At 41.7% G+C, this 69,680-nt stretch overlaps 3 protein-coding genes across 3 annotated transcripts in view; 1 reads left to right on the top strand and 2 right to left on the bottom strand.

Moving 5' to 3' along the window:
• Positions 1 to 9,069: 9,069 nt before the first annotated feature.
• Positions 9,070 to 19,314, top strand: bfsp2 (beaded filament structural protein 2, phakinin; the record flags this gene model as incomplete). Its single annotated transcript, XM_080440557.1, has 8 exons — positions 9,070 to 9,324; positions 9,907 to 10,149; positions 12,428 to 12,510; positions 14,505 to 14,661; positions 15,315 to 15,476; positions 16,223 to 16,354; positions 17,364 to 17,608; positions 18,923 to 19,314. 8 exons carry the CDS (start codon positions 9,070 to 9,072, stop codon positions 19,011 to 19,013), a joined length of 1,368 nt encoding a protein of 455 aa, XP_080296683.1. The 3' UTR covers positions 19,014 to 19,314.
• Positions 19,315 to 23,707: 4,393 nt separating this feature from the next.
• klhl18 (kelch-like family member 18) lies at positions 23,708 to 53,438 on the bottom strand. Its single transcript, XM_080440312.1, has 10 exons — positions 53,179 to 53,438; positions 49,311 to 49,441; positions 47,802 to 47,942; positions 43,576 to 43,774; positions 40,444 to 40,604; positions 32,100 to 32,236; positions 31,025 to 31,247; positions 29,830 to 29,934; positions 29,384 to 29,495; positions 23,708 to 26,799 (listed from the first exon to the last, which is right to left on the bottom strand). The coding sequence occupies exons 1-10, from the start codon at positions 53,311 to 53,313 to the stop codon at positions 26,404 to 26,406; spliced, it is 1,740 nt and encodes a 579-aa protein (XP_080296438.1). The 5' UTR covers positions 53,314 to 53,438; the 3' UTR covers positions 23,708 to 26,403.
• A 6,679-nt stretch (positions 53,439 to 60,117) lies between these two features.
• The window catches only part of amph (amphiphysin), a 47,942-nt gene continuing 38,379 nt past the window's right edge, over positions 60,118 to 69,680 (bottom strand). Inside the window, exons 20-26 of the mRNA XM_080439663.1 lie at positions 69,344 to 69,403; positions 69,042 to 69,095; positions 68,224 to 68,277; positions 67,215 to 67,256; positions 65,507 to 65,662; positions 61,691 to 61,792; positions 60,118 to 60,342 (exon numbers count right to left, since the gene is read on the bottom strand). Coding sequence (XP_080295789.1) covers positions 60,238 to 60,342; positions 61,691 to 61,792; positions 65,507 to 65,662; positions 67,215 to 67,256; positions 68,224 to 68,277; positions 69,042 to 69,095; positions 69,344 to 69,403 — 573 coding nt within the window. The 3' untranslated portion in view covers positions 60,118 to 60,237. The remainder of the gene's footprint in view (positions 60,343 to 61,690; positions 61,793 to 65,506; positions 65,663 to 67,214; positions 67,257 to 68,223; positions 68,278 to 69,041; positions 69,096 to 69,343; positions 69,404 to 69,680) is intronic.

Genomic DNA, 69,680 nt, shown 5'->3' with positions numbered 1-69,680 from the left:
GGGGAAAGCTTTCGCTGAAAAGGCGTTGCGGCTGTTTTCTGGGAAAGCTTTCACCACAATAACAGAACTAGTAGAGAGCCCTGAGGGACTCCAGTCAACCATAATGGGGTTTAAAAGGCAAGACCACTTTGGTAGAGGTTTGGGTTGTGTATGGTGGTGGAAAGTAACAAAGTACATGTACTTACTGTACTCAAGTATAATTTTGAGTTACTTTTTACTGTACTAGAGTATTTCCAATTTGCAGTACTTTTGCTTCTACTCCACTACATCTCAGAGGCAAATATTGTACTTTTACTCCACTACAATTATTTGAAAACTTTAGTTACTAGTTAACTTTGTAGATTTAAATTACTATATTATAAAACATACATTAACCACTTTAACCCTATTTTATTCATAGTCTATTTGAAAATAGCAGATCTACAAGCTCACAACACATTGCATCGCGACACGTTGTGAGCTTGTAGTCTGCTATTGCCAAACATTTTAGTACTTTTACTTTTGGTACTTTAAGTATATTTTGATGCCAATACTTGTGCACTTTTACTCAAGTAACATTTTGAACACAGGCCTTTCACTTGTAACAGTTTTGTATATTGTGGCATTGCTACTTTTACTTAAGTAAAATATCTGAGTACTTTTTCCGCCATTGGTTGTGTAGTTACCTTGCCATGATGTAACAACAAAGGTGGACAAGAAATAAAAAATAATTGCTCCATTGATTAGAAATTGATCATTCAAAATATGCTCCTCATTGACTTACATTGTAGGGAGAAACAGCTCTCAAAGTCACTCTTTTAGTGACTTTGGGGGTCCCCAGCAAAAGTCGTTAATATAGCATCACAATCATTTTAACCACTTTCTCCATTTATACTTTGGTTATTCAAAAATAGCAGATCTACAAGCTCACAGCGCGTCACTTCGTGCTGTGCTCCAAGCTTGTAGATCTGCTATTTTCGAAAATGTTTGGAAACCTTTGAATAATTATGCTTTATTTATTTTTTTACATAAATGTTCTATTCTTGGGGTCTCTGGCACAAAACATTTTCAGATGGGGGCCCACGGGCCAAATACAGGTAACACTTGCTAAGGTACCCGTAATAAACGCTTAATTTATGATTACATTATTTAAGCATTAATTAAGCATGAATTAAGCATGAGTTCATCATGAATTCCTTGTAATTCATGAATTAAGTAACTTTGCTTAAAGGGTCTACACCATGAAAATCACTTTTTTCTTGGTTTTTTGTATTTTTTGGGGTCCCCAGTGTCTCTTGTACCCAATTTTTTTTTTTTTTTTTAATTCAGTCATTCCTTCTCATTTCATGGATTTCCAGAATGGGCGTGTCTGAACAGGCGATCTCAGAATGGAAATGTTTATGTCACAAACATTAATGATGGCAAACCCAATGTTAAATGAAAAGTGCCCGAATCGCTCCGAAACCTTTTCTACCCCCCCTAAGTGGGGGTCTACGAACAAATACTTCGGGCTCGGATTTTGGCTCCGCCCCCCGGAAGTGGGTGAAACAGGCACCTCAAACACTTGGTGGAATTGTTCAAAAATGTTCAAAGTGTTTTTTTTTCGATTTTGTATTTTTCTTAGATGCTTCTTTTTATGCAGAATTTTTCCTTTTTTTTTTTTTTTTTAATACTTTTTTTAAATCTTTTTTTTTTATTAACAGACAGAATTGCTCAGTAGCCCCCCCCTGCCCAAGAGGAAGTTTTGGTATTGCAGCTGAAAGTGCTGTATAAGCCAGAGACAATTGACTTGGGATATATCTGAGTGATGATTTAGGCTCAAACCTTTTGAAAAAGGTTTGAGGGACATACACCATATGATATTAAATATCAAATATATTTTTTAAATTCATGGTGTAGCTCCTTTAACTAATGATTAACTAATGATGTTAATTAATGATGAATTACAAGGAATTCATGATGCTTAATTAACGCTTATAGTTACACACACACACACACACACACACACACACACACACACACACACACACACACACACACACACACACACACACACACACACACACACACACACACACACACACACACACACACACACACACACACAGAGAGAGAAGAAGAGAAGTGAAATGTGAGAAAGAGAAGCAGCAGGTTTTATGACCATGCTGTGTTCATGGAAACAAACACCATAGAGGTGAAATGACACACGTCACACATCTCTACACTGTAGAGACAGACAGTAGGAAAAGCTGAAAGAGAGACAGCCAGTGGTGTAAAGTAACTACTTTTACTCAAGTACTGTACTTAAAGGAGAATTTTGGACTAAAGTTTTCTTACCTTTTCTATGACGTTATGATATCTTAGGATGAATGGTACAGTAGAAAAATTCATAACTCCACCCCTGAGCCGCCACAGCTTAAAAGGTGCGCGGATAGGCCTTAGGTTAGATCACATATTTTAATAGCTTTTTTAAAATATTTTTTTGGTGAGATCTGACGTTCATAGTGACAGAACACTGTCCCAAAAAAAAAAAAAAAAAAAAAAAAAAGAAGTCTCGCTAGACGAGATTTCAATCTCGAGATTTCAATCTCGTCTAGCGAGACTTCTGTTTTTTTTTTTTTTTTTTTTTTTTGGTTGCATAGTGTTCTGTCACTATGAACGTCAGATCTCACAAAAAAAAAAAAAAAAAAAAGCTATTAAAATATGTGATCTAACCTAAGGCCTATCCGCTTTAAGTACACTTTTGAGGAATTTTTACAAGTCTATGAAGCTATCTATGAAAAATATTAATCTGCAACACAATTTTATACTTTATGCTATATATTTATGTAGTGGGGGGGGGGGTCCCTGCTTCATCTCTCTCGCAGCTAGGGGGTCCTCCTTGACCTGAAAAACGTTGAAGACCCGTGTTATATTATCATTAAGATCTGTGTTTTACCAATTATTCGGAGGCCCACTTGCAATAGACCAATTATTTGTTTACCAACATTGAGACTGGATGCACAGGTGATTGTTTCACGCAATCAATTCTCAACCCGTTGTTTTGGGGTACGCTGGTTTCAGCACACCCCAACCCCCTCTTGTGTGTTGGCTGGTGAGGCGCGTCCTAGCGAGACCTGACAGAATGGGTTTCATTGCGCGCATACTGGTTGCACGCATACTGGTTCTTATCAGTGTGACATCTCTGTTAAGGGGTCTATACCCATGCACAGCCACTGTGGCTGTAGACAACCAGCGCCCTCCTCAGGATCTTCCACGGCACTGCACATCACCTCATCCCTGTTTTATGAGGTGGTTTACACTGGTTGTCAACCTGCGGACCGTGGCCCTCTGGTGGGCCGTGAGGATATTGCAAGTGGGTCCCCAAATAATTGACAAGACACTACGATATTAATTATAATGTAATAATAATATAACATGCCCTTTACCTTTAGGTACTCCTGCGAGGGGAAACTGGTTTGACGTTTAGTTTGACCGTGCAAATTCATTCAATGTCCAGAGCAAGTTGTGTCTCTTTGGATATGTCAAGCCTTTTATTAACATAGGCTAAAGCCATTCAAATAAACAAACTCACTTGTGATATAAAACAACATTGAACGCTGCCTGCAACACATGGCTTGACATAGCACGGTCGAGAACTGTGTGGCTTCTCCCATTGCACACCTGTCCACAATCCCCCACTCACAGGTATATCATGGTTCCCATAGCAACCACCCGTGTCAATCACTGACCGATTCCGATTGCCATGACGTCATAGTCATTACCAAGGCCACACCATTCAATTAAAGAAAACAAAACATAATAAACAGAAAGGCCTTTTGGCTCCAACAATTAATATATATTTAAATAATAATAATCATAATAATGCAAAACAGATGTTGTGTTATTTTTTAAACCTTGAAAAGTGAGTTTTCATTGTGATACATAAAGTAAAGTATGCTATATTAGTTCCACTTCACTTCACTTCAGCAACCAGTTACTACAGACTCACTGGAATCATTGTCTCCGCCAGGCCGAAAGGCATGGCGAGAGAGTATGTTTTACCCTCCGGCCGTCCGTGTGTGTGTCCGTGTGTGTGTCCGTCCGTTAGCACCAAATCTCTGGCACCGTTGGCCCGGTCGCTGCAAAACTGTGCACTCACACTCCCTGGATGCCAATTCAGAACCTCTGCCCCTAATTTTTCACATGGGCCTGTTATAGCGCCACCAGGAGGCCGATTTGTGCAAACCCCATTTATTTACATTACTCCTACAGATTTTATCCAAACATCATGCAAATTGGTACACAGTATCTCTATAGTCATGTGATCAACCCGGATCTGTCCATCCTCATTGGCTAAGGTTGGCTTCCAAAGTTTGCAGGATTGGTCAGTTTTGAACAAAAGGCCTAAAATTATGCACGCAGCTTGCAATTTCCGTGAAATTCACACGCACATTCCCACTAGGCAGAGGAAGAAATGGCAACCTTTTCATATTGGCCTGTTATAGTGCCACCAGCAGGTATAATTTAGCAAAAGACATTTTTGGAACAAAATGCCTTAAATCATGAATGCAGTGTCCGATTGCCGTGAAAGGCCTAAGAATAAATGGCAGCCTTTTCACATTGGCCTATTATAGCGCGACCAGGAGGCCACAATAACGTACCTGACCTGGCGGAGACCTGTGCTCCGAGGAGCTCTTTTTCTAGTTTACTTTGCTTCATGCTGCAACTCAACATTATGAGCTCGTAGATCTGCTATTTTTGAATAGCCAAAGTAATCTTAAAATGCCACACAGATGCGTTCCCGGTCTTAGGGTTAAAGGGTTAAACGTCTGAAAATACACATCAACCTGAATCCAACACTGATGATAGTGTCTGTCAAACTAGTCTATGAAGCTATCTATGAAATCCAAGAAAAGTAATGGGGGGTCCCTGCTTCATCTCTCTCTCAGATAAGGGGTCCTTGGCCTGCAAAACGTTGAAGACCCCTGATTTACATGATTGATGTAAACGGCAGCTGTTTGGAGACATACAGCCATCATGTTTATGGTTATTCCACGTGTACACACACACACACACACACACACACACACACACACACACACACACACACACACACACACACACACACACACACACACACACACACACACACACACACACACACACACACACACACACACACACACACACACGCGCGCGCGCGCACACACACAAAAAAAAAAAAAACAGACACCTGCTATTTTCACTATTGGTTTCTAAACCACATCACTTATGTCAGATACGGTTGGATGAGAGGAAGTGTCCTCCCCCCACCACACACACACACACACACACACACACACACACACACACACACACACACACACACACACACACACACACACACTCACACGCAAACACACATAACTGCTGCAGTCTCTGCTATAAACCCCTCCTCCACCTATCAGGAGAGACAGACAGACAGACAGATAGATTGACAGCTGAGAGAGAGACAGTGTAGGAGAGACAGACAGTAGGACAGCTGAGAGAGAGAGACAGACAGACAGACAGTGTAGGAGAGACAGACACAGCTGAGAGACAGACAGTGTAGGAGAGACAGACAGACAGACAGACAGACAGTGTAGGAGAGACAGACAGTAGGACAGCTGAGAGAGAGAGAGAGAGAGAGAGAGAGAGAGAGAGAGAGAGAGAGAGAGAGAGAGAGAGAGAGTGTAGGAGAGACAGACAGGACAGCTGAGAGGGAGACAGTGTAGGAGAGACAGACAGTAGGACAGTTGAGAGAGAGAGAGAGAGAGAGAGAGAGAGAGAGAGAGAGAGAGAGAGAGAGAGAGAGAGAGAGAGACAGACAGCGTCCCGTATACATCTCTGGGTAAATGATAATGTAAACTTTAAAAAAAAACTGTATTCTATTCTCAGTCAATGTAAACAGACTAATTGGTCCATGTTGCACCAGTTAATCATGGAATCAATATTTTAAAAGCGGTTTGCCTTTATTACCTTTATTTAATCAAATGGTTCCACTGAATATGAAATCTGCTTGCTGTTACGGTACATTTCAGTTTCTATTGTACACAATGTACAGTACATGATTTGTTTTTGTGGTGGTAAATTGTGGCGGTAAATGTCAATGTAGAAAAAACAGGAAGTGGTTGAATGTCGTTGCTGTCGAGCAGAAACTCGTATCTCCCTATTTATAACTTTTAATGCCCCCCCCCCCCCCGCGCCCCGTTAATGAATGCCTACTTCATCATAGTGAAAATAGAAGATCTACAAGTTCACAATGCATCGCGATGATATGTTGTGAGCTTGATCTGCTATTTTCACTATTTTAATTACTTTTTTAAATAAGGGAACAGTTTTGGAGATACAAGGTTTCTGCCTGACAGCGACGATGTGTCTCTGCCGAGCAACCAGTTACTATAGACTCAGCACTGGCCCTCATTTATCAACGGAGCGTATAAACCGGAGTATATTTTTCCATTATATTCGGCCGTACACCAACGTCGAAGTCACATTTATCAACGGATCCTATACAGCCGATCCTAGCGTACATTGGGTCGGAGCCTTGATAAATGTCACGGCTGAAACCGAGCGTCATTTAAATATTCTGGAAACACCCCGATTTTACGACATGAAGAACCGAAAAGAAAGAGTTTTGCCGCGATGCGACTCGTTGTGAGCTTGCAGATCTGCTATTTTAAAATAGCCAATGCAGCCAGATCTGCAAGCTTAACCGAATGACTGTTAAAGCAGTTTTTTTTTATTACTTTATAAAATGTTATATTTTCACAGGGATTATTTATTAGTGTAGATATACATTTAGGAGTGGATTATGTGTCCAGATGCCTGTCAGACAGTCAGACAATGCTGCTCCGCAGGTCTAGAATGGAATAAACGGGCGCAGCCAAAGTCAACAACTGCTCTGGACCAGATGTGAGATCTCATCTCAGCATTCGGTAAGATGAAGCCAACGTCAGGATATATTGATGAATGCCGAAAGTTGCGGTGATCTCGCCGTACGCCCATTATTTGGTAAATGAGGGCCACTGAATGCTCCATAACTCACCTCAGCAACCAGTTACTATAGACTCACTGAATGCTCCATAACTCACCTCAGCAACCAGTTACTATAGACTCACTGAATGCTCCATAACTCACCTCAGCAACCAGTTACTATAGACTCACTGAATGCTCCATAACTCACCTCAGCAACCAGTTACTAAAGACTCACTGAATGCTCCACAACTCACCTCAGCAACCAGTTACTATAGACTCACTGAATGCTCCATAACTCACCTTAGCAACCAGTTATAGACTCACTGAATGCTCCATAACTCACCTCAGCAACCAGTTACTATAGACTCACTGGAATCATTTCATTTACTTTAATTTACTTTGCTTCATGCTGGCAATACAACTCAACATTCAACTAGTAATTACTATTATGCTATAATTCAGTGGTTCTCAAACATGTTCATGACATCACCACCAAAACACAACTAGAAAGAATGTGCTCCTCGATAGCACAAGTCTCCACCAGGCCAGGTAGTAGAAGTCAATCTTAGCCAATCAGGATGAAATATGAAAAATCGGCCTCCTGGTGGCGTTATAACAGGCCTATGTGAAGTTTCACGGCAATCGGGCGCTGCATTCATGATTCGAGGCATTTTGTTCAAAACGGACCACTCCTGCAAACTTTAGATGCCAATCTTAGCCAATCAGGATGGAATATGAATAATTGGACGGATCCGTCTTGATCACATGACTATAGAGATAATGCGTACCAATTTGCGTGATGTTTGGACAAAATCTAATATCCAAAGATGTGTATACAAAAATCGGCCTCCTGGTGGCGCTATCAAAGGCCAATGTGAAAAATGCAGGGCAAAGGTTTTTCCTTGGGCTTTAGGGAGTGCACATGCAAAGTTTCACACCGATCGGTCCAGTTCTAGGTAAAAACGCGTATCTGTTTGTTATAGCGCCATCATGAGGCCAATTTGAAAAGTGTAGGGTGAAATTTCATCCTTGGCCTAGAATGTGTGGTCAAAGTTTCATAACAATCGGACGCTGTGTTCATTATTTGAGGCATTTTGTTTAAAACAGGCTACTAACTTTGGAAGCCAAACTCAGCCGAAAAGGAAGGAATATGAACAATCAGACAGATCCGTCTTGATCACATGACTACAGAGATACTGTGTACCGATTTGCGTGATGTTTGGAAAAAATCTGTAGGAGTAATATAAAAAAAATGTTTTGTAAAACTCTGCCTCCTGGTGGCGCTATAACAGGCCAATCTGCCCCAAGATTTGGTTCTGACGGACAGACGGACGGACGGACGGACGGACGGACGGACGGACGGACGGACGGACAGACGGACGGACACAGACGGACGGACAGGGGGCAAAACATATCTCGGCACCCTGCCTTCGGCCTGGCGGAGACAATGAATAGCTTTATCACCACCAAAACAACAACATCATTCAATACTTTTATCACCACCCACCAAAACAACAGTCATGTTCATCGTCATGTCACTGCCTGAAATGTTGCCACAGCTGTTGTAGGCCTATTGTAAGTACATGTCACAAAACAACAGCAACCTTGAAATCTGAAGTTTAGCCTGGAATAAAAAAACAGTACATGTCCCTAGTCCTAGTAGATGTTTAAATGAACATCAGCTAAATAAAGTGCTTTGGTGTGGTGGGATAGTCTTGTTTAACCAGTTAAATAAAGTGCTTTGGTGTGGTGGTGGTGGTGTCATAGGGTTACAGGGTTAGGTTCGGTGTTGTGGTATAACTTTGTCTTGGCTGAAGCTTGTTTCACTGGAGTGTTCGTGACACAGCTTCCCTGCTGAGGCAAACGAAAACAAACGAACAACTAAAAACACACACAAAGAGCTCAAAGCCACTAGAACCCCGGCTCCTACTCTCGCTGGTGGAGCAACACAAACGGCTTCCGAACAAAAGACGGACCGTTTTCCAGAAGAGCGCTCGACTACAATAAATGTCCCGGCCGCTCAGCTGAGCGGGCTGTTTGGTTCCATAGGCTACAGCAGCTCTCTCTCTCACACACACACAATCAACATCCAAGCTGACCGGAGCAGCAGCCATGCCTCTGCCCAGACGTAGATCCTCCTTCCTGGGTCAGCCCTCCTCCGCGGAGGGGCGTTCGTCCTCCTCCTCCTCAGCCTCCTGCACCAGGATGGGCGTCCCGGGCTCCGGGACCACCATCACCGGCGGTGGCCACAGGGGCGTGTTCGTGGGGACGGCGCCCATGATGATCGGCGGGATGGGGATGATGACCTCCAACCTGGGCACGCGGGTGTCCCGACGCGCCCTGGGCATCAGTAGCGTGTTCCTGCAGGTATGGGGCTGTCACGACGATAATGACATTTTCACTTGACGATTAATTGTCGCTCAAGCTGTCCTCAAATAATTGATTTAATTGTGTTGTTGAACACTGGAACATATGAATAAAAATGGTGTTTCTGTTTGGCTTTCAGGCTTTGAAGTTGCACAGGGTAGATATGACAAATAACCTAAAGAAATGACTGACATTATTTAATAACTATACAAATATGAATAGTGGAAATAGCGGATCTACAAGCTCACAACACGTTACGATGCGACGCGTTGTGAGCTTGTAGATCTGCTATATCCACTATCTTTGAAAATGTATGTGAAAAATTGTCAACATCGACACGATTATGGCGATTATGGAAAATAATCGCGATTATGTCAAATCATTTGCGATTAGGCGATTATGTAGGTAGCATCTAGCATGTAGGAGTCTCTGCCTGATGACCTAAAAGCCTAATATCTCCCTCGGCCTACAGGGAATTCCCTTTAGTCTAGCGGTTAAGATGTTGCCTTTCCACGCGGGAGACCCGGATTCGTATCCCGGGCGTTACATAGTAGTAATTGCGACGGGCCCCTTTCCCTGCAGGGCCTGAGGAGCACCTCGGTGCCGGTGGTGTCCCGCGGTGGCGCCGGAGAGCGCGCCCACCAGAGTGGCGGCGGCTCCCTGGGCCTGAACAGCTGTCTGATGGAGTACCGGGACAAGGTTCGAGCCCTGGAGCAGCTCAACCAGCAGCTGGAGGAGCAGATCAGACACTGTCTGGACCGCCGCAGCTCCAGCGCCGGAGCCTGGGGCCCGCTCAGGCAGGACTGGGAGGACATCTACAGGCAGGTACTGGTACTGCACATTAACAATCTACTACGGACAGATACCGACAGACGTAAAACATTTAAAATGTTTCCTGTTTGACGTAGATGTCAAGAATACAATAAATCACAATAAACCTTTATGTAGGCCTTACATGGGCAACTGGCGGCCCGGGGGCCACATGCGGCCCCCACCTTCACTTAATGCGGCCCGCAGGTTAATATCGGAATACTGATATATTATTGATTTCAGCTGTTACAATTCTAAACATGCAAACATGACCCGCTTTAATTGCTTCAGTCTATATTGGTAGCTTAATGACTAGTATTCCATTTCTATTGTCTTTTTTATGTCCAATGTATTTGTATTTAAGTTCATAAAGTTAACAGGAATATAACTAAATGCATTTGAAATGAAATAAAAATGTTACTTTTCAGGATTCTAATTCAAAAAGAGCAAAAAAATAATAATCTGGATTCCAACAGCAAAAATAGCCGATCTACAAGCTCAAAACGCGTCACACTGCGACCGTTTTGAGCTTGTAGATCTGCTATTTTTGCTACTTTAGTGGGACAGAATGGCGAAGTACAGCATTAATTTACGAAAAAAAGGTAAAATACGGAGATAAGAGGTGTCTGCCCGAATGCAATGTGGCCCTCTGGAGTGAGTGTGGAAATATAGTGGCCCTCTCCATCATCAAAGTTGCCCACCCTTGTTTTAAACAGTAGTGTCAGTCTGTCCCAGTCCCAATTTAATTTAATCCAGAATGCCGCAGCACACCTGGTCGTCAACCACCCAAAATGTTTACATGTCCCCCCCCCCCTATCCAATCCATTAATTTGCTTCCGGTTGCTGCCCGCGACCAGTGCAAAACACTGGTGATGATAAGGTAAGGCAACCAAAGGCATGGCACCCCCTTAGCTTCAAGACATGATAAACCCAACTAAAGTAAAAAATAGCAGATTCCCCCCACTCAGTTAGATTAGCACAAGAATGCTGTCCGAGCCTAAACACCCTGGACAAACGCTCCACACGTCCAAGACTCTTCTCCCTCCTGGCTCCCAAACAGTGGAATAAACTCTGCATCTCAGTCAGAACTGCAGACTCACTCCCAATGTTCCGCCGTTGTCTAAAGACCCACATGTCTTCAGACCCCACCTAACCCCCTAGCACTCACCTCTTCAGACCCCACCTAACCCCCTAGCACTCCTCTTCAGACCCCACCTAACCACCTAAAACTTTACTTCCTTGTATTTCTTCTGGATGCTAGTTTTACGATGCAGATACAGTAGATCCCTGTTTCCTCATATTTGTGTTACTTTGATTGTTTTACCGTGGCCACAACATTGTTAAGAATGTTAGGTTCATTGTTAGCCTAAAAGGTACTGTTATTAGACAGATACTAGGTTCATTGTTTACCTGGTATCCTAGTTTCTTTGAGGCCCTACATTGTTCTCTATGTACTCTACTTTTACCTTGTTGTTTATTGACTAGAGTTTATTATTGTCTTGAGAGAGTATGTTTTACCCTCCGTCCGTCCGTGTGTGTGTCCGTGTGTGTGTCCGTGTGTCCGTGTGTCCTGTCTGTGTGTTAGCAGCTAATCTCTGGCACCGTTGGCCCGGTCGCTGCGAAACTGTGCACACACACTCCCTGGATACCAATTTAGAATCTCTGCCTCAAATTTTTCACATGGCCTGTTATAGCGCCACCTGGAGACGATTTGTGAAAAACCCATTTCTTTACATTACTCCTACAGATTTTATCCAAACGTCACGCAAATCGGTACACAGTATCTCTATAGTCATGTGATCAACACGGATCTGTCCGATTTCCCATATTCCATCCTCATTGGCTAAGGTTCGCTTCCAAAATTTGCAGGATTGGTCCGTTTTGAACAAAATGCCTCAAATCATGAACGCAGCTTGCGATTTCCGTGAAATTTCACAAACACATTCCCACTAGGCCAAGGAAGAAATGCCACCCTTTTTCACATTGGCCAGTTATAGCGCCACCAGCAGGTCTAATTTAGGAAAACACATTTTTAGAACAAAATGCCTCAAATCATGAATGCAGTGTCCGATTGCCGTGAACGACCTAAGAATAAATGGCACCCTTTTCACATTGGCCTATTATAGCGCCACCAGGAGGCCACAATAACGTACCTGACCTGGCGGAGACCTGTGCTCCGAGGAGCACTTTCTCTAGTTATTATTGATTCTGCTTATTCTGATTCACTCTGGATAAGAGCGTCTGCTAAATGCCTACATTGTAATCGATTGTAAATTGTAGTTTACCCCGACAGGTGAGCGAGGCCATACTGGACAACGCCAGACTGATGCTGCAGACTGAGAACATCCACGCCAACGCTGAAGACTTTAAAGACAGGTCAGTGGGAATAAAACCACATGATTACATGCCATTATATCAGTGGTTCTCAACCTTTTCAGGCCGCAACCCCCCACAATCATCATATTTGAACTGTGGACCCCCCAAAATAATCATATTTGAACTGGGGACCACCCAAAATAATCATATTTGAACTGGGGACCACCCAAAATAATCGTATTTGCACTGGGGACCACCCAAAATAATCATATTTGAACTGGGGACCCCCCAAAATAATCATATTTGAACTGGGGACCCCCCAAAATAATCATATTTGAGCTGGGGACCCCCCAAAATAATCATATTTGAACTGGGGACCACCCCAAAATAATCATATTTGAACTGGGGACCCCCCAAAATAATCATATTTGAACTGGGGACCCCCCAAAATAATCATATTTGTACTGGGGACCCCCCCAAAATAATCATATTTGAACTGGGGACCACCCAAAATAATCATATTTGAACTGGGGACCCCCAAATTAAACATTTGAACTTGGGACCCCCCACCCTGACAACACTTGGAATGTAGGAGTTGAGGCATTACATTTAGTTCGACTAGGTTCCACAGATAAATATTATGAAAATAGCTGAAAATAGCAAGATCTACAACACCTCGCAAGCTCACAATGTTTGCCTCTTTCTTATATTATTTGGCTAATGTTTGACCAGTTTTTATTGTATAGTTTGTTACTAATGATGCAGTATGGTCTTTTTTCATTTCATTTAATTTCTTTTATTTTTTATTAAAAAGGTCTTAAAAGTCCTTTAAGGACTGTCACTTTTACTGTCATCTGGGGACCCCCCCAAAAAATCATGTGGGGATCCCCCTGGGGGTCCCGACCCACATGTTGAGAACCGCTGCATTATATAACATGACATAAACTTAACGTTATGATTACATGAGCCAATAGGACATGACCTTATATGACATGACATAAACGTTAACGTTCATTCACACATTATTCTGTGAAATGTGATGACGCCTTTCTACCTGCAGTGATTGTATCATAATTAATATACTGCATGAAAACATGAGCTTTAGTAAACATGCTTGCGTGAGACGAAAGATCTCCAAATCAAATGGGGAAGACGATGGACGATGTAAAGCTTATTTGATGTTAATTTATGTTTTGCTCTGCATAGTGCAGGCTATCTGTATGTATGTATAATATACTGTTGTTCATTATTGATGGTGCTTTAATGTTATTGCTTCCCTTTGTATTGCTGTATCCTACGGTACTTTTCTTACTCCGTATCGGTAACTCTGTAACTCTAACTGCTGTCTTTTGGCGACTGAATATCCCCTGTGGGGTCGATGAAGGTCTATCTACAGTATTGATCTTATTCGTTTACTTCAACACAAGCCTTTGTCGCGGCCAAATACATATAATTTTGGGGGTTGACAAGAAAAAGTTTGAGAATCACTGATATAGAAACATATGTTTTTTTTAAACTGTAGGATTTTGAAGACATTAGTAGAATCCCCCAGAAGCAAGGATTTGAGTAAAAAAATAATCGCTTGAAAAAAATATATTCAAACGACTTGCCCAAACTTTCATGACTTTTTTCAAAAATAGCAGATCTACATGCTCGTAGCGCGGCACTCTGACAGCCAGACAGACAGACAGACAGACAGGCAGACAGACAGACAGACCACAGGGTTGAAAACATTAGCTAAATTCCAATCCCCAAATCTCTGCTCTCTTTCTAACTCCGCACTCAGTGTGGAAGTTAGGAATGTGGTCATTGTCTCATTGTCTTCACCTCCCGGCCGACCCAGCCTGGTGAAGACAATGAGGCTTAGCAGTGTTAGCAGGTATGAGAATAAGTGACACATCAGACTACATAGTATAACACCGTTTTGGTTCAGGAAGGAGGAGATCAACTGTCTGTTTAAAACACTACTATCACTCACTTATCAATCACTGCTTTATTGATGACTACCATATCAATCACTATTCTATTGATCACTATCTTGTTGATGTGTGCAGGTATGAGAATGAGCAGCCATTCAGGAAGGCAGTAGAAGAGGAGATTAACTCTTTGTATAAAGTGATCGATGAAGCCAGCCTCACCAAGACTGAACTGGATGCTCAGATAGACAGCATGAGAGAGCAGCTCCACGACCTGGAGCACAACCACCAAGAGGTACCTTATTGCTACCTTATTACCTTATTCACCTGGAGCAGAGGTACCTTATGATCTGCCACTACCTTATTACCTTATTGATCTGAGGTACCTTATGATCTATCACTACCTTATTACCTTATTGATCTGAGGTTCCTTATGATCTATCACTACCTTATTACCTTACTGATCGGGAACAAAACCACCTAGAAGTACCATATTAAAGGTAGGGTACGTGATTTACTTTAGTTAAAATGAGTGTTACATAGTTCTATATTCTGATAGTACTCATTGCTTTAGAGTGTTTGTTCAGTAAAAGGCGTCTCCATGTCTCTCCAGCTCTTTATTAAACAGAAAATGCATTTTCAGTGCTCTCTCCTGATTGGCTTAAATGTTGTCACCTACCTGAAAATGTGCATAATTCTATTTACTAAAGAGCTGGAGAGACCCCTGTGACCGAACAAACGCTCTGTAGCAATGATTACTATCAGAATATTATACTTTAACCTTTTAACAAAAAAAACAAAAAATACAAAATCACTTACCCTGCCTTTAACTTATTACATTATTACCTTATTAACTCATGATCCATCACTACCGTATTGAGCTGTCAATGGAATGGGTGTGTTCTAACCTGTACAGGAAGTGATGTCATTGTGTTGTGATCCGTACAGGATGTGCGTGTTCTGTACAGCCAGCTGGCGGGTCGGGAGGTGGACGAACCGGACGCTCCTATTGAGACCAGTCTGGACCACATACTGGAGTACATCAGGAACCAATGGGAGAGAGTCATCGAGAGGAACCGAGCCGAGACCGACAGCTACCTGGAATGCAAAGTAACAATGCATAGATAACAACAACGACAATGTTATTATTATCATGGACTGTGTAACTGTACTGGAGTGTCAGTCATTGAATCTGTGCCACATTATGCTTTATCACTTTATCCATGCGTATACACGTGTGTACTAGGGCTGTCACGATTGTCGACTGCAGTATTTATGTTGACGATTCATTGTCATACAAATAATTGCGATTGGTGATTTAATTGTGTTATTTGCATTGAACGTTAGAACAAAAAATGGAAAGAAAATTACATTTCTGTTTGCCTTTTAGGCTTCGGAATAAAACGGGCAGATATGAAAAATAACTTAAATATACAAATACATTGCTGACATATTTAATAATGTTATACTTTTAAAAAAATAGTAAAATAGCAGAAATAGATGATCTACAAGCTTACAACTTTGTGACGCGTTGTAAGCTTGTAGATCATCTATTTTTGATTTTTCTTTTTTAAATGTACGAAATGTTTTCAACATGGACGCGATTATGACAATTATCTCAAATAATTGCTATTTGACGATTATGTTATAATTGTGACAGGCCTAGTGTCTACGTATGTGTGTGTGTACGTGTACATACTGTGTGTGTGTGTGTGTGTGTTGTTGCGTTTATGTAGCAGGCAAGCAGCAGTAAACTGAACGTGTGTGTGTATGTGTGTGTGTGTGTGTGTGTGTGTGTGTGTGTGTGTGTGTGTGTGTGTGTGTGTGTGTGTGTGTGTGTGTGTGTGTGTGTGTAGCAGGCAGAGTGTGTGAGCAGCAGTAAACTGAGTCGTGAGGAAGAGGAGCTGGAGACGCTGAAGGTTGAATGTAACGACGCTTGCTGTAGAATCCAGAGTCTGCAGGCAGAGACCGAGTCCATCAGAGCTCTGGTAAGAAATAGTTAACTCTAAACACTGTCATTTTACGGTTTCAACTTTAGATGTCAAACCAACTACTAAAGGATTTCATAGGTTAAATCTAGAGGTAAAATACATCTCGCACGCACACACATAATAACAATAAGATGATAAATACAAATTCCAACTTAAAGGGATAGTTCACCCCCAAAATGACTTTTTTCCTATCGATTAGTAACCCCATGGAAACTTGAATTCATATTTTTTTCCTAAGCCAATAATTTGATGGTAAAAAAATATAATATAAATATAAGTCTCCAAGGGGTGACTTACAACAGAATCATTCAGTTAGTTAGTTAGTTAGTTAGAATCTAGTTAGCTGTTTGTTTTGAACAGAAGCGTGGTCTGGGGAAGAGCGATGCTCAACATTGTGTGTGATTTACAGTGGTGTAAAGTAACTAAGTACATTTACTCAAGTACTGTACTTAAGTAAACTTTTGAGGAATGTTTACTTTACTGGAGTATTTCCCATTTTCAATACTTTTACTTCTACTCCACTACATCTCAGAGGCAAATATTGTATATTGCAGTCACTGTATGCTTGCACCTAAATAAAAAAGGCTTAAAATGTCATGTGTTTTACTCCACTACAAGTATTTGAAAACTTTAGTTACTAGTTACTTTGCAGATATAAATTAAAACACACATGAACCACTTCAGCCCTATTTTATACCTAGGCTATTTTTGGGGGAAATTTTTATCCCACGATTTTGGAACCCCAAAATAAGCGAGCCCTCACTAGAGCCCCGTGCGCGGACCTCTAGTTTTCAAACATTTTAGTAGGCTACTTTTACTTTTGGTACTTTAAGTACATGCTGATACCAATACTTTTGTACTTTTACTCAAGTACATTTTGAATTCCGAACTTTTACTTGTACCAGAGTAGCCTACTTCTACATTGCAGTATTGATACTTTTACTTAAGTAAAGTACTTTTTCCACCACTGACAATCATAATAATCAATCATGTGTTCCTATAACAGAAACGTGGCTTGGAGAACTCCCTGAGCGACGCCCAGCACTGGCACGACATCGAGCTGCAGAACATGGGCTCCGTGGTGGCCAAGCTGGAGGCGGAGCTGAGCGACGTCCGCGGCGACATCGAGCAGCAGCGCCGCGACTACGAGACGCTGCTCGGCAACAAGCTCCGCCTGGAGCAGGAGATCGGACTGTACCACGGCATCCTGGACGGGGAGGAGAGCCGCTTCCAGCCCCCACCACCCCCCATGTGAGTCCATTAATTAATCGAGTCTGTTATTGCTGTTGTTGTCAGGCAGAAACCTCTTATCTCCATATTTTTACTTTTTGTGTTTTTTCGCCCTACTTGATCATCAAAAGTAGCAGATACACAAGTTCGAAATGCGACACGAAGTGACACGTTTAAAGCTTGTAGATCTGCTACTTTTGCTATTTTTTTATCCGTTTTGGACACCCGACAAAGACGATATGCCAATCACCACCACTATTAACCAGGATGCTATTTTTCCACATTTCAGACATTCAAATCACGTGGAATCAAAGCACGCATTGTTAGGGCAGTGTGGTTGGGTGCTAGGTCCCATGTAGCCTGGCACTGGCCAGACTGATAACGTGGATTCACTCTCACGTTCCCTCCTCGGTATCAGTCTGGACTTCGGCCCATAGGGAGCGAGTATGAGAAATCAGAAAATGATCGGGACAATCAGTGACTGCGTTTCAACTGCTGTCCGTACAACAGTGAAAAGCATCCAAATCATTTTCTCATTCTCGTTCCCTATGGGCCGAAGTCCAGACTGATACCGGGGAGGAACGTGAGAGTGAATCCACGTTATCAGTCTGGCCAATGCCAGGCTAGGTCCCATGACCTTGTTCCCCCTAAATTTGACACAAACATGGGGAAAAGTTCTACCACATGGCCACCAAAAATGCAGAATGCCCTGTCAAAAGACATTCAAAACCCTCGATCTACACTCTAAACTAAACTAAAAGCATTGCTGTCCTCCTATCATAATTAGTCTTAGAACCCTTACCCTGGTGGCTTCCCCTCCCCTCCCCACCTACCCTTTTCTTCTCTTCTCTGTACACAGATCTACTGGTGTTGTTTCTGATATGTAAAGCATTGTACTGTATATTCTATGCCTTTTTGATGAATTAAGTAGCCTACAACGGACCACAATGGACACAACTTGACTGTACTGCTGTACCGTTATCAAACCTGTTATTATAAAGTATTCAATCAATCAATAGGTTGCGGGAGGCGTAAGCTTGTAGATCAGCTATTTTCACAATGTTTGCCTCTTACTTACGTAATATTTGACAATTTGGCCTTAAAAGTCCTTAAATTGTAACTTTAGAAATGTGCAGATACCCTGTATACACTTATACTGTATGTTGGTCTGTTAACCTTTGAGTGAGAAAACAATGTTGCACATTAAGCTAATCATCTGGGGACCCCCCAAAATAATTTGGGGACCCCCCCTGGGGTCCCGACAGACAGTTTGGGAACCACTGCTCTACAGTACGATATTAACTAATGATATTAATTATGATATCACCTCTACAGGGGCAGCTCAGTGCCTGAAGGGGCCAGCGGCACTGTACCGATACCAGACGGCAAAACTCTGCCCCCCGCAGGAAGCAAGGCAAAGTGCTAATGTACCCAAACTGACACACTAACAAATCAAATTACAAATCACATTTATATTCATAACTGGTGATGCTGGACAATAATTGATGTAAAAATGGTGTAAAACAGCTTCATGCCTTGGAGGAAAATGTTTCTAAGCTGAAGAATGAGAAGGGCGTGTGTTTTTTCTAAAGACCTTTTAGCATGCTATTCTGTGAGATCACACCAGTTTCAGCCGGTTCGGCTCATTTTTGGTGGGATGTTTTAACGACATAAAGCGTCTCTTAAATTAAGTTATTTCTTCAATAATCAGGACACTTGAGTCTGTATGTTTTATTGAAAAGATATGGATTGGAAATAATAAATTAAACAATGAAAATGTGTTGACTGCTGCTAGATTGACTTTGAGTTGTTTGTCTGCCATGAACCACTGCAGGCCTAGTAGAGCAGATCATAGGCTCAGCAGCACAGCAGCCATATTGTGAAGACATTCACAGGTGTTACCAATGATACTAATGAAGGCTCTGTTCCATTCTGGTCAAACAGAGTCAGGGTGCTGATAATCTCTCAAGAACAGATTCTGCTCTGCGTTTGAATCTGTCGGGGAGGTTCGTCATAACGTGTGCGCACTCATAGATATAGAAAGTTACCTAGATACCTCATTGGCCTCTGCAGTTCATTGGAGCGACTGGTATCTCAATACAAGGCTCTTCCGCAGGGCTGTTTCACTACTGACCAATCACATCGCGTTGACTACTGGCCAATCACAGCGCGTCTAACTGACTAGTTGCTGCGCGAGAGAAAAGACCCGCCCCACCTGCCTCTGATTGGCCTACCGAACGCCCCCTGCTGAAGCGGAAGGAAGTGATAGGCTAGCCCTGCGGAACAAGGAAGCGCGCCCGAGATACGAACGCTTCAGAGCCGAAGGAGGCGTCTACCTTTATATGTCTATGTGCGCACTGGGCAAGTGGGCGTGCCTTCAGATCAGGAAGCAGGCCGCGCTTTACCCAATCAAATGTAGTGGGCGGGATTCACGTGTCCGTCGATCCTTCCCCTCTCGAAACCAACCGAAACTAATTTAACAATAGCGTCCGCGGAGCAGACAAAACCACAGAAAGATATTCACATTTTAACTTGCTCTTTCATCATAGAAACAAGTGGGCTTATAACCAAAACGATCCATGTTCTCTGGGAGAAGTGGTGTTAGTGTTCCGTGTAGAAATATTGTTAGTGGGAATGAAAACATAGTCGCACCACCGGAAGTAGAGCGCTGAAGGCAGACCAAAACCCCGGTTTCCTTGCGCACGGGTGCTACGTTTTCTTCCTCCCAGAGCCAACTGAGATACGCTTACGGGTCCATTTGGTTCCATTTGTACACTCTCAAGAGTTATGGGGGTCGTGGAAATTGAAATATCTGAGATCCACTGTGCTACACTAAATGGAATAGAGCCTTCATTAGTAGCATTGGTAACACCTGTGAAGGAAGTGATAATACGGCTGCTGTGCATAGAGCCTATAGGAACAACCGTTCATTTTGTGATACAAGCATGACAGTTGGCGTGAACATTCCTCTGGGTCAACTATTTGACTTTGGGAGCTGATGTTAGGTGGGTAGACAAGAGAAAAATATCAAAAGATCAAATGGTGGAAGATGAAGAATGAACAATGCTGTGTGGAGCTCAGGGAGGAGATAAGAAAGGCAGCCAGAGAGATGAAGAAAGTAGGCAGGGAGTACAAGGAGATGAGGGGTAAGGCGAAGAGAGAGGTGGCGAGGGGTGAGGAGCTAAGGGAAAGAGTATGAGGAGTTGTTTGAGAGGCTGGACACTCAGAGGCACTGGCATGGAAAGGATCGGTGGTGGAAAAAGTACTCAAATGTTTGACTTAAGTAAAAGTATCAATACTGCAATGTAGAAATCAAGTAAAAGTCAATAGAATTCAAAATGTACAAAAGTATCGGTATCAAAATATACTATATATATATATATATACCATATACACCAAAAGTAAAAGTACTCATTATGCAGAATGTCCTATTTCACAAGTTTTCAAATGTATACATTGTATACAAATCTTTTGAAAATAGCAGATCTACAAGCTCACAATGCGTCGCTAAAATGTACATAGGGCTGAAGTGGTTAATGTATGTTTTGCGATAATAATCAAAATCTACAAAGTAACTAGTAACTTAAGTTTTCAAATAAATGTAGTGGAGTAAAAAGTACAATATTTGGATCCGAGATGTAGTGGAGTAGAAGTAAAAATACCTCAAAATTGTACTTAAGTACAGTACTTGAGTAAATGTACTTAGTTACTTTCCACCACTGGAAAGGATGTGCAACAGGTTTAAGGTGATAAAGAATAGAGATGGAAATGTTCCAGCAAGTGAAGACAAAAAGGTGACTGTAGCTGAAAAGTGACACTTTTGCATGTCTGTATAGTGAAACCAGCCATGCTGTACGACTTGGAAACAGTGGCACGGATGAAAAGACAGGAGGAACAGCTGGAGGTGTCAGAATTGAGAATGCTACGATTCTCATGAGGAGTGACAAGGAAGGACATCAGAAATGACTAAATTAGATGATCAGCCCAGGTTAGAAGGTTTGGGGACAAAGCAAGAGAGGCGAAGTTGAGATGGTTTGGACATGTGCAGAGGAGGGATGAGGGGTACATTGGGAGAAGGATGCTGAAGATGGAGCTGCCAAAGGAGGAAGAGGAAGGCCAAAGAGGAGGTTTAAGGGTGAGAGAGGACATGCAGGTGGCTGGAGTCACCGCGGAAGAAGCAGAAAACAGAACCAGATGGAAAAAAATAGAATACATGTTCAGCAGTCATGATATATATTTGCTTTAATCCCTGAGTTGCACAGTTGTATGGCGTGTTTTTGAAATGTTTGAATTTTAATGGTTATAAATGGTAACTCCTGAAAATTGTCAAAAACATACAATGAGAGAGCTATTTGGTGATTGACCTCACAAAAGTATAGGCAAAGATATGCTGAAATGCAAAAACAGTCTAATTTTGGCAGCCATCTTGAAATAAATGGCCACCCTCTTTGATTTGCAAGTGGCCCGGTTTCTTAAATCGAAGAGTGACCTCCAAAGATGATTTGTACCAAATGTCACGCTTGTATCGCCTTTTGAACGATTCTCCCAAAATATTGCTGTTATTTGCTGCACTACAACACATACTTGCAGAGTTTGCAGATACAATTCAGATTCAATTTTAGAAAATGTTAAAAGTAAATTTTTTTCCCTTTTTACCCCTTTGTCTCCCCAATTTAGTCGTTATGCCAATTAATTCCTCCCCACACGGTAGAGCCTTCATCATACTCCTCCCGCACAACACTCCCTGCTGACAGGTGCAGCCCCAGCCCGTAGGAGTACGGACGCGGATAAATATCACCCTCCCCGCCCGGCTTCCTCCCCCAAACACACGGGCCAAAAGTGTTCACTCATATAGACGCTTGACAACAGTTGCCGTTGATTGGTTCAACGTGTCAACATGCACCTTGTTGATTGGTTCAACGTGTCAACATGCACCTTGTTGATTGGTTCAACATGTCAACATGCACCTTGTTGATTGGTTCAAGGAGTGAATGACTTTGATTTGAAAGCAGATGAAAATAAAGCCGATTAATATCACAGATGTTTGATTTGTTTCTCAGAAGCGCTTTCTATGATCGCTACTCTGAAAGCTAGCTCACAATAGAAGTAAAGGCTCCATTTACTGTAAGGTCCGGGATCAAGGCTTGTGGACAGCATTATAAATCAGGGGTTCCCAAACTTTTCAGCTTGAGACCCATAAGACACATTTGGTTTCTCCCAGGACCAGGCACATGCACACATAGACATGAAAGGGGGCTCGAGCCCCTGCCCTTTTACCCGTCGTTAAAAAGTGCCCTCTCCAGACCACGGATGCAGCATTTACTATGGTGAAAAAAACGTAAATGCCCCCTGTCCATGCCCTACTCCAAGGCAGCATTCACGACTAAGAGAATTGCCCCATTCTTACTCTCTTGAACTTTGAATGCAGCATTTTGTTGAAAGAATTGCCCTCTGTAGAAATCCATGCCGTGTGCCGCATCTCTCCAGTAAAGCTTCATTGTACTTAATTGAGCGAGGTGTCGTACACAGAATTATAGCCGATCTAAAAGCTCTCAACGCGTCACAGTTTCGGTACGCGATACCGCGCAACAAAGTATTATGCCTAATCGAAACCTAACCTGGCCCGGCGCACACACATGTCCACTGAACGAGGAGAGCACACAGACAAAGGCCAAATTTTTTTTTAAAGAAAAAAATGCCTCAAATCATGAACACAGCGTTTTGAAGGGGCCTCTAAACATCGCAGAGCCACACATTCTACAAATGTTATTACTGTTGCAGAAGCAATATTGTTTTTCATGTGACAATGACTATAAAACTGTGTTTTTTGCCTTCAAAATAGGAATCGTGCACATCTCCAAAAGTGCTTTCACTTCTGACCACAAATGTGTAAAGTTGCACCATATGTTGTCAAAATGCTATTTCCCTCGCGCCCTCACAGCTGCAACCCAAGACAGCACTGTTCTGGCTAGGCAACCAAGCCTGGCGGAGATATGCACTCAAGAGGAGCACACTTTTCTATTACTACATATTTTAGTACAATTGCCTGCATTTCTTTGAATAAAGACATACATAATCCCTCTCATTATGTGTGTGATGGTGTAATGAAAGGTTGACATATTTGTTCACCTCATTTCATTTGGAAAAAGATCATCTTTATATTGTTAACCATTTGAATCAAGTATAAAATTAACCATTACAATTTCATTCATAAATCAATCCTGAAACGACAAGCTATTAATTACACATCAATTACCAAGTAATATACCAGTAATATTATTTTTTACTAATATACCAGTGATGTAGCGCAATAACCAGTTATCACAATCTGTTTATTGGCCAAGCATGATACTGTCCTAACAGCTGATTGGCTGGAGGGTGTGCATCCTAACAGCTGATTGGTTGGAGGGTGTGTGTTATTTTAAGATACTTGCAGGGCTGTGGTCTCATTGGGGCAGGGCGATATTGGACAAAAACCTAATATCGCAATATTTTGATATAAATCCCTCGATATTGATGTTGTGGAGATAATATTGTATTGTGACAATAATACAAATTGTACTTTAATGTGTTTCTAAACTTCTTGAAAGTATAAAATAAGGCACAAGTGTTAAAACGAGGAACATCATATCGCAATATTACAATAATTATCTAAAATCTAATTATTTCTACTCTCAAATCATATCCATAGAATATATGGTATCCTTATATTTATATCATTGCTGTCAGGTTGAAACCTTGTACGTCCAAAATCGTTCCTTTTTAATTATTCAAAACAATACAAAATGTGTGAACATAGCAAGTTGTGAGCTTGTAGATCTGCTTTTTTCACTACTTTTGCATGACACTTGTGTATGATGAAGTAGGGCATACATTTATGGAACAAAACCTAAAAGTTTATAAAATATGGATATACAAGATTTCTGCCCAGCCCTATACTGTATTGCAGTTGAGAAACCTGCCTACAGGGTGACGGTCGGCAGGATTGGTTATTTCTAACAGGATTTCAACCTTTTATTTTATTTATTATTTATGCAAGAGCATAGAAATAGGACATTAGGACAACATAAAGACATTGCTTTCGCATTGACCTATTAAGTCCAGGGAAAGCATCTGCAGCAAAAATAGGCTCGGTGTTTTTAGCAGATCTACAAGCTATGAGCTTGTAGATCTGCAATTTTTTTGAAAAAAAAACATTTGTGCAAATCTTTGAATATATATATATTCTAAAGCGAACATTTGTAACTCAAATCTTTGATTCTGGGGATCCTACAAATGTCTTCTAAATCCTAACAGTTTTTAGAAAAGACTTATGTTGCTATAATATCAGTGGTGGGGTGCTCAAACTTCTTCATGTCAAGGACCCCCAAAATTATATGTAGGCTATTTGGCCACGGACCCCATATGAAAATATGGGGTCCCCCCAGAAGCAAAGATTTGAGTTACAAATGTTCGCTTTAAAAAAATATATATATATATTCAAAGATTTGCAAAATAATTCAAGATATCTGCTATTTTTTTAAATAGCAGAAATCTAAAAAATTACACAGATGCTTTCCCGGTCCTAATGGATTAATATTTTTAAAACAAAAGTTGAAATCTTGTTTGAAACGTCAAAGCCTGCCTACCGATGATGTCACTGGTAGGCAGGTCTCTGAACTGTCCACAGCCCTCCTCTGACACACAGACCGAATAGACAGCAATGGTGCCATCTTATAAATCGTCTCTGTCGAGTGGGAACCTCATGTCCCAAACTGTTACTTTAGCAAAAGTAGCAGATCTACAAGCTTAAAACGCGCCGTTTCGCACTGCGTTTTCGAGCTTGTGGATCTGCTACTTTTGATGCTTTTGGTGTGACGCTGTGGTATGATCAAGTAGGGCGTACATTTTAGAATACGGAGATAAGAGGTTTCTGCCCGACAGCAACGAAATGAACATCAGTGAGGACCAATTAAATGAAGGTACTAGGCTGAAAAAATGTCGTTACGATGGCTTCTCGCTCTTGCTGTAGCGAGGTAACGCTTATTCCCAGCTTGATGAAGATAGTACCAACGTAAAGTTGATATCGTTGCCGTCTCCATATTTTAACGTTTTGTGTTTTTGGTAAATTGATGACCTGCTCGATCATACTACAGTGCCACACAATAGCATCAAAAGTAGCAGATCGACAAGCTCGAAACGCGGCTCGAAACGCGGCGCGAAGCGACGCGTTTCGAGCTTGTAGATCTGCTTCTTTTGCTATTTTTGAATTTGAATCCTGAAAAGTAACAGTTTTGGAATTATGAGATTTCCACCGACAGACGATATTCAATCGAAAAAACATATATCCACTAGAAGCCGTGCGGTCATTTAAAAATAATCCACTTCACATTACACCTACTGTCCATCTCATTACCAGACAACTACAAAAATACTTCATTTTACTGGTATAGTACTCAGTAATCAGTCGTTATACAATAGCAGGTTATGAAATCTATTTTATTTATATATTACTTGGTAATTTACAGTCATCGATGCATTAATAACAGCCAGTAATAAAAACTGCAGAGCACCAGCCAGCCAATCTCCTTTGAGCTTATTTTTCGTTTTTTTTTTACCCATAATCCCACAGGCTTGACCTCTGACCTCATATGGTGCAGTACTTCCTGGCTCAGGGGGGTTGACAGTAGTACCTTATTGGATCTATAAATCCACACGTCAAATGGATCTACACATCTCGTTCTCCCACAGTCTGTATACTGTCGTATAACCAAACGACACGTTGACCTTTTGAACCGGGTTCAGGGGTCAAGGAGGAGGGCAGGTTTTTTTTTTCTTTAGGCGGGGTTAAGGGGGATGCACCCCACCCCGACCCCGCCCTCGTGGCACACCATCGGCGCCATGAACGTCCAGTGGTTGGCCGACTGGCTCTCGGGGTCGTACATCTCCACGGAGCAGAGGTTCGACTGGCCGTCGTAGCCGCCCACGGCGTACAGTCTGGCGGAGGTGGCGACGAGCGACACACGGCTGCGCCGCGTGTTCATGGCCACCAGGTGGCTCCACTGGCCCGCCAGGGAGCTGTAGACCTCGGCGCCGCTGAGGAAGCCCGAGCCGTCGTAGCCTCCCGCCACGTACATGTGGCTGCCCAGCGCTGCGGCGCCGTGCCGACAGCGCTTGTTTATCATGCCGGAGATGGGGTGCCACTGCTCCGTGTGGTGGTTGTAGTGCTCCACCTAGGGGACGGGAGAGACAATTACACTCTTTGATAAAATGCAATCATATTTGTCCCGGCGAGACTAAAGCCCGGTCGCACCAGGTGTTTACCATGTTTTTTTCTGGCAGTCTTCCCATTGAGCCTGATTTTAAAACATCACCTGATACGTAGGCACATCATTGCTGATTGGATAGGGCTCAACGAATCACAGTAGAAAGGGAAGTGACTTGAATTTTACATTGGAATGCTTTGTCTCGTCCCGCCCGCAGACCTTTACATAGGAAGGCTATGGTCCCGCACCGCCCACAGACCAATCAGAATGGATTGGATGGATGGAACAACAAATGCTGAAGAAGCGCCTCCGTCTGGATTCCAGGCTAAAATAAAGCATTGTTTGGGGGTAATTCAAGGATTTGTTGATCTAGGATGTTTTGGTTACACATTTTGTTGATCTTTTAACACAAACCTGATTAGTGAAAACTAGGTTTAAAGGTTTGTGCAACTGGATTAAATAGATAAACATTGATTTAAATCAGGTTACCTCAAGTCTAAAACAACCGGGACTTTACCCATTTTGGGCGGGAACCCCTATTTGTAACTATATCTTTCAAGACGGGAACCCCTTTTGTGGTTAGGTCAGGATTTAGAAGCCGTTTTTAGAATCGGCCTCAGGTCTAAAATTGATGGTCAAGATCGCATTGATGCGTTCTTTCCAAAACAACTTTTCTTTTTTTTATTCCACAAGGGGCGACCTAACACAGCTTTGGAATGATCGATCGTCACTCAGAGAAGAAGTAGTCGGATGTGACGTCTTTCCAAAAAAACTGGAAGCCATCCGCCCCAGCGATGGGATTTTCAGAAAAACACCTGTAACTCAGTTTCATTTTTTTTGCATTGAAAACCACCAGTTTTCAGCGGGCCAAAGCCCCAAAATGGCGGATCGCGGTTGGAATGTTGTCGTTCCTATGGATACACAGATCCCTCCGCTAACCCACGGGGACTATTTTGTTTGTGTTTTTGGGACACAATGTCGCTTCCACGGTGTTTCAAATATCATCGGATTGAGGTAATTACGCTGGCAAGGGGATAGAAAACTATGTTTAATATCTTGGCAATCAATGTGTTAAGAGTCTAAAACAAGGGTACTCCAATGCATATCGGTCCACAAATAAAATAATAAAATAAAACAAAAGTTTTTTTCTGTTTGTTATGTCAGTCAAGCTACATAAAATGCAGTCAATGTGTCCAATTGTAACCACTTTGAAGCTGCCGTCCCTATTTTGGGAATGTAGATAAGAGCATGTTAATACAATCACAATGTGGTCTGCCTGCTCTTCTATTAACCCATTTGTGTCATTTTAGATTTCTTTGGGCTATTCAATAATAGCAGATCTACAAGCATGGCACCAAGTGCCGTGCTATGAGCTTGTATATCTGCTTATTTATTTTTTTATCTTGAAAATTTGTGCAAATCTTTGAATACATATTTTTTTAAGCAAACATTTTAACTCAAATCTTTGCTTCTGGAGATTCTACAAATGTCTTCTAAATCCTAACCGTTTTCTGAAAAAGAAACCTATGTTGCTATAATATCAGTGGTTCTCAAACTTTTTTCATGTCAACGACCACCGAAATGATATGTATTTGGCCGCGGACCCCCATCTCAAAATATGTTGTTCCAGGGACCCCCCAGAAGTTGTAACAGAGTTAAAAATGTGCGCTACAGAAAAAAAGATATTCAAAGATTTGCACACATTTTCACGATTTAAAAAAAAAATAGCAGATCTACAAGCTCGTAGCGCGGCGCTGTTGTACATCTGCTATTTTTATACAGCCAAAGAAATCTTAAAATGACACAGATGCGTTCCGGGTCTTAAAGGGTTAAGGCATATGCATGCAGATGTGCCATGTGCATCCTGTGGTCTGGGAGGACACCTACTGGTTGACAAGTGGTACTGCCAGAAGGTCAAAATTCAATGTCTCCCATCAGCAAAGCAGGCAGCCTCTGGTACTTAAACGGACTTGACCAAGTCTCTTCACCAAAAATAGCCAATGTACAAGCTCAAAACGTGTCACGATGTGTTTTTGAGCTTGTAGATCTGCTATTTTTGGCTAATGTTCAAGTGGTTAAATCAGTGGTAAACAGGTCAGCACGACTCGTGTTTGAATCCCCAGTAGGACTTGAACGTTCCAGAGTGCAGCTTTACGTGGTTAAATACAATTATTATTGTATGAATTATTATGCATTTTCTACTTTCATTGATTAATTAAACTGACATTTTGTATTCTCAAAAAAGTAAAAAGTTGTATTTGTTTGCTTAGAAAATGCAAATTGTTTTCACAAAATATAAAAACATGGGTCAAGTGGGACCAGAGCCTAGGCCAGCAGGTCACAAAAAATCATCCTCTTTGGACAAAGCAAATAAAGCAAACAAAAGTATGCACGTTTTTAAAAAGCAAGTTTGGACACGTTGTTTGGTAACACAGTGTTGGATGGACAGACGGACGGACGGACGGACGGACAGACAGACAGACAGACAGACAGACAGAGAGACAGAGAGACAGAGAGACAGAGAGACAGACAGAGAGAGAGAGAGACATACCGTGTTGAAGATCTGTAGACCATCATGTCCGCCAGAGACGAATATCCTCCCGTCAAACACGGTGACCCCGGCAGCACTGCGACTGGAATTCATCTCTGTTAGCAACATCCATCTGAAAATAATGATATACATATACACATGTTACATGAATTAATAATACACTCATCAATCAAATACAATTTGGGTTTAAAGGAGAATAATTTAACTGAAACGACGTAGGACAGACAGTAGGACAGCTGAGAGAGACAGTGTAGGAGAGACAGACAGTAGGACAGCTGAGAGGGGGACAGTGTAGGAGAGACAGACAGTAGAACAGCTGAGAGATGGAGACGGTGTAGGAGAGACAGACAGTAGGACAGCTGAGAGAGGGAGACAGTGTAGGAGAGACAGACAGTAGGACAGCTGAGAGAGGGAGACAGTGTAGGAGAGACAGACGGTTCACTCACCTGTCTGTCTCTGGTGAGTAACATTCCACGGAGCTCAGAGATGACTTTCCATCGTAGCCTCCGCACACGTAGATACGGCCGTCAATCACTGCCGTCCCCATGGCACTGGGACAGAACACATGGTTATTGTTTTACACACATGGACAGACAGACTGACAGACAGCTGAACAGACAGACAAACAGACCACATACAACAGACAGACAACATATTCCAGCCGGACTAAAGAGTTTTCCATTTTATTGATTCTAATATTATTTCGACTGATGACTTGACGAAGATGTAATCTGACACAGTGTTGATTTTGACGGCAAATTTGGATTCAGTTTTTAGTCATTTGAAGCAAATTCCGTTTAGTTTTAGTCATACTTTAGTCACCTGAAATGTTTTAGTTTATGTCTAGTTTTAGTTGACTAAATATCATACAATTATAGTCGACTAAATCTACAGTTGATTTAGTCGACTAAAATGTATTTTAGCGGTGCCTTGATGGCGTCTTATGGCTGATTTTACACTTGGTTGCATGCTGAACATAGCAGATCTACAAGCTCACATTGTGAGCTCTGCTATGAGATCTGCTATTTTCAGAGTGCAACAACCGACATAATATGACTTGCCTTTTAGTTTAGTTCTCCACTCGTCCCTCCTAACATTTTAGTCTAGTTTTTATTTGTTGACTACATTGTCAATATATTTAGCCTTAGTTTTAGTCAACAAAATCAACACTAATCTGACATTGAAACATTGTTGTTGTTTTGCCTTGCACCCTATTCCGCATTAAAGAAAAAGGCTCCAATCATCAGAGTTGCTCCAGCGGCTTTTTTTCCAATTATTTCTGCTGCCTCAGAACTCTGCTCTGAGTTGTGAGTGCTAGAACCCACCCACTCAGTATTCTGCCCTGAATACTGAATGTTTATTTGTCATCAATCTCTGACGTGGACATAATTGATCTGTACATCATGCTGTAGCTCCACCTCTGTTATGCTCGTCTTCCTAAATTCAGTTTACACTTTGTCATATAACGGTGTTGCTGCACTGAGCGCAAGCCAATCCGAAAGCCCATAAAAAATCAAGGGCAGTAGAATATTCAAATTACATTTTGATCAGTTTCTGGCATCCCTTGTTTAGACGTCGGCTGGAGTATGCTGCAGCCTTTAGAGAGACGAGAGACAGCTGGACGGACCGACTGACACCTACCTGCGCTGGGTGTTCATACTGGAGACGCGCGTCCAACTGTCCGTCTCGGGGTTATATACTTCCACCGTGTTGAGACGCGATTGGCCGTCGTATCCACCGATGGCATACAGCAGCCCGTTGATGACAGCCACGCCCACCCGGCTCCGAGACGTCGTCATTGGCTGACATCGCTCCCAGAAGTTGCCGACAGGATCGAATACTTCAACTACGTTTAATGAGTCACCTGCAATGTACAAAAGAACAAAAACACTGAAATTACAAGTTAAATCAAGGACATGCATCTTTAATGTTCTCTTTGACATGCTCATTTAATGTTTGATTTTCTTTTTCCTCCCTGCTCTGTGCTCTAAATCAGGCTCTATTCACAGCAGCCATATTGTGAAGACATTCACAGGTGTTACCAATGATACTAATGAAGGCTCTGTTCCATTCTGGTCAAACAGAGTCAGGGTGCTGATTTTTTTTTAATTTTTTTAATTTTTTTTTTTTTAATTTGACCTAAAGACCAAGGAGATATGATTTGTCGAAGATCTAGACTCCCATCCACTTCCTTGTTAACTTAAAACTGAAAAAAAAAGTACTCAGGAGCTGAGATACAACATTTTTAAATGTAAAAACCCTGGCATGAAATCTGAAATAATTCTGGCAATCAATGTGTTAAGGGGTTTCCAAATGGCCCCTATACGGGTGTGTAACTCTGAGAGTGTACAAAGGTTCCATTTGTACACTCTCAGAGTTATGGGGGTCATGGAAATTTAAAAATCTGAGAACCACTGTGCTACATGAAATGGAACAGAGCCTTCATTAGTATCATTGGTAACACCTGAAAATATGGCTGCTGTGCATAGAGACTCTTTCAAGATTTTTCAAAAATGTTCAAAAATAGCAGATGTACAAGCTGCGGCGACACAGCTGGTATATCTGCTATTTTTGCATAGCAAACACAAAAATCTAAAATGACACTGATGCTTTCCCGGTTTTAACACTAGATGACACTTTTAAAGGTGTAATTATTGTGGTAGTAGTAATATTTGAGTAATAACAGGAGTAGCAGCAGTAGTAGTAGCAGTAATACCAGAGCTGTTGAGTCCTCCAACGGCATAGATCAGTCCATTAATAGATGTACAGCATCTCTGTCGGGTTTTAAACAAGGCTAGATGAGGTCTTCGTTCGGGCATCAGGTGAAAATCTTTTGCTTCGTCAACCAGATCCCTGTAACACACACACACACACACACACACACACACACACACACACACACACACACACACAGTGTTGACGCAGGTGATGTCAATACACAAACACATGATGTCACAACAATGAGAACAATGTCACTATCCACAGGATATAAAAACAGCTGTTCTTTTTTCATTCAGTCCTTTTTTTTTTTTTTTTTAACTTAAATTTTTATCCCGCGATTTTGTAACCCTATTTTTTACACCCAGTGCCAATAGTCTATGTAATCCTGGGCACTACCTTCCCTCTGCCAACCTAGGGAGGCCAGGGCCGAGCTCATGCCTCCTTCAATGCATGAGAGCCAACTGACCTTCTTGTCACCTGACAGGGGAGTTTCCCTGGTTGGACGTAGTGCGTGGAAGGAACACGTTATTCCAACCAGTTCCCTTCCCCTCCATCAGGCGCCCCGGCTGGCCAGGGGGAGGCAATATAGTGACCAGGATTACTGCATGTTTTTGTGAGGGTACCTACCCTAGGAGACACGGGGAGAACATGCAAACTCCACACAGAAAGGCCCTTTCACCAACCCCACCTAGGGTATGGGCACTGATGACGCGGAGGAGAGAACACGCCCCCAGCACCCACAGCGTCCCCTGCAGGAATCGAACCCAGGACCTTCTAGCTGTGAGGCGACAGCACTACCGACTGTGCCACCGTGCCCCCGATTTTCATTCAGTCCTGATGAAGAGCGGTTGTGGCCATTCAGTGCAGTCCGCATATTATGGGCGACTTTGGGCTTGTAAATATTGGTGGTTGTGGAATGCGGACCCCCTCCCCCAATCTGGGGAAAATATTTTGTGACCGGGACCCCATACATGTTTTATGCATTTAAAAAGTTTCAAACACATTCCGCATTTTTCACATTTTATTTTCAAGATTTTCTGTTTTTAATATATTTTCAAATAGCTGTGTGTGTGTGTGCTCATGCGGCCAAATCGCATCTTGTGGGCTCGTTTTCGTAGACCTGGCGGCTCGCTTCTCTTGCTAAATCTGGCAACACTGATCCAGTGTCATTTTGACTATGTTTGCACCCCATGGTTCACCAATAGTAGCCTGGTAAACCCTCCCTCCGGAAATCTCATTTGTAATTTATTTCAGGAGTGAGTCTGGCATGATCACCCATTCGGAAATTTGGCTGTGGGCTGGAGTTAGGCGGGAGTAATACCGTTGACTGACAACCCCTTCAGCCAATCAGCAGTGTTCCCTTCAGCCAGTGCATTTTTACCACCTCCAGACTAATGTGACGCAACGGGACTTTTGAGAAGGCCATGCCCAAAATAGGTTGCCTTATTCGGATGCTCTGAATTTGTATTTTTAAATAGGCTCCGTCATGATTAATTGACCACATATATGAAGTTAAACAACTAAATTCTATCCAAACGATATCTTAAAAGTAAATTCTGTGCCTCAAAATACAAGTTTGAGGAGAGCGTTTTGAAGTTTAAAAGAGAGTAGAAAACACTGCGGTCAAAAAAGATGGCTGCCGTTCGTTTTTGGTCGGCTGCACTCAGGCTGCACTCTGTTCCATTCGGGCTCACTCGACCTCGCCACGTGATTGGCCAACTTTCGCTGTCAATCACAGAACGATGAGCGACGACGCTGATAGGCTCGTCCATTGGGAGAACGGGCTAGAAACGCCCAGACAAGCCTTCAGGCCAGACTCCTTCCTGAAATCAAATGCAAATGAGATTTCCGGAGGGAGGGGGGTTTACCAGGCTACACCAATAGCCCCAGGGCACTAAAAGACTACATTTCAGACCTCTCAAAACAAATGGATGAGACTACTACTAAACCTCCACCCCAGGACTCCTCCTAACCCGGGCTCACTTTGCTAGTCTGGGATGGCTCAGGGTGGAAGACAGGATACAGCAACTTGCAATGGGTGTAGTCTTTTAAAATACTACAGTACCCATGTACCTGTCAAACCACTTTAACCCATTCAAACCAGGAACGCATCTGAGTAACCACTTTAACCATTATTTCATACTTTCGCTATTCAAAAATAGCAGATCTACAAGCTCATAGCACAGAGTGCCACGCTATGAGCTTGTAGATCTGCTATTTTTGAAAAATTGTGAAAATGTGTGCAAATCTTTGAATATTTATACATTTTTAAGCAAATATTTGTAACTCAAATCTTTGCTTCTGGGGGTGCCTGGAACAAAATAGTTTGAGATGGGGGTCCGCGGCCAAATACATATAATTTTGGGGGTCCTTGACATTAATTGGTGTGTGAATGTGGGAAAAGTGGGGACGCTGGAGTTGACTGTTCGCCGCTCCACCTCCCAATTCATACAGGGGGGGCCCCCTGTATGAATGAATGAACCATTGTAAAGCGCTTTGAGTAAGTTTGAGTACTTAGAAAAGCGCCATATAAATGCAATTCATTATTATTATTATTATTAAATAGTTTGAGAACCACTGATATTATAGCAACATAGGTTTTTTCAAAAAACTGTTAGGATTTAGAAGACATTTGTAGAATCCCCCCAGAAGCAAACATTTGAGTTACAAATGTTCGCTTTGAAAAAAATAATATATATATATATATATTCAAACATTTGCGCCCATTTTCAAGATTTTTCAAAAATAACAGATCTACAAGCACTATGAGCTTGTAAATCTGCTATCTTTGAATAGCAAGATAATGGTTAAAGGGGTTCAAATCTAAAATGACAGATGCTTTCCCGGTCTTAATGGGTTAAAACGAACATCCTGTTCATGAGCATTAATCAACAGTTTAACAAGGCACCTATAAGTCCTGATAAGATGCTTATTAACACTATTATTTGTATAATATGGCTTTACAAGTGTTAATAATAGCATTGTAAACATGTTTTTTGTTAAGATTATAAGACATGTGTAAGTGGTTGTAAGACACTTGTGTGTCAGTTGTTAGTTCACTGTATGTGAGGTGTGTTGTCTGTGTAACATGTGCAGGTTTGGGAATATAATCTTAATCGTTTATCACAATAAAATAAATAACCATACGCTGGACAGAAGTTGTCTCTTCCCTTTTTCCTCCCCGTCTACACTAAATCTCTTTGCCAACAAATAGCAGATCTACAAGCTCAAAACACGCCACAACGTAACCGTTAACCGTTATTTTTGTTCGCTAATGTTCCCCACACAATATGGATGCTGGGGTACAAGTGCTTAAAGGGGCAGACCACTAATTTTCAACATTGAACTATGTCTTTAATACACCTTAGAGCTGTTGTGTGGAAATAAGAAAAAAGTTTCCCCCCCATCTATGTTGCCTAGAAAAGGATAATTGATTGAGGTCATGTGATCAGTGACATACGCAGGGTGTACTTTTGGCTGAGGGGGCGGAGCCAAAAGTACACCCTGCGTATGTCACTGATCACATGACCTCAATCAATTATCCTTTTATAGGCAACACAGAAGGGGGGGGGGCTTTTTTCTTTAAAGGTTTCAAGCATATTTTGATTGTCGGATAATATCATTAATCACAATTGTTTTGGCCACAATAATCGTGACATGATGCGATGCAACGATGCAAAAGATGAAACCAACGTCGGTTTCTTTAGAAATAAATTAATTTGTATGCCTTTGCACCGTGGTCAGCATCTCTGCACTGGAGAGACAGCGAGCTCCACTTGCGACTGCGACGGGTCGCTTCGACGGCTGTCTATCTCGTCGCAACGGGTGCCCATCGTCGCGGGTGCCTGACTCGTCCCGACGGGTCGCCACGGGTGCCCATCGTCTCGACGGGTGCCTGAGTCGTCGCGACGATTGCCCATCGTCTCGACGGGGGCCTGTTTTTGTCGGCGTTTCACCCGTGCGTCGGAGAACGGGGCGCTCGTGGTCGCATCTGCCTCTCTCCCTCCTTCCCTCCTTCCTATGTGTGTGCTCCCTTCTGGGGGGTCCCCGGAGACCCCCCCAACGCAATAGATAACACAGAAATCACACTATACAATGCATTTACATTCAGCCGATCTACGAGCTCATATCTGCTGCTTTGCGACGTTGTCTGTCTGTCTGTCTGTCTGTCTGTCTGTCTGTCTGTCAAAGGTCCGCGGCCGTAACACACACACACAAATGAGAAACCCAACACACACACACAAATGAGAAACCCCGCTCGCCACACGTCCCCTCCAAAGTGGATAAATAATAATTAAAGAATAATAAATTATATGAATATCTATCTATCTATCTATCTATCTATCTCAAGCTCTTTACCAAAAGTAGCCGATCTACAAGCTCACAACGCCTCACGCTGCGAGGCGATGGAGCGTGTAGATTGGCTTGTAAATCGATCTGCGTGTCTGTCTGTCTGTCTGTCTGTCTGTCTGTCTGTCTAAGGTCCGCGGCCGTAACACACACACAAATGCGCAACCCCGCTCGCCACACGTCCCCTCCAAGGTGAATAAATAATAATTAAAGAATAATAAATCATATTATCTATCTATCCATCTATCTATCTATCTGTCAAGCCTTGACATATCGGCTATTTTTGGTAATGACCTTGACAGTCAAGGTCATTACCAAAAATAGCCGATCTACAAGCTCACACTCCGCGCATATAGTAAATAAGATGGTTATTATTATTTATATTATTATTATTATAATGACAAACAGTGAATGTCTGACGGACAGAAAGCCTTCTCGAATGATGCCCCGTTGAAATCATATCAAAAGGAAATCATAGTGAGTGTGCTCCAACGGCCTGGGTCTGTCTGTCTGTCTACAACAAGGAGCTTGACAGATTACAAGCTCACAACGCCTTGCTGCGAGTGAGCTTGTAGATCGGCTATTTTTGTGTGAGTGTGCTCTAACGGCCTGGGTCTGTCTGTCAAAGGTCCGCGGCCGTAACACACACACACAAATGCGCAAACCCCGCTCGCCACAACGTCCCCCCCCAAGGTGAATAAATCTCTCTCTCTCTCTCTCTCTCCTCTCTCTCATCTCTCTCTCTCTCTCTCTCTCTCTCTCTCTCTCTCTCTCTCTCTCTCTCTCTCTCTCTCTCTCTCTCTCTCTCTCTCTCTCTCTCTCTCTCTCTCTCTCTCTCTCTCTCTCTCTCTCTCTCTCTCTCTCTCTCTCTCTCTCTCTCTCTCTCTCTCTCTCTCTCTCTCTCTCTCTCTCTCTCTCTCTCTCTCTCTCTCTCTCTCTCTCTCTCTCTCTCTCTCTCTCTCTCTCTCTCTCTCTCTCTCTCTCTCTCTCTCTCTCTCTCTCTCTCTCTCTCTCTCTCTCTCTCTCTCACACACACCCACACCCCCCCAAGGGGTCGGGCTTGCATGAGGCTTTGTACCTGTTTCGTCCATACATGGGCACTTTGTCCTCCGGCCCCAGCCCAAATAAATTCTGTCCCCCCAAAAAGTCTGTCCATACATGGGCATAGAAGGGACACACGTCGTGCGAAGCCCGGCCATTCATGGGCATAGACACAGGCTGACACGTCATGTGAAGTCTGGGTCTGGCAGAACCAGGTGTCCTGGTCTTTTTTCCCATACACCGATAGCTCTTTGCCAAAAATCTACAACCTCACAACTCACGCTGCGAGGCGTTGTGAGTAAATCCTCTAATAGTGACCTCTATTCAATTAAAACCGGCCCTCTATTAATGACTGGGAGTGCCTTGAAATAAGCAATTAAAAGCCGACCCTTCTATTACAATCCTCTTTTTTTCCCTCTTTTTTTTAAAGTCTGAAGACTCTCGCCTCGGCTACTATATACGCCTGCCGTCGGTTCAAATCACCGTGACACAGCGTAATGTATAAGACAACATTTCAGTAAAGTACTTGAGTAAATGTACTTAGTTACTTTACACATCTGCTCAGCGTCCGTTCTGGGCGAGCAGCGTTGCAAGAGAGATTAAGCAACACTGCTAGTGGCAACGAGGTCTATGAAAACAAGCCGCTGCTGTTGGCATAGGCTATCAGGTCGATTTCGGATACCGCTGTCTCTCTAGCTATACCTGCCAACCTCAGACCGTCAGATAAAATGACACTTCTGTTCTGGGGGGGTGGGGGGATGTTCATCAGTGTGGACGATTATTGTTATGCAGTTATATTTATCGTACTTTGGTGTGAACAGACTTTATAGGTTCGACTCATCTGCCTACACGTTCAAATTCCAAATATGAATTGCATACCCCATGGCCAGGGATGTTAAAATTATGTTCGGGCCCTCCAAAGTACTTGTCTCGTCCGTATTGTTCAATAAAAATACTTTAATCCGATCGGTGGCCATTGTCTCATAATGTATATGAGTGCAATACACCTCTCAACCAATGGGGTCACGTATTTGAAAGCACATAGAGAAAATACGGAAGAAATGTCCACCAATCCGATTCAAATGTTTTTTATTGAACAATACAGAAGATACTGGTATTAATGAGTAAACGTCCATAAATGTAACATCCGTGGCCATGAGGTCAGCACTTTATTTATTTGAAATATGAACGTTTATGTGATTTACGGTCTAAAAAGGGAGACATTGCAAACAACAGGTTGAAGTTCATCCATGACTGTCATGATATGACATTGATGTTTCAGGGCTAAACTCGTTCATGATTAGGCTACCCCGTTCTCAAATAGATTAGCCAAAATAAATAAAATAGGCTACTGCGGCACTTGGGTATGCACGTTTTATTACTTGATGCTTTGATAAGGGCAGTCAATCCACATAATCAAAGCTGTAACGTTATGCGTTATGATCATATCAATCAATGAAATTAGATATTAAAGAAAGGAGCCCCACAGTCCGTGTATTATGGCCGGTCCAGTAAAGCAGCTGTAGGCCTATGTAATAAAAATGTTTTAAAATGTCCAAATTTCATACAAATCTTTTGAAATAACCAGATCTACAAGCTAACACAAGCGACGCATTGTGACATTGTAGATTGGATTGATGCCAATGAAAGTTATTAGCAGAACCTTTTTTTTTCTTCGAATTTTTATTCTTTTATTTTGTTGACTTCAGTGTGTGTGTTACGGCCGCGGACCTTTGACAGACAGACAGACAGACAGACAGATCGATTTACAAGCCAATCTACACGCTCCATCGCCTCGCAGCGTGAGGCGTTGTGAGCTTGTAGATCGGCTACTTTTGGTAAAGAGCTTGAGATAGATAGATAGATAGATAGATAGATAGATAGATAGATAGATAGATAGATAGATAGATAGATAGATAGATAGATAGATAGATAGATAGATATTATTTATTATTCTTTAATTATTATTTATCCACTTTGGAGGGGACGTGTGGCGAGCGGGGTTTCTCATTTGTGTGTGTGTGTTACGGCCGCGGACCTTTGACAGACAGACAGACAGACAGACAGACTACGTCGCAATGCGCGGCTTTCGCAAAGCAGCAGATATGAGCTCGTAGATCGGCTGAATGTAAATGCATTGTATAGTGTGATCACACACATATAGGGCACACACATAGGAAGGAGGGAAGGAGGGAGAGAGGCAGATGCGACCACGAGCGCCCGTTCTCCGACGCACGGGTGAAACGCCGACAAAAACAGGCCCCCGTCGAGACGATGGGCAATCGTCGCGACGACTCAGGCACCCGTCGAGACGATGGGCACCCGTGGCGACGAGTCAGGCGCCCGTCGAGACGATGGGCAATCGTCGCGAAGACGATGGGCACCCGTGGCGACCCGTCGGGACGAGTCAGGCACCCGCGACGATGGGCACCCGTTGCGACGAGATAGACCCGTCGCGGTCGCAAGTGGAGTTCGCCCCTCCTGCTGCACTGTGTGCCAAATCCTGCTTGTTTGTTTTCTGAAAAGAAAACGTATGTTTCTATATCAGTGGTTCTCAAACTTTTTCATGTCAAGGACCCCCGACATGATATGTATTTGGCCGCGGACCGCCCATCTCAAAATATGTTGTTCCAGGGACCCCCCAGATGCAAAGATTTGAGTTAAAACAATATATATTCATGATTTTCATATATTCATGATTTTTTTTTTAATAGCAGATCTACAAGCTCGTAGCGCTATGAGCTTGTATATCTGCTATTTTTCAATAGCCAAAGTGTAAAATAATGCTTTTTAGCAACAAACAAACAAAAAGAATGACACAGATGCGTTCCAGGCCTTAAAGGGTTAAATAAATAATATTAAAATTATAATTTTATATAATAATATATATAATTTTTATATATTTTATATTTATTATATAATTTATAATTATAATTGTCTTCACTCACCTGCATTTATGACAGCAGCGAATCAGGTCTTCCTGTTGGACGCGGTCGGACAGGAAATGAGGTCGACAGAGAGGAAGTCTGATCTTGGACAGAAGCTCGGGCAGCAGAAACTGTCGCTCGTCTCGTTGATGTCGAACCCACGACAATACCGATTCAAATACCTGGAAACACACACGCACACACACACACACATTAACCTAAATACCTACAAACACACAGTACAGGATAATACATTAACCCAGTGTTTCTCAACCTTTTCAGGCCGCGTGACTCCCCCAAAATAATCCTATTTGAACTGGGGACCCCCCACCCTGACAAGCACATTTAGTTTGACTCTGTGCCACAGATAAATATTGTGAAAATAACAGATCTACAAGCTCACAACGCCTTGCATTGCGAGGCGCTGTGAAGAATAATATTCTATGATTTTTCAAAGGTGAGTGAAAACACAAACAAAAAAAGAATCGCTGGCACTGTGGCAACTAGACATTTTTGTTTTGTTCTGGCACTGCATGAGTTAAAAAGTGCTTAAATTGTCGCTTCACTCTCATCTGGGGACCCCCCAAAAATCATGTGGGGACCCTCCTGGGGGTCCCGACCAACAGGTTGAGAACCACTGCATTAACCTGCTCCTAACCCAACGCAATAGTGCTTCACATACCTAAAGATACACACAGACAGCACATGATAATACACTAACCTAGCCCTAGTCTCTCGAGCCAGACTGTTGACTTACACAACGTTCAAATACATTTTAAAGATATTGTAAAATAGATTTTCGTGAACAGAAATGACAAACAGATGACCGCTTCCGGAATCGGCATTCATAGGGGTGTATTTCCCAGACTCTCTATATATAGCAGTGGTTCTCAAACATTTTCATGTCGAGGAACCCCAAAATGATATGTATTTGGCCCCGGACCCCCATCTCAATATGTTTTGTTCCAGGGACCCCCAAGAAGCAAAGATTTTAGTTATAAATGTTTGCTTAAAAAAATGTACCGTAAATTTCGGACTATAAGCCGCGACTTTTTTCCCATTTTTCGACCCTGCGGCTTATATAACGGTGCGGCTTATCTATGGATTTTTACAGCTAACGGCCACTAGGGGACCTCCTAAATCTATGGATTTTACATCCGCGGCTTATAGTCCAGTGCGGCTTATATATGTTCCAAACATTCAATTTAGCTGCTGCGGCTTATAGTCAGGTGCGGCTTATAGTGCGAAAATTACGGTATAGATGCAAAGATTTGCACAAATGTTCAAGATTTTTCAAAAATAGCAGATCTACAAGCTATGAGCTTGTATATCTGCTATTTTTGAATAGCCAAAGTATAAAATACGGATAAAAGGGGTTAAAAATGATTGTGATGCTTTATCAACACATTTTGCTGGGGACCCCCTGGTACCCCCACCAAGGACCCCTGGGGGTCCCCGGACCCCCCTTTGAGAACCAATGCTATATAGCATTCAGATATTGTGGAATAGTTTGTCTGGCTACGCGAGACCTAACCTAACCCTAACCCAGGACAATACTGCCTCAAATACCTGGAGTTAAAGGGATATTTCACTTTCAAAACAAAATTTGGGTCATTTAATCATCTACTCAGGCTTTTGTGAACACCCCAGACAGTTTTTAAGTTGCTTGATTCAGTATTTAGATATTTATTTTATCAGACACGCCCCCTTCCTATACAAACCCATTGTAACTTAATAACATTTTTACCATGATAGATTCATCAAAAACATCCGTTCTTGGTTCTGATGACTCATACTGCCCCCTAATACGTGAGAGGGCCGTGTTTTTTCCATTACTTTTTTCATTTATTTAAAAAAAAAAAGATTTGGAATTTGAAAAACATTTAACACATTGGGTGCCAGAGGTTTATTAAAATATTATACGTTGAGTGCCAGCATTTCTTCCATCCACTTGCGTTATACATTTCGTGCTGTGAGAAGCCCCGACGAGGAAGTGCATGTAAACAAAGCGTGCGTGCGAGACGGCGGAGGGTCCCGACTAACGCCTGGAACAATAATATTTCCAACGCGACCCTCCATTGCAGCGTGATCGCCGATCGAAAACGGCTCGTTTCCACCACATTAAAAAGAAATGGAGATATTAAGCTTTTAATCAAGGAGATAACATTGAAAACGCCGACCGGAAGGATTTTTGACATGGAGCCACATCCAGCTTCTTCTTCTCAGAAACTCCTTGGGTGATGTCAAAGTTTCGTTTTAGCGCCCCACGTGGCCCACATGTATAAAAATAGAATTGGGTCAAAAACGGTCCGGACCGTTTTCGGCACTTCTCGTTTGGACCCTCAAAAACGGTCCGGACCGTTTTTGGCATTCAATGTGTTAACACATTGTGTGCCAAAAACGGTCCGTACCGTTTTTGAGAATCCAAACGAGGAGTGCCGAAAACGGTCCGGACGGTTTTTGACCCAATTTTATTTTTATACGTGGGGCCCACGTGGGGCGCTCTGACGAAACTTTGGGATCATCCAAGGAGTTTCTGAGAAGGAGAGGCCGGATGTGGATCCATGTCAAAAATCCTTCCGGTCGGCCTTTCCAATGTTAGCTCCTTGACTAAAAGCTTAATATCTCCATTTCTTTTTAACGTGGTGGAAGTGAGCCGTTTTCGATCGGCGATCACTCTGCAATGGAGGATCGCGTTAGAAATATTATTGTTCCAGGCGTTAGTCGGGACCCTCCGCCGTCTCGCACGCAGGCTTTGTTTACATGCACGTCCGCGTCGGGGCTTCTACAGCACGAAACATATCAGCGTAAGTGGATGGAAGATATGCTGGCACTGGATGTACCCTATTTTAATAAACCTCTGGCACACGATGGGTTAATACAATCAAAACATTTAATAAAATAAATGAAAAAAGTTAACGAAAAAACACGGGCCCCTAACGTATTAGGAGGGCAGGGTGAGTCACCAGAACCAAGGACGGACGGGTGTTCTTGATGAGTCTATCATGGTTAAAATGGAGTTTGAAGTTACAAATAAAATGAATATCAAATATCTAAATACTGAATCGAGCAACAAAACGGTCTTGAGTAGATGAAAAAAATTACCCAATGTTTTTTTTTTAAAGTGAAATATCCCTGTTAATAGGTACTAACCTGTTCCTCAGCCTTCACATTGAGTTCGTCACAGCCCACCAGCTCCAGCACCTCGTCCGTCCTCAGACTGAGGAACTCTTCGGACAGGCTGACGTCTACGAAGTGCTGGTGGATGAAGCGGTTGGCCGAGTCGTAGAGCGTGGTGCACATCATGGTCTCGGCGAACTGACGCACTCCCAGGCAGTTCTTGGGATGCAACCTGCACACAATATGTCATTTGTTCCATTAGATCAGTGTTTATCAACCCTGGCAAACGTCCCAATTTTGGGCCGGGGCTACTGCTGAGGTGTGCCGTTTGAAGAAGGTTTGATTTTATTTTTATTTTTATTTTTTAACATTAATAATAATCAGGCATGCAAACAGCCCCGAGGTGAAAAGGGTGACAACATGCTGTTTTTTTTCGGGTCAGGTGTCACACTATTGCCCTATTTGGATTCAAAACGGCTAGTGGAAGCTGAAAAGCTACAAGTTTGCATGTCTGAATAATGCAAAACCAGAAATATTTGTTTGCATTTGCTTTTTTTCTCCCCAAATATTTTCATAATAAAAAAGTGCGTATCGTATCGAAGTTGTGTGCCCAATATCGTATCGTATCGTTCCGTGAAATTAGTGTATCGGCACACCCTTAGTGTGTGTGTATATATATATATATACCGTATATATATATATATATATATACCGTATATATATATATATATATATATATATATATATATATATATATATATATATATATATATATATAATTATATATATATATATATATATAATTATATATATATATATATATATATACCGTATATCTAGGTGTGCCCTGGGATCTTTTGGCTATGCCAGGTGTGCCTTGGCACAAAAAAGGTTGATAAACACTGCATTAGATTATTTAACCCATTAAGACCGGGAACGCATCTGTGTCATTTTACGATTTTGTTGGGCTATTCAAAAATAGCAGATATACAAGCTCATAGTATAAATCACTTCAATTTACTCCATGAAGAGAAGATGTCAGAGTTTTTTTCTTTTTCTTTTTTTGTGATGAGTGCTTGCTGCTCGTCATTTCCCCTGGGTGCTTTAGTCCCGAGGCACCCACAGTATCGGCGCCCTTGCTATGGGCCTATCCTGACCAGTACTATGGTCAGGGGAGGCCCGCTTATGGAACCCCCTACTGAAATAGCACCGGGGTTCGGGGTCAAACTCCACGGTTGTGAGGGTTAAGAAAAAACATAAAAAAACGTATGCTTGTCGTGTAGAGCTATCTATGTATTCATGCATTAGACAAATAGAGAGAACAGTGATACTGGGCAGGTGGAACATGTAGTTAAACTTGTGACCCCAATGACCGTGTGTTTCCTGTATGCGTGGTAAGAGAGACACGCTGTGAGCTTAATCTTCCTGGAACAAAGATTTTGCAGGAAGGCATTTAACCACAGCCATCAAACTTGCCTCGCTGTGCAAATGGCGCGTTGCAGAGGCGAGTTTTAAACCGTGTAAGACACATGAAGTCCGTACTCTAAAAAGTAAGAGTAAATTGTAACAGAGTAGTTTTTGTCTCATTGCAACATATCTCTGAATGTCACGTATGCCAAACAAGGGAGTTGCATCCATCCTGACCAGGCATTATAAAAGAGGTCGCGCACCAAAAGCGGGGGCTTCTCTTCTTTTTGGAATACCTTGTGATAACTATCACGCCCAGTCGCAGTGGTGGAAAAAGTACCGGTACTCAAATGTTTTACTCAAGTAAAAGTATCAATACTGCAATGTACGTCTGCCCCCCAGAAGCAAAGATTGAGTTAAAAATGTTTGCTTTGAAATAAACTATATGATGAAAGTTTTGCACCACATTTTCACGATTTTTCTAAAAATAGCAGATCTACAAGCTCGTAGCGCAGCACTCGGTGCCGCGCTACAGGCTTGTAGATCTGCTATTTTTTAAATAGCCATAGTATAAAATAATGGTTTAAGTGGTTACACAGATGCGTTGCCGGTCTGAATGGGTTGAAATATCATAAAGTCTTGTATTGTGATAGTAATCAAATGTTTTACTTAAGTAAAAGTATCAATACTGCAATGTAGAAGTACTCCGTTACAACTTAAAGTAAATAAAAAAATTACTTTAGTAAAAGTACAAAAGTATTGGCATCAAAATCGACTTAAAGTACCAAAAGTAAAAGTACTAACATGTTTGAAAATAGCCGGAAATAGCCGATCTACAAGCTCACAACGCGTCGCATCGCAACGCGTTGTGAGCTTGTAGATCTGCTATTTTCATAAAGCCTATGTATAGAATAGGGCTAAAGTGGTTAATGTATGTTTTATAATATTATAATTTTATTCTGAAAAGTAACTAGTAACTTAAGTTGTCAAATGATTGTAGTGGATTAAAAGTACTAAGTTTGCCTCTGAGATGTAGTGGAGTAGAAGTAAAAGTACTGAAAACTGGAAATACTCAAGTAAAGTAAAAATATGCTAACATTGTACTGTTACGTTGGAACTGTAAAACCGTGTAATCTCTTTATTTTCTCTGCTTGTTTTCAACCGTCAATCGTTTTGTACGCCACAATGCATGTATTCTGTACATAGACCTAGCTGACAATCAGCCTCTTGCAGGACGGTTCATTTTACCTCATTTTCAAGTTGTACTTTGCCATGTTTTATAGGTAGCCTAGGTAGATTCTAGGGAATGAATGTGTTTTAACCCAGTTAGACAGGGAAAGAATCTGTGTCATTTTTAGATTTCTTTGGCTATTCAAAAATAGCTGATATACAAGCTCGTTGTAGATCTGCTGTTTTTGAAATAAATTGTGAAATTGTGTGCAAATCTTTGAAAAAAAATAAATATATATATACATATATATATATATATACACACACACACATATATATATATATATAATTTTAAGGCAAACATTTGTAACTCAAATCTTTGCTTCTGGGGGATTCTAAAAATGTCTAAAGAAAAAGATTATGTTACTGTAATATCAGTGGGTTCTCAAACTTTTTCCATGTCAAGGACCCCCCAAAATGTATTTGGCCACGGACCCCCATCTCAAAATATGTTGTTCCAGGGACCCCCAGAAGCACAGATCGGAGTTAAAAATGTTCGCTTTAAAACATACACATATATATTATATATATTCAAAGATTTGCAAACATTTTCCACGATAAAAAAATTATGGCAGATCTACAAGCTCATAGAGCGACAAGATCAGTTCTACCTAAAGGCCTCCTGAACCATCCCTTCCAACAGAGGGACCCCCAGCCACCTGTGGCCCCCGACTGCAGCTCCTCTTTGCTCTCCTCTTCCTACCACCCACCCTGGACGAACAAAAAGAGACCTCTGAAGGGACACTCTCTCTCTCTCTCTCTCTCTCTCTCTCTCTCTCTCTCTCTCTCTCTCTCTCTCTCTCTCTCTCCTCTCTTCTCTCTCTCTCTCTCTCTCTCTCTCTCTCTCTCTCTCATCTCTCTCTCTCTCTCTCTCTCTCTCTCTCTCTCTCTCTCTCTCTCTCTCTCTCTCTCTCCTCTCTCTCCTCTCTCTCTCTCTACTCTCTCTCTCTCTCTCTCTCTCTCTCTCTCAAAGTGTTCCACCGTCAACACTGCATGTAAATCAGGTGAGCAAACCCACACACAGACGTCTCACTACCACTGATGACACAGTAAACACATTACAACCTTCCGTTTTCAGCCACACGACGTTGGCTTGCTGTGTCACAAGCCTTCACAGGAATGTCACCGTGGTCTCCCCAGACCTCCTGGCACTGTGCTGGCCCCAAGGGCCGTCAACAAACCCTTCTATTTTCTCCTGTCCCCCATACAACCATTCTCTGTACTCTTGTTGTCCAACATGTGCTGGTTCTCCAGCGGTGGCACAATGCTATGTGTTTGGCCGCGGACCACCCCCATCTCAAAATATTGTGTTCCAGGGACCCCCCAGAAGCACAGATTTGAGTTACAAATGGCTTTAAAAAAGCATTTGTTTGCACAAATATTCAGTATTTTTCATAAATAGCCAAAGTATAAAAGGTTAGAATGGTTAAAATTATTGTGATGCTATATTAACAAATATTGCAGACCCCACTTTGAGGGGGGTAATTTTCAAGTTGCTTATCTATTGTTCACCCTTCATATAAACAATTAAGCATAAATATCAAGTCAGGTTTAGAGACTCGCCACTGCCATCATTATTATTATTAATAATATTGTTTTAAAGAGGACATGCAGTTAGTTACCTGTCCTGTAGGAATGTACAGCAGGCATCTTTGACGTTGTGAAGTTGTAGAAAACTGGCTCCGACCAGCAGAGACTGGACATTCTGCTGGTCGATGGCAACGTGTCCGTTGTACGCAAAGTTAATGAGAGCCTCCAGGGCGCTGTGGACGACAAAAACACTTTTATTTACAACATAACACATCTATAACTAACCAGAGATCAGATACAAGTAAATGAGAGCCTCCACGGCGATGTGGATGATAAATACACTTTATTTACAACAAAACACATCTATAACTAGCCAGAGATCAGATACAAGTTAATGAGAGAGCGTCTGCATCTATATACACTGGAGTTTGAATCTATACATTGATCTGGAGTCTGTATCTAATAATAATACACTTTTTAAATTTGTTTAGCACCTGAAATGCAACTCAAAGTGCTTTACAGAGCAAGAATACAATTACAGTTACAACCAATTTAACAATAAAGCAAAAAAAGAAAAGCAAAAGCATAAAACAACATTAAAATAATAGCAAAAGGCAGTGAATCAGGCAATACAGTGAGGATACACCAGGGGTGGAAAATAACATCGATTCATAGATTCATCGTGATGCTGACATGGACGATTATGAATCGATTCACTAATGTCACAAATCGAACCAATAATTCTTATAATTCTTAAATAATCTTATAATAATATTGCTAATTGCACAGAGCAGCAGCCAGATTTGGGTTGGTTAACAGAATATTGCGAAGCCTTTGTTATAAGTCAGTATTAATTTAGAAAAGAAATTACTTTCTTGTTGGTTTTCTGCAATTATTGATGTTGGCAAACAACCTTCCAGTTGACAGTGACACATCTCTTCCATTTGTTTGTATTATCAATAAAAGACAATGGAAGTGCATTCATCTGCTTTCATTATGGATCATTAGAAAGCACTTTGTTTATTAGTCACACAGTGAGGGGGAAATAAATCATGTATTGGAGTCGCGATGCATCGCAATAATCGGAATATAATCAAATCGTAGCCCTCTGAATCGGAATAGGCTCTATGCACAGGAGCCATATTGGACAGAAATTGGGCCTCTTCCAGTTCCTTCGCAGGTGTTACCAATGAAACTAATGAAGGCTCTGTTCCATTCTGGTCAAACAGAGTCAGGGTGCTGATATTGAGCATGTCAGCTCACTAGAAACACTCTGCTATACACCAGTGGGTCTCAAAGTGTGGTCCAGGGACCCTCATGGTTCCTTGAGGGGGTTTCAAATGGCCCTCTACGGGTGTGTATCTCTGAGACCCGTAAGGGTCCATTTGGTTCCATTTGTACAATCTCAGAGTTATAGGGGTCCACTGTGCTACACTAAATGGAACAGAGCCTTAATAGTATCATTGGTCAAACCTGTGCAGGAAGTATGGAAGAGGCCCAATTTCTTTCCAATATGGCTGCTGTGCATAGAGCCTATTGAATCAGTCAGGTACCTAGCGATTACCGCCCCTGGTATACACCGACCTGGAGTCAGATCTTACCTGGGGTCCATGCCCTGCATGATGATCTCATCTTGCTTGGACTCCATCATGTCGGTGGTAAACATGGCGTGAAAATAGGGGATGGAAGCAGCCAGGACGATCCTGTGAGCGCTGAACTTATGGTCCCCAACCTGCACACACAAAACACACAACATGACAACACAAACATTTCATTCTTTGCCTTAAACCACTGTTTCCCAAACAGTGGGTCGGGACCCATATGTGGGTCACGGACCAATTTGTATGGGACGCAAGTAAATACCCCTTTATTTTTTTCCCTACATTTTGTTTTTAATTATTATCATGTCAAAAGATTTTCAGAAAGAATCCCAAAAATCCAAACTTTTTCAAAGTTAAAATCAAATTAAAATGTTTTTCAAAAGAATTCCATTATTATTATCATTATTGTTTTAATCCATTAATTAGAGGGAGAACATCGATTTAAAAAGCAGTTAAAATAGCAGATCTAAAAGCTCACAACACGTTGCGATGCAACGTGTTGTGAACTTGTAGATCGGCTATCCTATTTTCACTATTCACACTGTCTCTCTCTTAGCTGTCCTAGTGTCTGTCTCTCCTACGCTGTCTCCCGCTCAGCTACTGTCTGTCTCTCAACTACACTGTCCCCATATCAGCTGTCCTACTGTCTGTCTCTATCTCCGAGGGCTGGGCAATTAACCGAAAACATATTGAAACCATTGATCCAAATAAAGGAGTAGTTCACCCAAACAATTACTTATTTTCCATCAATTACACACCCCATGAAGCCTTGAATTCATGGAGAATGTTTTGGTTTTGTCGCATTCCTAAGACAAAAGAAGACAAATTCCTAAGATTTGAAGACCGGCGGACTCCCCAGTAGGAGACAGAAAGAGTCTCCTTTGTGTCGCCTACCGGATACATTAGCATCTTTATTATTACCATCAAATTATTGGCTTAGGAAAACAAAAACATCTCCATGAATTCAATGCTTCATGGTGGTGTGAAATTTATAGAAAATAATAATTGTTATATAAATAATATTTTTTTGGGTGAACTACTCCTTTAATCTTGATCATATAGGTCAATTGATTAATCAAGATGCTGGGTTTTGTGTTATAACTTTTAACATTTTCAAATTTGTATGAGCAAAACACGTTTGTTTGGATTGTACAGTATCATGCACATTTCACACTGCTAAATACATTTAATTTAGATCGTCCACGTCCACTTTATTGTCTGTGCTGTATTGCACCACTGGTTCAAATGTTACAACTAGTAGTACATGTAGTTGTAATCGTTTGAACATGGTTTTAATAGGACTAGTTGTACTCTTAATCGTGTGTAGTAGTTGTACTTGTAATAATTCAACAGGTTGCTATGGAGATTAACCCCGGTGATGTCACATAAGAGAGATAAACCTTACAGCTTATTATAATGCAGCTTACACAGCTCATAACTGTACACACTATTCTACAACAGAAGGTTATTCATGTTTATATGATGATCAACCACACTGTTCTACAAATGAAGGTTAAATCATCATATTGTCGCTGTCGACACTGTGATATGACAAAGTAGGGCATTAACCCATTAAGACCAGGAACTGTGTTGATTTTTAGATTTGAGCTAAAAAGCATTATTTTACACTTTGGGCTATTCAAAAATAGCAGATATACAAGCTCATAGCGCGGCACCGAGTGCCGTGGTACGAGCTTGTAGATCTGCAAATTTTTTTAAATCGTGAAAATGTGTGCAAATCTTTGAATATATATATTTTTAAAGCGAACATTTTTAACTCAAATCTTTGCTTCTGAGAGAGTCCCAGGAACAAAATCTAAATATGACGGTAAATGTATCATTGTGTGATAAATTACATGGTATCGGAAATGGCATAGATAGACCGATACCAGCATTCTAGGCAGTATCGGTTTCGGAACAACTCTATTGTACATTAAAGCTGCACTATGCAACTTTCCTCTTCTAACCTGGTTTTGAACCCGGTTTCCTGCGCACGTGCTGACATTTTTACCGTTGAGCTAATAGAGCCTGCCTGCTTGCTGCAGGGGATAAATTGAATCTTGACCATCAGGTCAAAATTGGTATCAGATGAAGCTATCTATGAAATCTATGAAAAAGTTAAATCTGCGACACAATTTTATACAATATGTAGTGGGGGGGTCCCTCGGGGGGGGTCCCTCCCTGCTTCATCTCTCTCTGGGGGCGGCCATAGCTGAGTGGTTAGTGAGCCCGCCTAGGGAACCAGAGGCCCTGGTTGCCCCAGGTTCGATTCCAGGCTATCCCAGCATATGCGCCGATGATATGAAATTTGTCCCTGAGCAAGACTCTTAACCCCAATTGCTCACAGGTGCTCATTGGAAACAAGACCGCAAGGACTTTCATGAACGACCTGTTAAAAAGGAATTATCCTTATCCTTATCCTCAGATAAAACGTTGAAGATCCCTGAACTAGACCACACTGTACATGCTCGACCTAATAATTAGCCAGTCCACAGATTAAATCATAAACGACTTTTGAACGCAAACAAAAAACACCCCACATGGTGTTCATTTGATAAGCCAGTGGTTCTCAACCTGTGGGTCGGGACCCCACGTGATATTTTTGGGAGGGGGGCGGCTGTCCCCAAATGACAGTGAAGGGACAATTTAAGGACTTTTAAGACAAAAAAAAGAAATAAGTAATCAACAAATAATACTATAAAAACTTGTCAAACATTGGCCAAATTGTCAAACCATATAAGAGGCAAAGATTTAGAAAATAGCAGATCTACAAGCTCACAACGCGAGGCGTTGAGCTTGTAGATCTGCTGTTTTCACAATATTCTATGATATAATCTGGGGAACCAAGTCAAATATGATTATGTTGGGGGGTCCCCACTCACCAGTTCAAATATGATTATGTTGGGGGGTCCCCAGTTCAAATATGATTATGTTGAGGGGTCTCCAGCTCAAATATGATTATGTTAGGGGGTCCCCAGTTCAAATATGATTATGCTGGGGGGTCCCCAGTTCAAATATGATTATGTTGGGGGGTCCCCACTCCCCAGTTCAAATATGATTATGTTGGGGGGTCCCCAATCCCCAGTTCAAATATGATTATGTTGGGGGGTCCCCAGTTCAAATATGATTATGTTGAGGGGTATCCAGCTCAAATATGATTATGTTGGGGGGTCCCCAGTTCAAATATGATTATGTTGAGGGGTATCCAGCTCAAATATGATTATGTTGAGGGGTATCCAGCTCAAATATGATTATGTTGAGGGGTATCCAGCTCAAATATGATTATGTTGGGGGTCCCCAGTTCAAATATGATTATGTTGGGGGGTCCCCAGTTCAAATATGATTATGTTGAGGGGTATCCAGCTCAAATATGATTATGTTAGGGGGTCCCCAGTTCAAATATGATTATGCTGGGGGGTCCCCTCTCCCCTGTTCAAATATGTTCATGTTGGGGGTCCCCAGTTCAAATATTATTATGTTCGGGGGTCCCCAGCTCAAATATGATTATGCTGGGGGGTCCCCACTCCCCAGTTCAAATATGTTCATGTTGGGGGTCCCCAGTTCAAATATGATTATGTTCGGGGGTCCCCAGCTCATATATTCTTATGCTTTGGGGTCCCAAGTTCAAATATGATTATGTTAGGGGGTCCCCAGTTCAAATATGATTATTTGGGGGGGGGGGGGGGTGTCGAGAAGCACAGTGATAAGCAACCTGTTGCGTTTACTTAAGTTTCAAACGTATACAAAAGAGTGAACTAGCCCGTTAGCTTAGCAGCTAAAGTCTCAGCACCAGTGTTTACATATAAAGAGTCAACTAGCCTGTTAGCTTAGCATGCTAGCACCCTCCTCAGCACTAGTTAATGTTTACCTTCAGAGTGACGTCACACAGCTTGCCCTGACGTCGGATCTCCTCCATGACGTTGTATCCCCGGGAGGGCAGGTCGTGCACGCAGAAGTGCACCAGGTCCTCCAGCTCTTCACTGATGGAGTCTCCCATCGTCATTATAACGAATACACACACACCCTGCTAACCCACCAGCTAGCTGTTAGCTAGCCTAGCAGCACAACCCGTTGAGCTCACACAACAACTCCTCTCTGACCAGGAACTAGTACACACTGGTGTGGCCTGTTGTTACACCGCCAGTGGTGACCCGTTGAAACCGGTGTCTCTCACACGCACCGCACGCCGAGTGGTGCGGCGGTTAAACGCGTCCCCGTAGCTTCAATCAGTGTTGCCAGGTTCTGTGAGAGAAACAAGCAACCAGGTCTAGGAAAACCAGCCCAAAAGAAGCGACTATGGGCCACATGAGCACTTTAACATATACATCAGCTATTTGAAAATAGCAGATCTACAAGCTCACAACGCGACTCGTTGTGAGCTTGTAGATCGGCTATTTTCAAATAGAATATTGCGGGGAAATTATAATAAGCAGATCTGGCAACCCTGCCTTCAATGCCAGGTCAAATAATGGTCTCGGGATATCGATGATTCAGCGGTAAAAAGTAACTAAGTACATGTAGTAAGTTACTTACTACAGTAAGTACTGTACTTCAGTAAAAATGTGAGGTATTTTTGTTTTACTTTACTTATATGTTTACCAACGTTGAGACTGGATGCACAGGTGATTGTTTCATGCAATCAATTCTCAACCTGTTGTTTTGGGGTGCGCTTCCCCAACCCCCTCTTGTGTGTTGGCTGGAGACAGAATGGGTTTCATTGCGCGCCTATTGGTTGCACGCATACTGGTTCTAACTTCTTATCAGTGTGACGTCGTCTGTTAATAACCTGACTCTGTCAAATGGAAGAAGCTTGCGACACACATTTTGTTTCACAGCCTACTTTCAAATGCAAATGAGATTTCCGGAGGCTCCTCCGGAAATCTCATTTGGTACCAGGCTAGTCTGTTAAGGGGTCTATTTCCAATTTTCTGTACGTTTACTTTAAAAAAAAAGTAACTACTAAAACGTTGGCCTACCTCTATATACTTTGGCTATTTTCAAAATAATTTATACATATTGAAGACAGTTGTGAAATGGGACATTCTGCGAATCTGTGATGATACTTGAATTTTTGGTACTTTTGTATATTTTCATGCCAATGCTTTTGCACTTTCACTCAAATAAATGTTTTTTTACTGGACTTTTACTTGTAAAGAGTATTTCTACATTGTGGTATTGACGAATGGTAACAGACTTCAGTAGGTCACCGAGCCCCGTGTTACATCTGCCGGTTAGACCGTGTTCAGACGGTTTTCAAAATAAAGGCATGGCTTTTGTCACGTGCTCATGCAAGTATGTGCCGTGAAAGGTTGCGCAGACTGAACGCATTAGATAAATAGTATTAATAACTGATAGAGATCTAGCATAAAATAAGGCTGCTTTAACCCAGACAGTTTAGTTTCATAAAGTCCTAGACAGCACAGATGTAAACATACGATAACAAAACACAGTGGTGAAAAAATAGACCTATACTTATTTTTTTTTACTTGAGTAAAAGTATCAATACTGCAAAGTAAAAGTCCAGAATTCGAAATTTACATTTAAATATTGGTATCAAAAATGTACCTAAAGTACCAAAGTAGAAACTTCTCATTATGCAGAAGAATGTCCCATTTCACAAGTTTTAAAATGTAGCCTATAAATGTATAAAACTAATTATTTTTAGTTAAGCTCACAATGCGTCGCATATATCGCAACGCATTGTGAGCTTGCAAGCTCACAGCGCGCCTACCGCGATGCGTTGTGAGCTTGTAGATCTGCTATTTTCTAAATATTTTAAATTTTAATGAGTAGGCTACTTTTACTTTGGTACTTTAAGTATATTTTGATGCCATACTTTGTACTTTTACTCAAGTAAATTTTGATTACCGTACTTTTACAGTATTGATACTTTTACTTAAGTAAAACAAAATAGTACATTTTCCACCACTCTTAATAACTTATGAGTGACCACTTTCAGTTGTAGAATACATTTTGTGTTTTGTCCACATGAGGGCGACAAAGACCGTGGAATAGAAACAGATTGATGGAGTCTCATGCCCTTGCACTTCATGTAAACCAGTGGTTCTCAACCTGTGGGGGTCCCCACATCATTTTTGGGGGGTCCCCAGATGACAGTGAAGTGACAATATAAGGACTTTTAAGACCTTAATACCTTTGTTGATTACTTTTTAAACCTAAAAGTAATCAACAAACTATAATATAATATATTATATAAATAATTGTCAAATAATAGAAGAGAGACCCACACTTTTTGAAAATCACAGATCTACAAGCTTACAACATCTCACAACGCAAGGCGTTGTGAGATGTTGTAGGTCTGCTATTTTCACAATATTTATGTGTGGAACTGAGTCAAACTAAATATAATGCCTCAACTTCTACAATTCCAGGTGCTTGTCAGGGTGGGGGGTCCCCAGTTCAAATATGATTATTTTGGGGGGCCCCCAGTTCAAATATGATTATTGTGGGGGTCCCCAGTTCAAATATAATTATTGTGGGGGGTCCCCAGTTCAAATATGGTTATTGTGGGGGGTCACAGCCTGAAAAGGTTGAGAACCACTGATGTAAACATTTAACACAATGTTAAATAGTTCCATGGATTTAGGTGAATGCTGTGTTTTTGCTCCATAGTTTGTTTCTTTTAAAGAACGTTATAGGACAAATAAACAAACAGCAGCAATCAAACAAACTCTTCTTCTTCTTCTTCTTCTACTACTACTACTACTACTACTTCTTCTTCTTCTTCTTCTTCTTCTTCTTCTTCTTCTTCTTCTTCTGTACATTTGACACTGCTGCTAAAAATATAAAGATAGAAGATATTAATATGCTTCTGTTCTATCTATCTATTGTCTTGTTATGTTGTATGAGTAGCCTATGATGTAAAAATAACTTGTTGTTTACCCCCTTTTCTTCTCCCCAATTTAGTGGTTTTGCCACTTGATTCCCCCCCCACACACATTTGTGTGTTGTCACTGCTGTTGTTTCCTACTGAGTCTGACTCACCTGCCAGTGAGGAGCCCCCACAGGGAGGACGTAGAGCCTTCGTCCCATTCCTCCCGCCCAACACTCCCAGGTGACAGGTGCCACCCCCAGTCTGTAAGAATACGTGCAATGACCATTCCCCCCACCCGGCTTCCCTCCCCCGAACACGGGCCAATAGGCTCTATGCACAGCAGCCATATTGGAAAGAAATTGGGCCTCTTCTTACTTCCTTCACAGGTGTTACCAATAATACTAATGAAGGCTCTGTTCCATTCAAACAGAGTCAGGGTGCTGATATTAGCATGTTGGCTCACTGGAAACACTCTGCTACACCAGTGGGTCTCAAAGTGTGGTCCAGGGACCCTCATGGTTCCTTGAGGGAGTTCCAAATTAGCCTCGCGTAGCCAGACTATATCATTGCGTGGATATGAGTCTGGTGCCTCTATGAGGACGCTTTTTTTCCAAGGGGGCGGGATCAAAACAATGGCTCTGGACGCAATTGGTTAGACCTACAACCAACTACCAATTACAGTCTCCCATATTTGAATACTGGGCCCTGATTGGTTACCCCAGACTTCTGGAGCAGGAAATGGATTCACAACGGAGCGGGGCCAGACCCAAATCTCTGAGGGCAATTTTGTTTTTGCACTGGCAGATTCGTCTGGTCCCAGGCTAGTTCCAAATGGCCCCTTACGGGTGTGTAACTCTGAGAGTGTACAAATGGAACCAAATGTCCATTTGGTTCCATTTGTACACTCTCAGAGTTATGGGGGTTTGAGAACCATTGTGTTTGAGAACCACTGTGCTGGTTCCATTTGTACACTCTCAGAGTTACACACCCACTGTAAGGGGCTATTTGGGAACCAACATGGAGTGTTTCTAGTGAGCCAACATGCACAATATCAGCACCCTGTCCAGAATAGAACAGAGCCTTCATTAGTATCATTGGTAACACCTGTGAAGGAAGTAAGGAAGAGGCCCAATTTCCTTCCAATATGGCTGCTTTGCATACAGCCTATTGTGTTCACATATAGAAACCCGACAAAGCCGAATGCACCACAGTGGATTTGAACCCACAACCTCTGTCAGGGACTTTTACCACTGCGCAAACCCGATTCTTGAACATAAAACCAAGCAATGTCTGTCATGTGTCATGGCAACAATCGAGCACTTCTGGTTGTTTTAAAAGTATGACATAAACATAATTAAAAACACATTCCCTGATACAAAGACAACTTTGGCTTTAAAGTGTGAGATGAATCATGTCCGATATAGGGGGTCGGGGGAATAAAAGAGCAAATGTGTAGTCTTGCACGGCACACTTAAATCTTAACAATCTAACATGAAAGCTATTTAGACCTACAAGGGAGATGCTGCGGCAACTGGCTGCAATTAGGCGTTGTAATACAAATTAAAAGAGAGAGAGAGAGAAGGGGGGATCTGTTTATTATTATTATTACTATTATTTATTTATTTTTCAAAATTTAAGCATACTTGATGTGTGCTCGCAGGTACACATGCTTATGGGTATCTGTTGTCAATATCAATTTGTTACTGTATTTATTCAGTTATTTATCTTCAGTTTTTTATTTTTACTTTGTATTTGTATATTTACTTAGGCTATTCATTTAGCTTTGTCTGCTTGGACATTAACCAGTAATGGGGGGAGGGGGCATATGGGGGAAAAAACAAAAACGAAATGATGTTTTCTTCTGTCTACTGTGCTGAAAAATGCTAAATAAATATAGCGTTAACAATAGGGGGTACAAAGAAAGCTATTTAGAACTAAGAAAGGACAAGTTGTACTGTATGAACTATCTTTATTCACCTTTAGATAAACAGTCATGGGTGTGTACATGACAGTGAGGGCTTTACTGCACCAACACAGGAGGTGACATTTAGTTTTGATACCACACAGTCGAACATAGATTGCATATCTGATTTCTTCCCTGTGATCAGAACTTTAAAAATATAAAGTTGAATCAATTTCATCATCAGAACACATAAGTTTCATTCACAAATAAACATCTTCATATATATTTGCTGGTTGGTAACTTTGATATATTTAAATGGAGATATACTTCATAAGGATATTATATAATATTTTGTTTTGTGCCCCAGGGAAGACACACTTTTTTCTCAGCTTGATTTTCATTTAAATTATTTCCGGTTTTGCAATATCTGTATCTGGTCAGCTCTAGAATGTCACTTTCATTAAGGATTTCTTTTCATTTAAAAAAACAAAAACAAATTCATGCCGGAACCCTATAGAATGATCATCCCGTCGCTGACACGAATGCCAGTTATCTTTTGGCAAAAGCACAGCAAATATTATTGTTTAATGCAGTGGTTCTCAACCTTTTTCAGGCCGCGACCCCCCAAAATAATCATATTTGAACTGGGGACCCCCACCCTGACAAGAACTTGGAATGTTGGAGTTGAGGCATTACATTTAGTTGGACTCGGCTCCACAGAAAAATATTGTAAAAATAGCAGATCTGCAAGCTCACAACGCCTCGCGTTGTGAGCTTGTAGATCGTCTATTTTCACAATTGTGGCCCCTTTATAGCCAATGTTTGACCAGTTTTTATAGTATAATTTGTTGATCACTTTTGATGCAGTAATGCTCTTTTTTTTCTTTCTTTTTCTTCTTTTTTGAGGTTTTAAAAAGGTCTTAAAGGTCCTTACATTGTCACTTCACTGTCATCTGGGGACCCCCCCACCCCAAAAAAATCTTATGGGGACCCCCGACCCACAGGCTGAGAACCACTGGCTTAATGAACAATGTCAACACCACCTCTACGCCGAAAGGAAATGACCGCACACAGTCAACACACATTCAGCCATTATTACACTACAACGTCAACGATGATGCAAAGGTAACCGTGGTTAAGAAACCACGGCCGAAATGTTCTGAAAGGAAACACTGAAAAAGTCGTCATGGAACACTCAGAATGCTAAATAGATTCACAGCACTACAGATTCTGATCAACTCTCCAATACAATAACACTTGGTGCAGAGAGGATACGGACGGAATATGTCCCGCGTTTGATAACAAACGGCGGGACTAAACGCGCCATCCTTCTCCCACATAAAATCACACAATAACCCATTCAAAACCCGGGAACGCATCCGTGTCGTTTTTAGATTTCTTTGGCTATTCAAAAATAGCAGATATACAAGCTCATAGCGCGGCACCGAGTGTGAGCTTGTAGATCTGCTGTTTTTGAAAAATCCTGAAAATGGGTGCAAATCTTTGAATATGCATGTTGTTAAAGCAAACATTTTTAACTCAAATCTTTGTTTCTGGGGGGGGGGGGGTCCCTGGAACAAAACATTTTGAGATGGGGGTCCACGGCCAGATACATATCAAAAAATTGTTTCTAAATCCTAACAGTGTGTTGTTATATCAGTGATATAGCAACATACTATATTTTTCCATGTCAAGGACCCCCAAAAGAATACGTATTTGGCCACAGACCCCCATCTCAAAATATGTAGTTCCAGGGAACCCCCCGAAGTTTTTTTTAAGTAAAAAAATGTCGCTTTAAAAAAAGTATATTTTCAAAGATTTGCACAAATTGATAGTGCGGCACTCTATGAGCTTGTAGATCTGCTATTTTTTAATAGCCAAAGAAATCTGAAAATGACACAGATGCATTCCGGGTCTTAATGGATTAAGTCGTTGGTTTTGAAGAGGATTTCTTTTTTTTTTCTTTTTTTAAATCCAGAGGAGGGGACATCATGCTTGTGTTGTATTTTTAGTTGTTTTTTTTGGAAGTAAGGTACTAGTGTTTTGGCCAGACAGCCGGGCTACTAGGCTTGACTGGAGAACATTATGATATCATTATGTCGATGTCATTGTCGTTATGATGTCATTATGGTCTTTTCTTCCTGCTGTTGTTATATTATGTTATGTCCTCTTGGAGTCCCTCCCGGCTGTTACTCCACGCGTTGCGTAAAGTTCTCTGGGAAGAGTCCTTTCTGGGCGCTCGAGCCCAGCGTGGACCAGTCGCTTTCTTTCATCCCCGTGAGCCAGCCAGCATCCTGGGAACAAAAGTAAAAGGAAGCCATGCGTCATCATTCAGTCAAGAACAAAGGGGTTCCAGACAAATTCAGGGCTGGTCCGCAGTGGTGGAAGAAGTACTCAGATATTTTACTTAAGTAAAAGTAGCAATACCACAATATAAAAATACTCTGTTACAAGTAAAAGGCCTGTGTTCAAAATGTTACTTGAGTAAAACTACAAACGTATTGGCATCAAAATATACTTAAAGTCCCAAAAGTTAAGGTACTAAAATGTTTGAAAATAGCAGATCTACAAGCTCAAAACGCGTCGCGATGCAACGCGTTGGAGTAGAAGCAAAAGTATTGAAAATTGTAAATACCAGTAAAGTAAAAAATACCTAAAATTGAATGTAAGTACAGTACTTGAGTGAATGTACTTAGTTACTTTACACCACTGCTGGTCCGGTGCATCTCAGGAGCGGGACTGGTATGTGTAGAAGAAGGAAGGCCCTGGAGCAAAGTCGGACAATGAAATCCTTTTCTATTCACAGGGTGCAGGCTAACACGTTATTAGCCTGCACCCTGTGAATGAAAAAGGATTTAATCTACCGAGTTTGCTCCAGTGCCTTCCGTCATCATTCAGTCCCTTCTGCGCTGTCAGTGTTAATTTCGTCGACTAAAACTATGACGAAAAATGGACGCCGACTGCCTTTCTTCACTGACGAAAACTAAACAAGAAACCAAGGGTGCGTTTGGAAATACAGCACTGAGCGCACTGGCCAATACAAACTAATAGGCGAGTGCGCTCCGGTGCGCAATTTTCCGAACGCACCCTAAATAAAAACTAAACTATGCTGACTATAAAGCTATGAGTTAAATGTACTGGCAATTATGTCAACAACAAAAAAACTGGACTAAAATGTTAGGGAGGACAAGAGATCTAGTAGAACTAAAGACATTTCTGTTCATTTTCATTTTATCCTTGATTGCGTGTGGGTGTCGCGCTACAAACATAGCCGATCTACAAGCAGTGTTGCCAGATTCTGTGAGAGAAACAAGCAACCAGGTCTAGGAAAACCAGCCCAAAAGAAGCGACTATGGGCCACATGAGCACTTTAACATAATACATCAGCTATTTGAAAATAGCAGATCTACAAGCTCACAACGCGTCGCGATGCGACGCGTTGTGAGCTTGCAGATCGACTATTTTCAAATAAAATCTTGCGGGGAAATTATAATAAGCAGATCTGGCAACCCTGTCTACAAGCTCACAACGTGACGCGTTGTGAGCTTGTAGAACAAGCTATTTTCGGCACACAGCTAAGTATGGATCGGGCATGAGCGTGCGCTTTGGAGCGTTGTGGGTCAGAGTATAGCGTGCTCTCACCTGATCCTCTAGCAGTAATGTCGGGATGACCAGAACCACATCGCCGGACTTCAAGTCCAACTCATCAGAGTTAGCAGCTTCAAAGTCGTGCATCGTCTCCACCTAGAGGGGAATCATGGTACTAGAGTTAGCATAATAAGTAAGCATAATATACAGTACAGATTATGATCATATCCATCCATCCATCCATCCATCCATCCATCCATCCATCCATCCATCCATCCATCCATCCATCCATCCATGGGGTGAAACGGTGACCTCCTGATTACGTGACATCCCTTCCCAGATACAGCCTCCTAGGCCGCCACCCTCCAAAATAATCCTATTTGAACTGGGGACCCCCCCACCCTGACAAGCACTTGGAATTGTAGGCATTACATTTAGTAATTTTTTTTAGCAAAACTAAACAATAAAAGCCTGGAGATCGAGGCTACATTTAGTTTGACTCGGTTCCACAGATAAACATTGTGAAAATAGCAGATCTACAAGCTCACAACGCCTCAAGCCTCACAATGTTTGCCTCTTTCTTAGGTAATATTTGACAATATGGCCACTTTGTAGTGATGAGCAGGCCGACCCGTAACCCGCGGGTCAACCCGCGGCGCGGGTGGTCGAGTCAGGATTTCAGAGGCAATTATGCGGGCAGCGGGTGAGCCGGTCAGCCGCTCTCACAAAAAAATAATATATATATATTTTTTTTGAACAACATGCTTGTTTATTTAGCCCATGACAATGTTGTGCTACTGCAGACATTTAAAGCGACTTTGGGTACTTAAAAGAGCGCTATATAAATCTGAGCTATTATGATGATGATTATATATTTTTTCCCACCGCGGGTCGTGGGCGGGTTGAGCCATATATTTATATATGGGTTCGCAGGGCGGGTTGAGGCGGGTTTGGTTCCGTGGTGGGGCGGGGCGGGGCGGGTCATGAAAAAACCCGACCCGCACATCACTACCACTTTGGTATTAAAAAGGTCTTAAAAGTCCTTACATTGTATAACTTTAGAAATGTGCAGATACACTTGTACCGTATGTTGGTTTGTTAACTGTTGAGTGAGAAAACAATGTTGCACATTAAGCCAATCATCTGGGGGGACCCCGAAATAATTTGGGGACCCCCTAGGGGTCCAGACCCCCAGTTTGGGAGCCACCGCCCTAGGAAGGAACTAAAACACTGAGCGGAACACAAAGAGCTTAAACGGTTGACAGAACCTGGCTGTGTACCAACCAACGCGTAAGTTCACAGCCAACTCTCTCCTCACAATCCCAGTTGGTCTGTAGCGATTACTCTGTCACTGCAGTTCCGTGTTGACAGTAATGTATTAATGTATGTAATGTGTATGCAATGACAGTAATATATGTATGTCAGGGGATCCCAGTGGGTCTGTAGTCACTGCAGTTCTATGTTGACAATAACGTTCATCTGTTTATTACATTAAACATTTAGTTTGTTTTGCATTAACCCATTCAATCCGGGAACGCATCTCTGTCATTTTAGATGTCTTTGGCTATTAATAAAACTAGATTTGAGGGCCGCTTTGCGGCCCTCACATCTAGTTTAACAAATACAGGTCAAGAGACCCAAAACGCCAAAGCCTGGTGTGAGGAGATGCTTCGTGGCCCTCACATTTAGGCCCCAACCTTATATTGTTCCAATTCTTCTCTTTCTACCTGCCTGGCATTTGCGTGGCTCAAAGTCAAGACACTATTGCAGCGCTCTAATTCATCATAGTCTTCGATCTGTAAGAGATATGTATTTATGAACGATGACGGCGACCTGGCCTAATTATAGCTCTGCACACACGTCATGCAAAGTCCGGCCTCTCTGGCTTCTCCTCTCCTCTCGGCTCCTCTCCTCCCCTCTCCTCCTTCCCCGCTTTGCTTTGCGGCCCTAACCTCTAGTCACATCCTCCCAACCTCCCAACCTCGGTCATGTGATAAAGAGGTCAGACTTCCTGTATCTGGTTGCTATAGCAACCTGCCAGATCAGGCTGAGGGTCTGATAGGCAAATCAGAGAATCAATCAAACCGAGAGTCCGATCACTGATCGAGGTGGGGTAAGATGCCTAAAACATAGCCATAGCTCTGATCAAAAGTCTGTGACGGGTCTTGGAGGCATGTGGAGTGATCCTGTGCTTGCGAATCGCTGCCACACTTCGGAGCTTTTGTCAATTATATAGTAGTAAGATAGCAGATATACAAGCTCATAGTGCGGCACCAAGTGCAGCGCTATGAGCTTGTAAATCTGCATTTATTTTAAATCGTGAAAATGTGTGCAAATATTTGAATATGTATTTTTTAAGGGAAATATTTTTGACTCAAATCTTTGCTTCTGGGGGTCCCTATTACAAAATACTTTGGCCAAATACATATCATTTTGGGGGTCCTTTAAATGAAAAAGTTTGAGAACCACTGATATAGAAACATACATTTTTCATGTAGGATTGTAGGATTTAGAAGACATTTGTTTTATCCCCAGAAGCAAAGATTTTAGTTAAAATGTTTGCTTGATTTGAGTTAAAATGTATTCAAAGATTTGCACAAACTTTCACGATTTCTCAAAAATAGCAAATCTACAAGCTCATAGCGCGGCACTCGGCGCCACAAAGACACCCATGTACCTGTCAAACTGCTTCAAAAACGTCAATGACGTACACAATCACAACACCAGAGGGAAGGAACTAATCACGTTCAACCCAGATTTGGCTAGGGATTAAATTAGTTCTACTGCTATGCCACCAAAATGTGGAATGCCCTACTGACAGTCATACAAAAGTGTGAATCCTTACTCTCCTTCAAAATCTCTCTAAGAGAGCACTAACAGGTGGCTACAATAAGGAACTGGCTGCAAAAACTAAAAAGTCAAAGCCTAGCAAACCCCTTACTGTACATATATGATGTTTTTGCATAGTAGTGTATATTTGTCTGTCATTAAATGTTTCGATGAATTGAGTACAAAGGACCCCAATGGAAACAAGCCATAGTGCTTTCTTGGGTTTAAAATCGCCTTAACAGACCTTGTATTGAACTGCACTTTCCTGTGCTTGTCTTTGACAGCTGTTAATAAAGTATTCAATCATCAGTCTAAATCAGGGGTCTTCAACAGGGGGTCCGGGACCCCCTAGGGGGTCCTCAGAGTTACTACAGGGGGTCCGCCAAATCTTTGTGTGGTGGGGAACATTAGCATAGCAGATCTACAAGCTCACAACGCCTCGCGCTGCGAGGCGTTGTGAGCTTGTGGATCGGCTATTTTCGGAGAGTCAGTGTAGAGGGGAAAAGAGCAGACCAAGTAATGAGCTAACTAAATATTGATGGTTTAAAGGTTAACTATCTGAAAATACAAATGAACATGAATCCAGCTATCTATGAAATCTATGAAAAAGTGTTTTCTGCAACACAATTTTACACAATATGTAGTGGGGGTCCCTGCTTCATCTCTCTCTCAGCAAGGGGGTCCTTGGCCTGAAAACGTTGAAGAACCTCTGGTCTAAATAAGAAAAGGTGTTACTCAAACAAAAAAATGTGAGTGGTGCCTTCGACGAGTTCATTTAATTGAGCTATTACTAGCCTAAGACTGCTTTAAAAGTACTTAAAGTACTTAAAGTGTGTGTGTGTGTGTGTGTGTGTGTGTGTGTGTGTGTGCGTGTGTGTGCGTGCTTGCATGCGTGCGTGCGAGTGCACACGGTCAAGTGTAGGAGTGGCTGGCACCACTCAAAAACACAAGAGGTTAAAATACGGAGATAAGAGGTTTCAGCCCGGACAGCGACATGATCATAAAATCAGTGTATATGAACGACAGAGTGGAGCAGGTGACCTTGTACATGAAGCCTTCAGGCAGACCGGAGGCTCCCCCAGAGGAGCTGATGGCGGTGGTGATGATGGTGGGAGAGACGATGTCGTTGTCCCTGTCGTCGTCTCCTTCGTTGCTGGAGGCCGGCTCGATCACCACCGACGGAATGGACATCTGCTCCTAGACGACGGCAACCAAACACATGTCAACCCATTAACCCATTAAGACCGGGAACGCATCTGTCATTTTAGATTTGAACCACTTTAACCATTATCTTATACTTTGGCTATTCAGAAATAGCATATCTACAAGCTCATAACGCGCATAGACGCCCATTCTCAAATCATGTTGTTCCAGGGACCCCCAGAAGCAAAGATTTGAGTTAAAAATGTTCGCTTTGAAAAATATATATATTCAAAGATTTGCACAACCTTTCACGATCCGTTCCCGGATTGAATGGGTTAACCCATTCAAACCGGGAACGCACCTGTGTCAGTTTAGATTTTATCCATAAAAGTGAAAAAGAGGTAGGGAAGTGTGTGCTCTAAACTCAAGGCATAGGCTACACACCGGCGATTATGCGAATATGCGCAAAATTCGGACTCGGTCCGAATAAATAAAAGACGCTTTTTCGCTCCGCGAAACTGATGTGGAAGCTTGCATTGACTTTATAAGGTTTTAAAAAAAAACGTATTATTCGCATGAAAAAATCGCCCCCGGTGTGTGGACCTTAAAGGAGAATTTTGGACTAAAGTTTTATTACCTTTTCTATGATGTTATGATATCTTAGGATGAATGGTACAGTAGAAAAATGTCATAACTCCACCCCTGGTCCGCCACAGCTTAAAAGGTGCGCGGATAGGCCTTAGGTTAGATCACATATTTTAATAACTTTTTTTTTTTTTTTTTTTTGTGAGATCTGATGTTCATAGTGACAGAACACTGTCAAAATTCTCCTTTAAGGGCTGAAAACAGGTGCGGGAGGCCAGCATGAACGTCCATAAACAACAAAAAGGCTCGCACACTGAAAGATGAAAACTGAGGCTATTAGATTTTAAAAATAGTCCTTTACTTACAAAAGTGCAAAAAGTGACATGGTGAAATAAAGTGACACAGAGAGTGGACGTTTCGGTCCTGGCACAATTTTTTTTTGAGAATCACTGATTTTAGAAGACATTTGTAGAATCGGCCTCAGGTCTTAACGCGCTCGTTTGACGTCAAGGGACAATACAAAGACTGTGGTTAAAAAGAACATGGAACCGCGTGACGGAAATAATTGGAAGGTGAGTGGAAATGGCTAAACAACATTTGGTAGCTTCAGTTGAAGCCAGCTCAACTTGTACTGTAGCTTTGCAGGTTGTGTAGCGGCTACAAACGCCGGGTGTCACTGGCCTCCATTGAAAATGACCAGCCTGTAACTAAATGTTTTACTGTACCTCTTTGCTGTTAAATTTTTTGACTAATGAAGTATTCAATCAATCAATCAATCAATCAATCAATCAATCAATCAATCAATCAATCAATCAATCAATCACCCCATCCCTATAGGGTCAAAACATTAATTGATCATCAAATCACAAGAACATACAGCCACGAAACTGCTGATCTACTCAGATCAATATATAGACACTGATATTGTAGCTGTTTCAAACATTGTAGTAATGTGATCATGATTCAATTTAGTTCATGATAAATGGTGGAGTGTTTTTGATTCATGAAAAAATCTATTTACCAGAATCTCTTCTTTTGGAGACTGACTGTCGTCTGCCACAGTCTGAAACAGGCAAAGACGTATCAGAAACACTAGAATGTTAACTGAATTTGTGTAGTCTGAACCGGCCATAACGCTGTGTTAGTGGTTGGATGACAAGGCTATCATATTATGAATGTTAGTGGTTGGATGAGGCTTGGGGAGATAAGATAACATATGTTAGTGGTTGGATGATGTGATGCAATGGGATTTGACATTGTTTATTGACTAGAGTTCTGCAATAAGGATAAGAGCGTATGCTAAATGTCTGATTGTAAAGGTAAGGATCGCCCCAAAACACACTCGCCCCCATTTTCTTTCGCGGACCGCTCGCCCCTAGCGGTTCTTGTATTATTGTATTTGTTTTACTGAGGTCAAGGTTAGGAATAAGGTTAGGGTTAGGCATAGTTTTACTAAGGTTACGTTTAGGATTAAGGTGAGGTTTAGGCATAGTTTTACTAAGGTTACGTTTAGGATTAAGGTGAGGTTTAGGCATAGTTTTACTAAGGTTACGTTTAGGATTAAGGTGAGGTTTAGGCATAGTTTTACTAAGGTTACGTTTAGGATTAAGGTGAGGTTTAGGCATAGTTTTACTAAGGTTACGTTTAGGATTAAGGTGAGGTTTAGGCATTGTTTTACTGAGGTTACGTTTAGGAATAAGGTTAGGGTTAGATATAGTTTTACTGAAGTTAGGTTTAGGAATAAGGTTAGGGTTAGGCATAGTTTACTGAGGTTACGTTTAGGAATAAGGTTAGGGTTAGGCATAGTTTTACTGAGGTTACGTTTAGGAATAAGGTTAGGTTTAGGCATAGTTTTACTGAGGTTACGTTTAGGAATAAGGTTAGGTTTAGGCATAGTTTTACTGAGGTTACGTTTAGGAATACCTGGTGGCAACCGTTCCGAGGTCACCGCATTAGACCCGGGGTGAGCGTGTTTTGGGGCGAGCGTTCTTGTATTCATTGTAAATGGACAATTGGAGTCATTTATTTACCGGTGTTTCCTCAGCATTGCTGACTTGTCTCTCCACTGGAGCAGAAACTGTCTCCTACACATGATGAAAAAACACTCTATTATGAGATCATCATCATCATCATCATCATCATCATCATCATCATCATCATATTCATCATCAAATATACATTTGAAACAGTGACTGTCTAATCAGTGACTAATGATGTTTAAATGTTTGACCTTAATGAAAACGTGATGTTTGAATGTTAGTGATTTATTTAAACATAATTATTTAAATATTATTCATTCATTGTCTCCGCCAGAGGTGGAGAGTATGTTTTCGTTCTTGTCCTTCCGTGTGTCCCCCCGTCTCAAGCGGACATTGGTCAAGCTTCACGTGACACGTGACAATATTGTTGTCACCAATGCTCTGATTGGCTAGCGAGATGCATGATGACATAGAAACCTATAAATAGCAAATGTGCTTCAAAAAATCATTTATATTTTTTGAAGTGAGCTTCCATCAGCCAAGCTAACATTGGTCAAGTGACACGTGACAATATGTAATATAAATAGGTAAGACAGGATTAATCAGGAACAGTACTGGCGGAGACCTGTGCTCCGAGGAGCACATTTTCTAGTTAAAACATATTTCAATGTTAGTCATTCATTAAAACATTATTTAAATATTAGTCATTCATTAAAACCTATTTAAATATTAGTCATTAATTAAAACATTTAAATATTAGTCATTGATTAAAACATATTTAAATATTAGTCATTCATTAAAACATATTTCAATGTTAGTCATTCATTAAAACATATTTAAATGTTAGTCATTCATTAAAACACACTTACCCAGGGAGTATCTTCTCTTGGAGGTGTTGTGTCCAAAAGTCCAGCAGGGGGCATCTAAATGCAGAGAGAAGCAGGGTCAGTTAACATGGGCACACAATGTAATGCATTGTGTGTATTGTTTGTCATTTTGTTAGAATGTGGAAGCAGTTGGTTCTGTAGCCTAAAATAGCCTGATCTACAAGCTTGTAAATCTGAGCTTGTACATCTGCTATCATCTACTTGTCTTATGCTTGTTTTATAATATGTTTATGTAAAGTATAAAAGCTAGTAAATTCGTAAAACATGTTTGCTCCATAATATACCTGGTTCTGTTCTTCTCCTTGTGTAGTCGCTGTTTCATCCACAGGAGAGCTGACAGTGGACTTTGAAAAGACAACATCCATTTTACTTCTCACATCTTCAAGTAGTGATTAAAACCATTATTACATGAAAATGCGTTATATTTACTACGTCTAAGGTTGAATCAAGCATTAATTAATTAATCTAATGGGATATAATGGCCTATGTTGCATAACTCACAAAATATATCAAACAGATTAGGATTAAAATAAGTGTTAAATAGATCTATATTCTGATAGTACTCATTGATATACAGAGTGTTTGTATGTTCAGTAAACAGGTTCAGTAACAGGAGTCTCC

Source organism: Gymnoscopelus braueri (genome assembly GCF_963280865.1).
Source record: "Gymnoscopelus braueri genome assembly, chromosome: 10".
Taxonomy (NCBI): domain Eukaryota; kingdom Metazoa; phylum Chordata; class Actinopteri; order Myctophiformes; family Myctophidae; genus Gymnoscopelus; species Gymnoscopelus braueri.
This window is presented reverse-complemented; position numbering and strand designations above follow the sequence as displayed.

What these genes read in the sequence shown, in the direction of transcription:
- klhl18 (XM_080440312.1), bottom strand. Translation starts at nt 53,313, where the DNA reads ATGACGATGGGAGACTCCATCAGTGAAGAGCTGGAGGACCTGGTGCAC. An exon ending in TGTGTGACGTCACTCTGAAG is followed by an intron (nt 49,442 to 53,178) that starts GTAAACATTAAC and finishes TTGTGTGTGCAG; the next exon opens with GTTGGGGACCATAAGTTCAG. An exon ending in ATGCAGGGCATGGACCCCAG is followed by an intron (nt 47,943 to 49,310) that starts GTAAGATCTGAC and finishes TGTCGTCCACAG; the next exon opens with CGCCCTGGAGGCTCTCATTA.